The sequence below is a fragment of the Peromyscus maniculatus genome, chromosome X (genome assembly GCF_049852395.1).
Source record: "Peromyscus maniculatus bairdii isolate BWxNUB_F1_BW_parent chromosome X, HU_Pman_BW_mat_3.1, whole genome shotgun sequence".
NCBI lineage: Eukaryota > Metazoa > Chordata > Mammalia > Rodentia > Cricetidae > Peromyscus > Peromyscus maniculatus.
The window spans coordinates 52,207,284-52,279,372 of NC_134875.1; the positions used below are offsets into that span (position 1 = coordinate 52,207,284).

Here is a 72,089-nt window from a genome sequence, read left to right on the forward strand (position 1 = left end):
TAATATATATAACTTACTAGGAAAAGACTTTCAAACACAGAAGATGCAATTAAATACTAATATTAACAAATATTAAATAGCATGAACAAATTTTCAGCGTTTCTGGTATCTTGTATAAACACATATAGGTAGAATTAAAAATTAAAATCTGGAGACATGTAGACTCTGTTTATAGAGAATCTCTTTGATGCTTGGACTTGGATTAATGAAGATTTTTTGAAAAAAAAATTAAACAGTTTTATATTTTTCTCAGTCATTAAATAAGTAAATTAATAAATATGAAAACATTTATACTGGAAACAGAAACATTTGGAGGAATGTACATGTAAAACAGTATTCATGGAATACAGTCATCAGTGTCAGATCTCATGGTTAACCAGAAATGATGGTGTGTGATTATCTGTATTTCAAGCTATGCAGGAGGCTGATGGAGGATTGCAAAGTTGGGGCCAGTTTGGTGAGACCCTATCTCAAAATTAAAAGAATAAAATGATCAAATAAAATATAAAATAATAAAATGGGGCTGAATACATAACTCTGTGGTAGAGAGCTTACTTATCTAGCATAGATAAGGCTTACCAGTACAGAGGGCAAATAGAATTCATGAGCATGTGGTAGGCAGGAACTAATCACTTGGCTTGCATATCCTGTTGAGGGAAGAATGAAGTGAATAAGTCATAGGATAATTTTTTTCTTACTGTGTTCTCAGATGACACTTGTGTTTGAGGGATATGATGTTTCATTTTTTGAAAGCAGTGGCCTTCAAACCTCTATGTTCATGTACTAAGTTAAAAAAACACAAATCTTTAATATGTTATAAGGAAACTACTATATGTAAAACAAATCTTTCATAGTATATATACATTTTATGAGCATATATAAATAAAGATAATTTGTTATGAAAAATTATATTATGAGACAGGAGATTTGAAGTCAAAATAATGACTAAAATGCAAATAATATGTATTTCTAAAATATATACCAAAAATTCCAAAAAAAACCCCAACATATAGTCATAATATTTTTGAGTTAGGAAGTGAGGGGTTAAGAAAATTATTTCATTTTCTACATAATCCATTTCTATATAGCTTAAATTTTCTGTAAGAAAATATTTGAAGATATTATGTAAATGGGTTCATTAAAACTATATAAAATGTTTATTTACATTAAAAGTGTTTAGATACAATGTTGAATGAATAATATTTGGTGTAATGTATGATGTGTGTGAATGGATACAAAAGGAAGGTGTGGAGGAAAAACTTCATTAAATTAACAATAAACGTGTAATGTGCTATATTCTTCAAAATTGTGAATCCCTGATCTCCTTAAACTCCTTGAATGATGTTTTCCCTTTAAACTTGCATTAATACCAAATATCACAGTATGATGTAGAGAACTTATGATGGTGACAATAAGTCATCTTCAAAGATCACTGTAGTTAGTGGAGGAAACCCCCATGTGAGTCAAGTCATGAGTGAATGTATATTTTGACATGGGGATATCCATGTTGAGGACTCCAAGGCCAGTTGACCCAAAGGAAATTGGCAAAGCCATTACCCATGTGGTCCAGAGTCAAGAGGGATGGCAAAGCTTTCCTTGGCACTCAAACCATGAGTGTTTATGAAGGACGGGTAAAGACTAGCAACTGCAGCTTCCTCCTTGCAAATGTTTACAGCCTGAGACTTCTTGCCTACAGAGACCTCGTTCTTACCAAGACTAGCTAACCCCTCCAGCTGTACTGTATTTAATAACAATTCTAGATAGCTCGTGGTAGCAGTAGCACAGCCCCACCTGATCCTGTCTTCACTGGACTTGTGTCGGGGTGTCTGTCCTTTCTTCATTCCCTTGTTGCCCCTAGCAAGGATTCCAGGCCCCAAGGCACATGGGACACAACAGATCGTAATTTGGTATATAGAGCTTGTGATGATGGCCATAAGTCGGCTTTGCAGTTTCATGAACTAGTATTCAAGCAGCAACTTCCTTCCACCATTTTGCTTCAGAAAGCCAAACAAAGTAATGTGTCAGAATGGGACGTGCAGTCAGCATTGCCAGGTGGCAAGAAACACCACAAGAGTTTCATCGCTATGCAAGTGGCAGCAAGGCTCAGTTCTTTCATACTCAGCTGCAGAGAATGAGGCAAGTGTATTCCTCTACTCTGTAAAAGTGGAATCTTTTAACAGATATGTTCTGTTGGAATTCATGTTCTTGAAATGACTTTGTTCATGAAACCTTATACTATTGCAGTTCTTTACATGGTTGTCTCCCTCACCATGCTGAAGCTGTTTTGCACTTCCATTGTGTATATGTATGTATGCATGTTTACACTGCATACTTGAAGCCATGTGAAGCATCCTTTTCAATCATTCTAAGGGGTTTCAAGAGTATGTAAGAGCCATTGTCTAAGTAGAGCAGCTAATACGCACAGAGGTACTAAAAATAAATGTAACTCAGAACACTGAAATGACCAGGGACAAAGCATCCAGGAGACATTCTCTAGTCCCTTACATTCTCTGTAGTGATTAATGGATCACAAGGCTGGTCTCTGTCTGTGTGCCCATGTTAATGTTTGAATATGAAATGTACCCAGCACTCTTATGTGGTGAAGGCTTTGTCCCCAGTTGGTGACACTATCTTGGAATGTGTTTGATATTTAAAAAATGGAGCCTATGTAGAGGAAGTGGATCACTTGGGAGAGTATGTTTGTGGGAAAGAATCGTGTCTTTGGCCTTTTCTGGAAATGTCTTCTTCTTTCCTAGTTATAATGAGGCAAGCAGCTGTGAAGTCCATGTTCCAGTGCCAGGAAAGTGAGGGGTCACAGGAGGATGGAAGCTGAAAAGACTCTGAGCAGCCCCATGAAGATGGGACACTAATGGTGAAATTATTAAGGCTACCCACTACAGGACACATTTTTTTTATTAGAACAGTATGATAGGCAGGCAATGGCTTGCAGGTACCCGCACATATGATCAACACTCACTGGCCACATACAAGCTGGCAGAGATACACATGCAGACTGGTACAAAGGCCACACAAGGCAGGCACACAGGCCTACAGACAGACAGACAGACAGGCAGTCTGGGAAGGCAGAGGCTAAAACTAAAGCTCAGACTAAGCCTCTTGTCTCTGATCTCGAGGTCACATTTATATAAAACCCAAATAAAGGTGGCATTCTGCTGGAAACAGTCATATAACAGATTACATCACTGTTTACCTTGGGGTTCTCTGGATGTCTGCTATTAACGATTTTGTGCTGACTGAGAGCCCCCTTCCCCGGATAGTCTACTCTAGCCATTTTGTCTCATATCAGGTCTCCAAGCTGTCTCAACAGAAAGTGTTTCTTATAGCCCAATGTTCCTCAAAGCATCATCTGCCACATGCTTTTCCCACCATGGTGTTGCCTTCCCTCATTTCCATAGCAACAGACCTGAACAACCCCATGACAAAGCCTCTGAAAGAATGAGCCAAAAGTAACCATTCTTCCTTTTAAACTGTTTTCTCAGGTGTTTGTGACAATGATGAAAGAGTCTGACTGATGTAGCTCCACTCACAAGTTATTTCAAGACATATTCATCTCTTCATTTCCCCCGTATGGAGGAATGAAAGTCCTCCAGAGTTTTAATCATTGCCCTACAGGTTCAGGGTAAACAAGCACGTCTATCTTCTAGTCTTTGTTTGCCTATAGGCTGACTTTATGAAGTCTATGAATCACCATTTCAAATCAGCCCATACCACATTTACCAGCCCATCAGAATTCTCATCTGCCTTTATTCAGTGTGATCACTAAAGAAGGCATACTCGGGAGCTGTGGAAAGGTAACTTGAGGGAGGGGTAAGGTTTTTTGACAAAAGAGACCATTCCATTCCAAAGATGAACAAGCAATAGGGGATTGTGCCAAGCCAAACCCATGAAGCTGCCTGGCCACCTCCTTCAGCACATTTCCAGCCTCAGCACAAGCTAGTATGTTTAGGAAGATACTGGACATGGCTCAAGCTGTTTAAATCAATCGCAGAATTCTCAGAGGCCCTGGGGTTTACAAAAGTACCCAGCACTTAAACAATAGTTTTAAAATATGAACTCTAACAGTTCAAAAATGAATAGTAAGTTCTGAATTGACTTCAAGTGTTTCTCCAAGTTCACAGGCTACTGAGGGTCATCCTGGAATGAGTCCCAAGCAATTCCTTAATATTTACTAAGATACTCTTATGACATTGGAGTTTCCCACTTTACTTTTAGCTGTCCAGATGATCATAAAAGCCTGTACACCTCAGGAAATCCAAATCTAGAAAGACAAACACTGCATGTGTTCTCTAATTTGTGGATCCTGGTCTGGCTCTAAATCTTTAGATGTCAGTATATAACCTGGAGTTCCCACAGAAACCAAGAAAGAAAGAGGGACTATGGCTGAGGGAGAACTCCAGAGCAGAAGCTGGCAGAACAGATGCTATAAAGGGAATGGGAAGGACGGGGGAGACTTACATTGGGAATGGGAAGGAAGTCAGAGGGAGAAGGGGTATAAAAGAATAATGTTAAGGATAATTGGAAAAGCCAGAGGGAAACATTATTTTATGCTTATTTTAAATCTGTAACACAGAAATACATGCATATGTATACATATATAAATAGCTTAAATAAAATTCTGCCACTAGAGGTGATAGTGTTCCCTCAAAGTGTTATAGACTATCTAACAGACACCCTTGAAGCTTTAAATTAAGGATGTGTCCTAGTCTTGTTTTGATATTAAAGGGAAAGATTAGAATCTGTCACCTCTGTCACCACTGACACTAGAGTGATGAACTGCTCTTTTTATGAGATTCCCTTTATTAAATCTAGAAAAAGACATTTTCCATGATGTTGCTGGCCATTTTTTAAAAATAAGAATTATTTGCATTTACATGGAGGGAATTTGCCAGGTACATATTCTGTTTTCAGATGAGTGCAGCCCACTTTACTGAATTAATGTGGAACTCCCTATAAATATAAGCCCTTGAGATTAAGATGCTTATGATGAAAATGGCCCTTCATCAGCACCCTTGCATGTGGCAACGGGAAAGTACTCATCGCCAAGTTTGACTTATGCTTACAGTAAAGGCTACAGATCCGCATTTCTTAATTCTCCCCCCCCCCGCCCTCCCTCCCTCCCTCCCTCCCTCCCTCCCTCCTTCCCTCCCTCTGTGTGTGTGTTTGAGAAAGACAGACAGACAGACAGAGATAGACAGAAATGAGAGGGAGTGCTGGAGGGACACAGGAGGGAGGGAAAGAGACAGGGAGAGGCACAGAGATACATGCATTCCAGAGTATTGATTCTCTCCTATAGATAAAGCAGGAAGATAATACATTTCTTTCCCTTCATTCTGGGGGAAGAAAAAAACTCCTTAGAAAATTCATTTTTAATTTTTTTCCAGATAGTTTGTCTTAAATAAAGTTGCATTTAGACCAAGAGCCAGTATTTTTTTTAGAATGTATACTTGAAAGACCATCCTCTGCAGTTTACTCTCAAAATAAAATGGCATGTAAATGCATAGGAGACAGATATACCAAATTTCATCTTCAATGTAGATATAATGCAATTCATGTTTCCTGTGAAAGTAGAAAGAGTTGTGTATACAGCTAGTGTAGAATGATAACTTTTACAATTTATTTGTTTTATTTTCTTTTTTAAAAATTTACTTTTATTAATTTTTTCATCCAATAGGTTTTGATCATGATTTTTCCTACCCAATTATTATTATTATTATTATTATTATTATCATATTTCATACATGGCTACTATATTTACATCATTTTCATACCCCCATAGCTCCCAACTCCTCCCATATCCCTCTACTCCCCCTCAGATTCATGACCTTTCTTTAGTTAATTATTATTATTATTATTATTATTATTATTATTACACATACACACACAACTTACTGAATCCATGTAGTGTTGCTCTTATGTACATGTACTTGGGCCTGACTAGGGATTTGATAATGTCAGGGACCTTGTCCCTGGGGAAAATTGATTATTTCTCTCTCTTAGCAGCAATTATTGCTTGTTGCTCTTACGTTGGGTGTTGACCCTTGTCATATTTCCCTCATCCATGTTATCATGTCAACTCATGATACCATTTCCATGTCTTTTTTAGGCAAGCATACTGTTGAATTTTATGGGTGTAGCCTCCCTGTCATATATAGAAGATACTGTGTCACAGCAGATACTCTGGTCCTCTGGCTCTTACAACCTTTCCTTTCCTCCTTCTGCAATTTTTCTGGAGCCTTAGGTGTAGGGTTGTTTGTGTTAGAGGTGTGTCATTTGGTGCTGGGCACCTCACTTATTTTCTGCATTTTTTCAAGTTCCAGATCTCTATAATGGTCCCCTTCTGTCACAAAAAGATGCTTCTCTAGTGAGGAGCGAGAACTACATTTATCTTTTGTATTTAGTATCTTAAGTATTTAGAATACAGTCAGAAATATATTGGCTTAGGAAAATGGTAACAGTGGGTTCTCCTCCAAGATCTATGACTTTACTACTCTTGTGTAGCTGGCTAGATTTACAGAAGTAGGAATGAAATTCCATCTATCAAACAGACCTTAAATCCAATTCAGCAGCTTTTGGTTACCCCCAAAGTAAATGTACCATTTGGGAATCTCTTGCTGAACTCATCATCCTGTAGTTTATAGGTGTTATAGCTGGGTGGGACCTATTAAGTTACTTGCTTTTTTTCCCTTTGCAACTTACATAGTCCTTTAGGACACTATGAAAGCTAGCCCTCAGGAGGGAGGCTTCTAGTCAATTCCAGCTTGACTCTTCCTATGTCTGAAGTATGGGGTGTCTTCAGCAATAGGTTCTTATTTTCAGGTTCTAGGAGACAATGACAATAGCTTGTATTGTTTCAGGAGTCTCTTGGAATCTCCTGAGCAGCACTGGGAGGTATATTTCTTATGCCTAGTACTGGATTTTTTTTCCTTTGTTAATCTATGGGTATTGGGAGGACCATTATCACCCTGTGGGGCATAATTCCAATTAAACTCTATATATGTATACATATATGTATGTATGTATGTATGTATATGTGTGTGTATTTTACACACACACACACACACACACACACACACACACACACACACACATACACACACACACACACACACACACCCGGGAGTCACACAGTCTATACCCTTTAGTCCACACATCTTTATCTGCAAGTGTTCATTGCTGAGTCATTGGTCTGGTCTGAGGTCTGGCTTCTGTTGCATTTTTGATAATGGGCCCTCACTGGGATTTCTCTCGGATATCCTGTTATCCTGTGTCATGGAGATCCTGTAGCTTTGGATCTGTAGGCCCGGCCCCTTCACCTGTTCCTGCAGGTCATAGATGAGGTGGATGTTGTGTGGGCTGACCCATAGTCCTGGTTCTGGGCCTGGGTGGTAGCTGGGTTGGTCAGCCCGCCAGCTTTCCCTCATCATCACCACCTGGACAAGCTCTCCAACACTGCCCTAGGTAGCTCACCCAAAGCAGCATGCAGCAAGGAGCAGGCCAGTTCTTATGCTCTCATGTCTTCAGGTCCTTCTCATTCACACTCACACCACCAGAGCCAGCTCTACCGTTTTGTGTGATCAAGGTGCAGGGCCTGCTCTCCAGATTGCTGCAGTCGGTGAGGGGCAGGACCAGCTCCTCTGTTCTCATGCTCCTAGGCCTGGCTCTCCTGCCTGCTGCCGGTTTCAAGGAGTGGGGATGACAGCATATTTCCCTTACCCTTTCCTTTACCTCCTGCTACCACATGGCATACAAGAGAGGGGGAGGAGGCTGTTCTCCTGCTCCCATGTCCACAGGACTAGCTCACCTGCACCCCTGCCAACAGGGTCCACTCTAGTGTGCTACCCAGGTGAGGCACAGGGCCTGATCTCCTGTATGCTCCAACCAGTAAAGGGTAGAACCAGCACTCTTGCTCTTGTGACCCTGGGGCCAGCTCTCCCACCTGTTGCAGGTGGCAAGGGATAGAGGGAATCTTTTCCTCACCCATTCCACCACATGGCAGATGAGGGAACACACAGTCAGCTCTCCTGCTCTCCCGCTCTCCAGGCTGGCTTACCTGTGCCAATTCTCTCACTCTCATGACCTCAGGGCCAGCTCTCCCACCTGTCACAGGCGGGGAGGGTTGAGGGAAGGGAGGAGGTCTTCTCTCCTTGCTTACTCCATGATATGGCAGATGAAGGGTGGGGCCAGATCTCCCATGCATGTTCATGGGGACAGATCACTTGTGTTCCCTGGGTCAGCACTATTGTGCTGCCTGGGCAAGGTGCAAGGTGCAATATCCTGAGTATTGCAGTTGGTGAGGGGTGGGACCAGTTCTCCCTAGTGATGCAGCCAGTGAGGTGCAGGGCCTACTCAGTACAGCCTTATCTAAACTGCTTTCAGTAGTAGCAAAAGCCATGGACCTCAACACAGACCACAGCTGCTGCAGGGCCATGGACCCAGACATTGCCCCTGGCAGCAGCCTGGGCCTAGATAACACTATGGCCCTGGGTGGCAGCACAGGCCACCCAAATCTGTGTGGCTCAGCCCTTGGACTCCATTATGGCCCTAGGTGGCAGCCCAGGCCTCTGACATCCCTGTGGCTCCTAGTGGCAACACAGGCCACGAATATCCACATAGATCCCAGCCATGGTTGGACCATGGACCCAGACATGGTCCTCAGCAGTAGTCCAGGCCTGGATAGACCCTGGTTGGCAGCACAAGTCACCCAGACTAGCATGAACCCAGCAGTAGCATGGCCCTTGAACACCCACCCACCTGGCCCCAAGTGGTGACCCAGAATCTAGGTGTCTGCACAACCTTCAATGGCAACAGGAACCTCAGATATCAATGCAGACCCTGTCTGTGGCTGGGTCACAGACCCAGACATGGCCCAGCTTCAGCCCTGGCCCATACAATGCCATGGCTCCAGGTAGCAGTGCATGTCCATTGGGTCTGTATGGATCCAACAGCAACATAGTCTTTGGATACAAATATGGCTACAGGTCACTGGCCAGATCCTGGGCATCCATATGGCCTTTGGTGGCAACATGGGCCACAGACTCGGGCTTCAGTAGGACCACGGACCCAGACATGGTCCTTGGCATCGGCCCAGGCCTGGATGTCATCATGTCCCTAGTTGGCATTGCAGATGGCCCAGATTGGCATGGCCCCATTGGCAATGTTGCCCTGGAATGCCAATATATCCCCAGGTGGCAGCCCAAATCCTGGGCATCCGCTAGGCCTTCGATGGTAACACGAGCCACAGACATCAACTCCAACCCCGGCTGCAGTAGGACCATGGACCCAGACAAGGCCCTTGGCAGCAATTTAGGTCCAGACAATACCATGGTCCTAGGTGGCAGCACAGGCCACCCAGGTCTGTCTGGCCCTGGTGGCAGCTTGACTCTCGAAGACCAACATGGATTCAGGTGTTGGCCCAGACTACAGGCCTCTGCACAGTCCTCAGTAGCAATAGGAGCCATGGAGGTCAATTCAGAACTTGGCTAACAGCAGGGCCATGGGCCCAGACATGGCCCCTGGCAGTAGTCTGAGCTTGGATGTCACCATGGTCCCGAGTGGCAGTGCAGGCCTCTTAGATCAGCAGCATGGCCCCTGTTGGGGCGCATCCCTTGGACACTGATTTGGTCTCAGGTGGTAGCGCAAACTCCAGGAATCTAAAGGGCCCTCAATGGTAACAGGAGCTACAGACATCAGTACAGATCCCCAAAGCTATTTCAGGGCCATGCACCAAGACATGGCCCTTGGCAGCAGCTCAGATCTGGACATCACCATGGCCTTTGGTGGCAAGCAAGCCACCTAGGTCAGACTGTTTCTTACCTCCCTCGCCTCTTCAGATATGCCTCTCTCCCCAGCACATGAACTGTTCTGACTCTCTCTCATTTTCCCACCCTGTACTCACTCAGCATAATGGTGCCCGACTTCCTGGTTCCTGGGGCCTCAGTGGGGGGTGTGTGGGGGAGCTGTGGCTGTTCTCCATGCATCTAGCTTGGGTCTAGAAGCACTGAGCAGCGTTGATTCTGCCCTCCCCAGGCCAGTAGGCCTATGATGGGGGTAGGGAGAGCTGTGGCTGTCCTCCATGCACCCTCTCAGGCCTAGAGCCTCTGTGGTTGATTCTGCCATTCCTGTGTATTTTGAAGTAAGATTATAAAATAATGTTTTCTTATGTTTCTTTTCAAACATCTTTAGTGTTGTTCATTTTTTCTCCATTTCCCTTCATATTGCCTTTCTCCCTTCTCCCCCATTCATTTCCTCTCCATTTTCCCAGTTCTTCTGGTATAGCACTTGTGTCCTGCTATCCCCTTCTCTAGAGCTCCTTATATGCACCTTCCACCATGATCCCTGTCTTGGCTTCTGCAGTTGCTCAGGGTTATATGCTCAAATCTAAAGATTCAGAGCTAGGATCTACAAATAAAGGAGAGCATGTGATGTTTTTCTTTCTGTGTCTGTTTTACCTCACTTGGGATGATGTATTGTGGTTCCACCCACTTACCTGAAATTGTCATGATCTCGTTTTTTGTAATTCATGGTCAAATAGAATTCTGTTGTGTATATATACAACATTTTCATTATCCTTTCATCATTTGAAGGAGGCTTATGTTGTTTCCGTTTTTGGCTACTGTGAAGAGAGTGGCAACAAACATATGTGCCTGTGGAGTGGGATAACTGGCCCCATGGGCATTTGCTTAATGGTGGTTGGTTTAACTAGATCTAGTCCTAGCCTATTTTTTGGCTTTCTTTTTTTCAGAATTCTCCACACTGATTTCTAGAGCGGCTGCACCAGTCTGCAATCTTACCACTAGTGAATTAAAGGTTCCCCTTTGCCTGGATCATTATCAGCATTTGCTGTCAGCTATTTTTATTGATCTTAGCCATTTTGATTGGGGTAAGAGGTAATCTCAGAGTAGTTTTAATTTCTATTTCTTTAATTGCTAATGCTGAACACTTTTAAAGATATTTCTTAGCCATTTTGTTTATTCTTTTGAGAACTCTCTCCCCAGATGCTGCATTAGTTAGGGTTTCTATTGCTGTGAAGAGATACCATGACCATGGCAACTCTTATAAAGGAAAACATTTAATTGGGGTGGCTTACAGTTCAGAGGTTTAGTCCATTGTCATCATGGCAGGACATGGTGGTGTGCAGGCACAAATGGTACTAGAGGACCTGAGAGTTCTATATCTTGCAGGCACAGGAAGTGAAACGTCTCATTGGGTGTGACTTTAAGCATATATGAGACCTCAAAGCCCACCTCCACAGTGACACACTTCCTCCAATAAGACCACACCTACTCAAACAAGACCATACTAAATAGTGCGACTCACTTTGGGGGCCATTTTCTTTCATACCTCCACAGATGTGTAGCCATTTATTGATTGAATCATTTATTTTTGATTGTTTATTTTTTAAGTTATCTGTGAAGTCTAGATATTTGTTATCTACCAGATATTTAGCTGGCAAAGATTCTTACTCACTCTTGGGCTTCCTCTACAATCTGTGTTGCACAGAAGCTTTTTAGCTTTATGAAGTCCTACCTTGTGGTGGTATTGTGTTCCTCAAAATTTTGTGCACCCTAATAAACTTATCTGGGGTCAGAGACAGAACAGCCACTAGATACAAAGGCTAGAAACTGGTAGCACTCACGCCTTTAATCCTAGCATTTCAGAGGCAGAAATCCCTCTGGATCTCTGTGAGTTCAAGGCCACATTGGAAACAGCCAGGCATGGTGACACGCCTTTAATCCCAGAAAGCGAGCCTTTAATCCCAGGGAGTGGTGGTAGAAAGCAAAAAGATATATAAGGCGTGAGGACCAGAAACTAGAAGCTTTTGGCTGGTTAAGCATTTGGCCTGGTTATGAATTCAGGCTTTTGAGCAGCAGTTCAGCTGAGACCCATTCTGGATGAGGACTCAGAGGCCTCCAGTCTGAGGAAACAAGACCAGCTGAGGATCCGGTGAGGTGAGGTTAGCTGTGGCTTGTTCTGTCTCTCTGATCTTACAGTGTTCACCCCAATACCTGGTCCAGGTTTGATTTTATTAATAAGACCATCTAAGATTTCTGCTACACTACCTGTCATCAATTTTTGGCCTAGTTTCTCAAGGGAAGGGACCCCTATTTAGAAAGTCTTTTAGAATAATCATATCTTACAAGATACTGCCTATGTTTTCTTCTAGATGTTTCAGTATTTCATATTAAATTCTTTGATCCATTTGGAGTTGATTTAGATATGGTTTAATTTCATTTAATGGTTTAATTCAAGATAATAGATATGGTTTAATTTCATTCTCACACATGTTAACATCTACTTTCTCCACCACCATTGTCAAATATTAGATGGCTTTAATTATGTGCACTCATGTTTGAATCTTCTATTTTTGAAAGACAACTTTCAAATTTTAGTATTCTTATACAATGGACTCTTTCAAATATGTATGCATAGTAACAATGCAGCATAGTAACAGTGCAATGTAACAAAACATATGGAGGGAGTTCCAGAAAACATATGGAGGGAGATAAGCCAAGGGTTATAACACAAAGAAAATATACAAGCAGAGTTATGATGATAGTATCCTAATTAAGTACAAGTTTATAAAACACATGCATAGAAGTTACAAAATTATATGTATTCTTAATATACAGATTTTAAAAACAAAGATTTTTATGAAATCAAAGCGTACATACAATAACCACATTGCTCCATTTGGTGAAACGAATTCTATTATTGTGTATATCAAAGACAGGAAAAGTAGCAGCAATATTTCTGTAGATAATGTTATGGGAGTAAAGCCCCAAAGACCTGCCAGACACAGTTGAAACTCAGAGATATGAAACTAGATTCCAAGAAACAGAGAGAGATTGGAAAAGAAAAATATTAGAGGATAGAGCAGTAGAGTAATGTTCCTTAGAACTATGGGAACTGCCTGTCACAGACCTTAGAAGTGATCTTGAAGAGCAAAGGCTGATCTAGTGAGAAACATATGTGTATCTGGGAGGTTGAGGTTAGGGTTCTGTTCAAATGAAACACCAGATCTTTGAGGACACAGATTCAGTAGAAGGAAATGGATCAAAAATCTTGGGGAAAGTTCCAAGCTTGAGTGAAAAGGCATAATCTATTCCTTAGATTGGAAGTGCAGGAAGGAATGGCTTTCATTTGAATGAGGAGGTGAAGGGAAGCTCTGAGGGTACAGTGACTTTCCAAAGAAAGCAGAGTCCCAAAGTGTTAGGAACAAAAGACTGACAAGGGGGCTACTAGGCTTGTAAGTGACATAGAAAGGGATAAGGAGAGGTGGCCTAAGCATCTTCTCCCTAGGAGATATAGTTTACTGGCTGTCAGTGAGCCTCAGAACCTCATAAGAGGTGATCTGAGGGGCCGAGTTCTGTCTCTGAGAAGAGAAAGGTCACTAACATGTTGCTGTTGTTTAACAGTGAGGATTTGAAGACCAATTTCCCTGAGACTTAGAAGTAAACATCTCATCTTTCCTGCTCTTCAGAGAACAATATGGCACTGGTATGAAAAACACTGTTGTCAGAGGTGGGGCGGTACACGTGAGGGAAAGCAGGTTGGGAACTGCAGTCTCTCTGTTAGGGTTCCATTGCTCTGTGGCATCATCACTGAACAAACAAACTGAAAGAGCCAGGGGTCAAGTACAAATGGTGATGTGGGAGGCAGACATGGCACCAATACATCTGAGGTATGTTGGATTGATAAATTAGATACCTTTTTTTTTTTCCCCCAGAGAACCATCTGGTTCTCATTAAGCATACTTTGTACATAGACAATGGGGATGATGAGTTCTTAACATCATCAACAAGAATATCTGCTGACCTAAAAGAGCCTTTTCTGGGAAACCTGTGCTTTATGCCACAAGCTAAGGAAAGTCATTCACAGAATTCAAAAAGGCCCAAAAAAAGTCAAAGCTCAGTTTGTTTTAGAACTTAGGTTTTCAAAATTTTAATCTGCTAAGTAAAATCATAATGTATTGAAATACAGAATGTCAGGACAAGAATTTTCTAAACATTTATGTGCCAAATATATTACAACAATGATCAACAAATGATGATCTGAGAGCATTGTCTAGCTGCTACATTTTTTTTCCCTAAACAAATGCATTGGAGCCCAGTGACATAATTATATTTATGTCATTTGTAGCTAGAGTTTTCCTGGTCCTGCCTGGCCCAGGGTCAGGATAAATCTTTCTCACCCACCAATCCCGCAGCTGCTCAGACCCAACCAAGTAAACACACAGAGACTTATATTACTTATAAACTGTATGGCCACAACAGGTTTCTTATTATCTAGTTTTTATATCTTAAATGAACCCATATCTATTAGTCTATAAATTGCCACCTGGCTCAAGGCTTAGCGGTATCTTAAGATCTTCTCATGGCAGCAGCTGGCAGCATCTCTCTCCTCAGCCTTTCAGTTCCCAGAATTCTATTCTCTGCTTGTCCCGCCTATACTTCCTGCCTTGCTACTAGCCAATCAGCATTTTGTTTATACAGAGCGATATCCATAGCAGTCATTGGCTGTTTTATCGGGTATTATGGCAAAGCTAAGCAAATGAGAAACACACTATATCGTTTCCAAAGAATGGAATAACTCCCACCTGGTACACCACTGAAAAATGTGCCACCTTCTCCTTTCTAACAATAATTATGAGTGTTTCTTAACCTGTCATAAGGAATATTATGCCTACTGTAATTTCAGTGACATATGATGCAGTTTGGCGGTAGTATTCATTAATGAGGAATGAATCTAGGGTCTTCAACATGGTAGGCAAACATTCTGCCACTGGGTACACCACAGTCTCATGATACACCTTTAAAAGGCTAGAGAAAAAAGTAAAAACCTTGTGGGAAAAGGATGCTTACTTGGAAAAGTTCCAAGACATCTGATTCGTGAAAGCAGACACTCAAAGGCGCCTGAGCATAGCAGTCCTCTCACCTTAAGTCACAGAAGCAAGCAAGGGAAATCTCTGATGGTGACTCAGCCTCTTCAGGCTGCTCTCAGCAAGAGCTGCCAGACTCTCTCCCTCCCACACAGTGGGAAGAAGCAAGCACCTGCATCCTAAACCTAATGCGTCAATTGCCAAACAGACTCACACAGACACAATAGCATCACGACTCCTTGCTGGTTGGTAATTGATTCATAATTTAAACCACTGCTCCTCTAAATACAGCTGACTCATTTCTCAGGGCACAGCCTTATTGAGAGCCCACATAAACACCAGCATGCTGTGTTTTTCCTGCAGCAGGGCACTGTGAGTATAGTTTGGGGGATCTAGGCCATTCTTCTCAGGGACAGAGCCATCATTAAGCTGTCAGTCACTCAAGCCATCTATCAAGTCAAGACGTGAGGCACCACACACAGGAATAAACTAGCTGTATTGATGTTGTGAGATTTTTTATGAGACATAATTTTTCAGACACTATAAAATGGTAGGAGTTTAGGATTGTCCATAGGCTCTAACTGCCCTTCAGACTCGTGCTTGGGAATTATTTGCTTCCACATTTTCTCTGCTTGGTTGGGAGAGGATGTCACTCACCATTTGCAAGCTCCCAACTTTGCTCTGACACTTGGTTGACAGAGCCAATACCCAGACTCAAGGATGCCAAGGATATATAAAAAATGTATGGCATTTCCTGAAGTCCATGCCTCAGTGACCCTGTGATAAGAAGCTTCTGTTGTTTGCTACCAAGGGGCCAACCAGAGGCTCCAGTCCTTCTGACTGCCTTGTCATGAAAAGTCCTGGCAGTCACTCATCAACCAGCAGAGATAAGTTAGCTCTGCTCACTGCTGGGCTGTGCTAATCCCGTCATAAATCACTGTGGCAGTGGATGGACATAGTCCCTTAGTCCCCAGTCACAAGATGGAGAACCCCTCCCCATGGTCTATTACTTTTATCCTCCCAATGTTAGCACGGAGGGAGGCAGATTCAAAGGTCTTTCTTGTGACTCACACAGCTCTCTGGAAGTGAAGGCAGTGACAGGCAAAGTGCCAGAATCTGAACTTGGGGGACTGGATGCAGATCACCGAGCCCAGGGGCTATGAGGGAAAGGAGTTTGCCCTCTGAATAAGACATAAAATGAGAAGTGACATATTCTTGTAACAGCAGCCCCCAGAGGTGTCACAAAGTAAGTTTGTTTTCTTGTGAGTGGGCTCCCTCTGACCTCTCAGGACACTTCAGACCAATGCCATGACGTCAGAAGCTAGAGTTGTCAACGTCTCCAGGTGCCAAGGAAGCAGCCAAATGCTGAGTTCTGCCTTTCCCAGGACAATTAACACAGATGAGTCTCTAAATCAGTGACAGGTCAACTCCAAGTCTCATTTCTTGGAGTATTTCCCTTCCCTCAGGCAATGCCACAGTCTCCACAGCACCTAGGAAGACTGCTCCACAGGCTGTCTCACACACACAAGATAACTCAGTGTGTCTCAAGCTCCCTCATGCTGAGATCCTTGAATACAGTTGCTCATGTTGTAGTGACCCCTGACCATGAAATTGTTTCCGTTGCTACTTCACAACTGTAATTTTTCTACTGTTATGAATCTTGATGTAAATATCTGAAATGCAGGGTATCTGAGATGCGACCCCCAAAGGGGTGAAGACCCAGGGGTTGAGAACCATGTGATAGACAGAGGGAGATGTCTTGGGAAGCAAATGTATGGCATTGACCAGCAGCACAGACATGCATCAGCATCTACAGATCTATTCAGTATAGTGTTAAGAGCCTCTTCTCCCCGATTTAAAGAGCAGAGACAACTGTCCTTGTTATTCATTTCATGACTAGGATGGATAATTCCCATTGTCAGTTTGATTGAATTAAAAACTGCCTCGGGCATTAGTGAGTCACTGATATGTCTGGAGAGCGTTCTGAGAGATGTTTAAGTGGGGGGCAAGAGAAACTGGCAGTGTGAAAGGCACCAACCATGGGCTGGAGTCCCTGTCTGCATACTTAAGGAAAGAAGAATGGCCTCATGAAGCATGTGCTCACTCTAAGAACTGGGAAAAGAAAGCAGCAGGATGAAGAGCTCAGGGCCAGCCCTTGCCACATAGTGAGTTTGTTGTCAGCCTGGCTGACATGAGCTACTTTATTACCCTTTTCATTTACAGAACAATAGAGGAGCAAACAGGCCCTCTGTGAAAGCTTGCTGACTCACACCTGCCAGCCACTCCATCAGCCATCAAGTGGAGGGCAGGATTGTTGTGGGTACACAGTGAGTTGTAGGCCAGCCTAGACTACAGGTTAAGACCCTGTCTAATAAAACAAAAATGTGAAAGATACACAAGGAGGGAGAAAGAAGAATGTAAGGAGGCAGAGGGTGAGGAGTAAAAGCAAAAGAGGAAAATGCAGGTCTCTGCCTCCATGTTGTACCATGGACCCGCAGCCTCTTCTGCTGAGACCTCACTGCCACTATGCATAGAGCTCTTCTGTGTGCTCAGCTAAGATGAACCTTTCCTCCCTCGGGTCTGTTCTTTATTTTGGAGAGTTTAATTTAATCACAACATTTCTCTCTTCCCTTCCTCCCTCCAAACCTTCCCATGTACCCCTCCCCATTCTCCTTCAAATTATGATCTCTTTCTTCACTAATTACTGGAGAGATGGCTCCATGGTTAAGGCTTTCCGTTTGTCAAGTATTTGGTCTCATCAGTGAGAAAAGTAACTAATAAACATGAGATTCCACCATGCTCTTCCTGGGATACAGAGGAAGCCCCACCCTGGACCGCATCATCTGTACATGCAGTCTAAAATAGCTGCAACCTTTGTCTGTGAGTACAAAACAAGGTGTGTGCCCCCCTGACCTCCTGACTCTTGGTCTCTCCTGGGTGTGAAATAGTGTTACAGTTCCCTGGGTAACCTTTTCCACCAGAGAGCAATTTAGAAGTTGGGGATTAAGCGTGTCTAGGCTACTTCAGGGAGAATGGTGAAGTGTGGTCTTCAGCTCTTCTATCCCCTAGTCTCCTTTTCTGAGACACAAAAATGTCTACGTTGCCTCGGTGCTAGCTTTGGTTAGAGGACCCAAAAGGACACCATCGTTCACCTGGGATGTAAAATAAGCATCTGGGTCAAAATCTGAAGGTAATCCCTGGTCACAGGAGCCACATCTGGACCACAGGAGCATCAGAGCCTGTATTAGGAGCATTTAAATTGCCTGCTCATAATTACATGCATCTGTAACATTTGTCACAGGCCTTTTGTACCCCCTCATTTCCAAATAGGGAAATAACAAATTAATGGCCAGTGAAATAGTAAAACAATAGCTTCACTTGTGATAATTTTTGATCAAATATGTGATATCATTTCGTAGTCTTCCATACTGCAATCATGAAAAGTCTGAAACCTGTATAGTCATGTTTGTTTAGTCTTAGGAATCCCTGGTGGGGCTGGGCCGTGGTAGTGCACACCTATAATCCCAGCACCTGGGTCACAGAGTCAGGTGGATCTCTGTGAGGTCAAGGCCAGGCTGGGCCTATTGGGTGAGTTCCAGGAAAGGTGCCAAAGCTTTACAGAGAAACCCTGTCTTGAAATACCAAATCAAAAAAATAAAAATAAAAAAATAAATAAAACAAAACAACAACAACAACAACAACAACAAAAAAACCCTGTTGGGAATAAACTTGCTAGTCCTGAAGTTCATACAAATCAGAACTGTGGAACTCTAATCTGAATTATCTGTTTTATATAACTGAATCAAATACTCATGTTTCCTAAGAATTCATTACTCCTTCATGACTTTTAAACTTTGCTTTCTTATGTCTCATTAATTTGTTGTAAATTATTATATAACCCTTTTTATTCCTATTTTCTTCTTAAAAGCAAAAACATATTGATTAAATGTTAAAGCTAGAACTTGCAAATTCTATTGAAGTCAGTCATGAAACTTCCACTACTGTATATTCCAGTTTTCTATGTCACCTTGCTATGTTCATGGGAAATCTACATATTTGGTGGGGTAGTTTGAATAAGAATGGCTGAAAGGGTATATGGCAGTGCAGGTTCCTGGCCTCGGTGGTTACAGTGGTGGCAAGAGTCAAGAGCCATGGTACCTTTTACATCTTTATTAGGAGAAGGAGAGAGAGAGAGAGAGAGAGAGACAGAGAGAGAGAGAGAGAGAGAGACAGACAGAGAGACAGAGAGAGACAGAGAGAGACAGAGAGATGCAGAGAGAGAGACAGAGCATGCAGAGAGAGATAGTGCAGGCAGAGAGAGACAGAGTACACAGAGAGAGCGCATGGGAGTGCACATCTGGCCTTTAGGCTGGGATGCAGTCTCCTGCTGATGACGTAATAAGGCACCAGATGAGATTCTAGAGCTGCTGAGCTGCTGTGCATATACAGAATTCTTGCAATGGCCCCTTTAGGCTCTTATATTTGAATGCTTAGCCTTCAGGGATTTGTACTACTTGTCAAGGATTAGGAGGTGTGACAGCGGTGTAGGTGTGACTTTATTGGAAGAAGTGTGTCATTGTGCATGGGCTTTGAGGTTTCAAAACCCTAAGCCAAGTCCAGTGTTTCTCTTCTTTTCTTGCTGCCTGCGGGTCCAGATGTAGGAATCTCAAGCTACTTCTCCAACATCATGTGTGCCTGTATGTCACCATGTCACACCATGATGATAATGGTCTAAACTTCTAAATATGTAAGCAAGTCCCAATTAAATGTTTTCCTTTGCTGTCATCACGGTGTCTTCACAGCAATAGAATACTGACTAAGACATTTGATAAGAGATGAAGAGTTTATATGAAACTTCTTGAGATTGTTATTTTAATGTCATTTCATTCCTGACATGAGATTACTTACCACCTTTCATTCTCTGATTTTCTTTTCTAAACATTTTGCCTTTACTTTCTCTTGTTATATAGATTACAAATAATTTCGTTTGGCATATTTTGAATTATAGACATATGAATGCATACATATCCCATCCTACCATACATCATATTTTAATAAATTAATATCATCTACAAGAATATACAGAATTATAAATAAAAAACCTCATGTGATGTAAAGTATTGTGTGCACAACTGGATAGCAAGGGAAATATACCCATGAAACAGCAGGAGAGTTCCATTTTTAATTAAACTTAAAATATTTTCCCTCTCCATTCTCTCTCTCTCTCTCCCTTCCTCCCTCCCTCACTCTTTTTTTCTTCCTTTCCTTGTATATGTGTAGTAGGTTATGAAATCAGAAGAAGACCACAAGGAGGTGGTGCTCTTAAGGGAGTGGGAAGAGGGATGGAAACAAAGGCTGATGGAATACGTGTGAGAGTGACATTAAAGCAGAATGGAGTGTTACATTTGAAAGTGAAAGAAGCCCAGGAAGAGAGGAATAGGGGAATGAGACAGGGCAGTAGATAAGGGAAATGAATAAGAACAAAATATAATAACATAGATATGTGAAAATGCCAAAAGGACGTTCGTTACTCTGTAAACTAGCTTTTACATTTTAAAATATATTTTAAAACACAAAGGCCGTCTGGTCTAGCTGATAATTTGTGGGCCAGGTGGGACTCTGTCTAAAAATGCATGTTGGATGTCATCTGGGGGTCAACTCTAGAGAAGATTGACTTCTGGCCTACATAAGCATGTGTACCTGAATACACACACACACACACACACACACACACACACACACACACACACATACACACACACACACATACACACACAGGATTGTACAGAAACATAAATGTGAGAAACTGAAAGTATGACTTTCCAAACATTTATACATTTCTTTAAAAAGTGGACCACATTAACAGTAGTGTCCGTAGACTGAAGTTCATTTTTGTCATTTTCATTTATCATTTATATCACTGAAAGTTAGTATTTTTACTATGTAATCTCTAGAAATTTAAGAATTGCTGAATGAAATTTTTGCTTAAAATGAGCAAGTAAATGTCTTTGTTAAATTAACACGCAGTTCATAATGATACAATGTGATTGAGAAAGATATAAAACATGACACTGTAAAAAAATGCCCACTTCAGAATAAGCAAAAGGCACTTGAGAAACAGCAGATGCAGGAACATTGAATCTTTCAGTTTCTTTCTGCAGTCAGAAAATTTAAACTTTGATGTGAGAGATGTACTCTTTCGACCAGAAAAGAGGACTGTTCTTCACCGAGGAGTCACAGCCGAGAGAATTCTGTACAAATAGACCCTATTGAAATGAATCTTATCTTCCTTCGTCCAGCCCACATACTTGTTACCTTTCCAGAACTGCTCTCTCTGTTCAAATAGAAAAACACTTAGTTTTTTTTGTCACTTCCTTGAGTCTTTGTTTCCGTATGAAACTTTGGATAGTGATTTTTGGCATCGGATTTGTAAGACAATTGAGGGAGACTTTAGGCCTTTATTAACATTTTATTTGCCTTAGTAGTACCCATTTTGTTAGCCAAATTTTCAGAACATAATGGTAATATTGGAAAATAATCATAAACATTTTTAAAATTGGAAATTTCACTTAAAATCTTTACAGTCTCCAAAAATGTATTCTGTGTCCACCAGCAGAATCCAATGGCAAGAATCAAAGGCTAATTAGGCACTCCTTGCACAGATGTTGGCTTATTTTAGGACATAGAAACAAGGAAAGTGACTGAGTGGCTGGTGCTTCAGCTGCTTCAGCTGCTTGTATCTCTTCTCTTCTCGTGAGTAGCCAGTGTCTTTCAAATTCCATGGTTGGAGCAGGGGTGGGAAGGTGAGGGAAAGGATCAAAACCAGATTTGCCAATTTGCCAACCAAATATTTCACTGACTCAAGGAAAGACAGAAACACACATGCATTCTCTCTCTCTCTCTCTCTCTCTCTCTCTCTCTCTCTCTCTCTCTCTCTCTCTCTCTCTCTCTCTCTCCCCCTCTCCCTCTCCCTCTCTCTCTCTCTCTCTCTCTCTGTGTGTGTCTTATAGTGATCATAGTTACCAAAAAGCTTGTTATAGATGCTTATAAATATTCTTGCAAACTGGTTTTACCGCTTGTTATTAGAGAGCATAACCTAGTTGTCATAGCAACCAGAGTATCAGCTTAAAAAATCAGTCTTACATTAGCTTTCCACTGAGATTAAGAGATATAAATTCATCCTCAGAATTAATATAATGAATGAATGAATATCATAATAGAAGAGATCGTATTATCATTTCCCAAAACATTACCACTGGAATAAAATAAGAGGAGTTGTAAACAATGGGATTAAATGAAAGGAAAGGCTGGTTAACTCTCTTTTCAGTCACTTCAAAACTGGTCTCAGTCAATCTCTATTTAGGATCATGGTAGAATCTGAAATAACTGCTTCTAGTGCTGAAGGGAACCTCAAAATCAATACATCTCAAAACTCACCCTAACCCTTGCACAAGCTTGCAAGAGCTTGAGGTAAGAACTCTCACAAGGTTAATGCATTCTTTCTATTGCATGTGAAATTCATCCTGTGGGTCAGAAATTTCCATCACGGATCAGTGATTCACATATGACTCATTATGCCAAAGCTAAATAAATAAGGTAGAAGCATAAAAACTTAGAATTTGGCCATTGAGATAGTTTTGTGCTCTCTGTAATATGTGAGAATGAGATTTCCTCTCCTCTAATATCTTTGTTGATAATGGACCATTTGCTTGTAGTAATGTTCAGGAGTATAATGATGTCATATTTATGGATATTTGTTAGCTAAGGAATAATAAAGAGGAGAAAGCTCAGTATTAGTCCTCCTAATATAGTATTTGGGTAACTAACTGCTGAAGACTTGCTTTGGCTAAGCATACTGGTACATTGTTAGATTATTAATGAAAATTGTAGTGTGATTACAATGATTTCAGAAAAGGTAAACTGACTTCTAATTATATGACAAAATGGTATAAATTCACTTCCTTTCTTCTTTCTTCTAAATACCACAGGGATACTTCAAGAATCAATCATCAAAGGATTCTTAAAGTGTATGGATGAAGTTGTCAGGTCAGGGGAGTCAAGACAACACCACTGTGAGTTCCTCAGATTTTCTTTTTCTCTGATGTATATTCATTCCTAGCTCAGTTCTAGAAATCCCTGTAGCCAGGAAGTTCCAATAGGCATAGAGGGAAAATAATAAGCAAGGAAAGTGTAGTCTTTGTGGCCAAAGGAACTGGACAAACGGGGTACAAAACAAAGACAGAGTGTGGAGATTTATTCTGTCCAATGGTGGGAACAGTGGGAGTAGGATTCAACAACACAGCGGTTTCATCAGGGCTCAGACAGCAATCTACCCTACAATCTCTACACGGAACTGTTGTGGGTCATTAAGTTGTAGCATCAGTTACCAAGGTCCTTTGTTTTATGAACTCTTATCCAATGACATTGACCAGACAGGAGGCACCTTCTGAGATCAGTGGGAAACTAGCAGAGACAGAACACAGTGAAGGAGATAATACTGGCTCTGAACACTGACTTGCCGTTGAAGATCAAGGTCACAAACATCAGCTAAGGTCTTCAAGCTAGACCCAAATAGAGTGACTGTCTATTGAAACTGAATGTTACTGTCGGTTAAAGAACCCTCTACCGTGATGTTCAAAATGTCCAGGCTTGAATCAAAAATAGCTAATGAAGATTAATAGGGTACTACATAACTGTTGTCTCAGAACTTGGTATGCTTGGTAGGAGGACCACACATTTGAGGTCAGATTGGGATACTTTTCATACCAAGATCCATGGCAAACAATTTGAATAAGCTAAGTGAAACGAGCCAGACACAAAAAATGTTAAATATTGTATGGTCTCACAATTCTAACAAAGTTGTTCTTATAAAAATAGGTAGTAGAGTGGTTTCCAGGGGATAAGGGGTGAAATAACTGGAGAAATATTGGTCAAAGGGTGAAAATCTTCAAATTATAATATGAAGAAATTCTGCAGCTCTTATGGGTGGCATGGGTGGTGATGAGTGTGTTAGTCTGTAGTAATTTTTAAGCAATGCACATTTACATCAAATAACAGTGTTGTATGCCATGAATATATGCAACCTTTTATTTTTCAATTCAATATTTTGTAGCAAAAATAGGTAAGACACTTGATTGTGCTCTGATACAAGAGAACGTATGAAAGAAGGTACATATGAGGTTACTGCTTTAGGAACTATGCTGTTCCCTCAGACAGTAGTGAAATCTACTAGTACTATAGATTATCTTTTCATAGGTAAGTGCTTTATATACATGTTATGTTAGGATTTCTTTTTAAATGTGAAAATTAAGCATGTTTCATGATGACTTCAGAAACTTGTTGTGCATTAGGCCAACACTTGTTTTCTATAGTACATGGTTATTCACGTTAGATTACTCTATTTCTTACAAACAAAAAGAAATAAAGACACTATTCTGTGGTAGGCTGAGAAACACAATAGTAGCAATAACCTACCTTAAACATTCTTGAATCCACAGGGTGTAGCAGGCAGGTTTGTAAATATACTTTAAAAATACAAGCCGGGCCGGGCGTTGGTGGCGCACGCCTTTAATCCCAGCACTCGGGAGGCAGAGCCAGGAGGATCGCTGTGAGTTCGAGGCCAGCCTGGGCTACCAAGTGAGCTCCAGGAAAGGCGCAAAGCTACGCAGAGAAACCCTGTCTCGAAAACCAAAAAAAAAAAAAAAAAAAAAAAAAAAATACAAGCCGGGCGGTGGTGGCACACACCTTTAATCCCAGCACTCAGGAGGCAGAGCCAGGTGGATCTCTATGAGTTCGAGGCCAGCCTGGACTACCAAGTGAGTCCCAGGAAAGGTGCAAAGCTACACAGAGAAACCCTGTCTCGAAAAACCAAAAAAAAAAAAAAAAAAATACCAAAGGACGTTGGGTGTGTGGGTGAGGGGGTCTACATGTGTAGGTATGTTTGCTTATATGTGCATGTGGTCATCCTCAAGTGTCACTTCTCAGGGGCCATTCACATTGGTTTTTGAGACAGGATCTCATTGGTAGAGATTTTACCAAGCAGGCTAGTTTGACTGGCCAGTGAGCCTGTGTCTCTGCTTCCCCAGGACAAGTGCAGGCCAGCATGCTTGGCTTTTCACATAGGTTTTGAGATTGATGCTCAGGTCCTCATATTTACTAACTAAAAAACAAACAAACAAAGAACATGCTTTTGATGTTTCTTTCCTTGAGGATAAAATGGGGGAAGGAAACAAAGACACACACTGCATCTTTTATATTTTATGACAGAAGATGGATAGTGGTAGTACTGCTGGATTTAGTACCTGAAATTTAAGAATGGCCAATTAAATTTGAATTTTTAAAATCATTTTTTTTTGCCGGGCGTTGGTGGCGCACGCCTTTAATCCCAGCACTCGGGAGGCAGAGCCAGGCGGATCTCTTGTGAGTTCAAGGCCAGCCTGGGCTACCAAGTGAGCTCCAGGAAAGGCGCAAAGCTACACAGAGAAACCCTGTCTCGAAAAAAAAACCAAAAAAAAAAATCATTTTTTTTTACTATGTACAGTGTTCCACCTGGATGTATCCCTGCACGCCAGAAGAGGGTACTAGATCTCATTATAGATGGTTGTGAGCTATCATGTGGTTGCTGGGAATTGAACTCAGGACCTCTGGAAGAGCAGCCAGTGCTCTTAATCTCTGAACCATCTCTCCAGCCCTAAATTTGAATTTTAAACACACAAAAGATGTTACATAAGATATGCTCACATTAAAAATGTGTTAGTCCCTACACCCAAAGCTCAGGGAATATCTTGGATGAGGGAACAGAATGATTAGAAGAGTCAGAGTACTAAGTATACTAAGTCAGAGTATTAAGAGTAGTACTAAACCAGAGTACTAAGAGGAGTGCTGTGAAATAGTGTCTTCTGGACATGACAGGGAGGTTGCTCCCATGAACTCCTAATTATTTGGATACCTGTACAAGCATATACCAGTAAACATTTCAGTATGAATGGGGGAAGGACACACAAGGGCCTACCATTAGTTGAAGAGCTATAGGTTGTCCATGGTTGCTGAGGGAGGAAGAGTCAGTTTTCTTCAGAGACATGCTCCCTCTTAGGTCGCCCATTCCCAAGTGGCAATGCCTATACTCAAATACATAAGGGCAGCACTAATTGGACCCAGTAGGGTTACATACATACATACATACATACATACATACATACATACATACATACATACACACACTGAATATATGTATACATTCATACATATTCATACACACATATACATATATATGCAATGTGTGTGTGTAACATGAAATCTAAATGGTCTTTTAATAAAAAATCTCAGTGCCAGATATTGGGGTAAATGCTGAAAGATCAGAGAGACAAAGGAACAAGCCACCTTTTACCTCTAGGACTCCTCAGCCTGAAAAGCCTCAGCTGATAGGCCTCTAGCTGAAAGGGATGCTTCTGCAGAAAAGCCTCTAGTTCCAGTCTCCTCATGCCTCATATACCTTTCTCCACCCAGGCATCACTTCCTTCCTAGTGCTGGGATTAATGGCATGTGTGCTTCCCAAATACTGGATTAAAGGTGTGTTCCACCACTACCTGGCTCTATTTCTCGACTAGACTAAGTCAATCTCATTCCAGGGTGGCTTTGAACTCAGAGATTCAGACGGATCTCTGCCTTCCTAGTGTGTCACCACTGCCTGACCTCTATGTTTAATCTAGTGGCTTGGTTAACCTATTGATTTGATCTTCAGGCAAATTTTAATAGGGTACATAATATATCACCACATTTCCCCTTTTATGTCTAAAATAATAAAAGGTTTCAACTAATATAAGAAAAACTATGTACAGTAAGTGCAATAAGTATATATAATATATACAGTCAAGAATTACATTAACAATGTCCAGTCCATTAACATTTGACAGATTCAGAGAAACTACTCCATTATTTATCATATTTTGGTGAGTCCAAAGTGTTGTACCTAATTCACTTTCTATCCTAAATTATATTACCAACTGAAAACTATCTTTTGATGTCTTTCAAACTTATACACTTTACACCTCTTTAGTGAGTTTCTTTTCTAAATTTGTTAAAAAGAAAAACTATAACTATCTAATCTTAAACTCCCTCAGAGACTCAAGAAGGAAATATATTAACAGAGTAAGCAGGAAGTACAAACAAGCAACTTTCAAAAAAATGTGAGATGACAGAAACAGCTGGCTGCCTGGAGAGTTACCCAAGGTTCCTCTATAATGTTGGGGCATCCGTCTTGGGCCTACAGGCCTAGAATATCTGACAAACTTTTCTGTGAAGCAGGAATTTTTGAAGGGCTGTCCTACCTTGTCTTGACAAGGTTTGACAGTCCTTTCTTCTGTGTCCTGCTTATCCCATTTGGACAGCATACTGTCAGTAGTTGACGCAAGGGTATTTTCTTGCCCAGTGGCTAACTTTTGTCACAAAGAATGCAAACTCCATATGGAGTTTCTTTGATGTCCATCATCTTCTCTGAAGTATATTGGTGCTGCCAGGAGCAGATATGTCTCATAGTCATAAAAAAAGAATATGTTATTAAAACGTCTTAAATATCATATTCTGTAGATCTCTGAAGGGTTTGAAGATGACCTGTCTATCTAAAATATATCTCTGTTTGATCTTGAAAACATGCCTAACATAAACTACAAATTTGATTGTAGTGACTAACTACTAAGTTTCATTTCTTTACATCCTAATTAGTTGGTAATAACTTTCAAGGACTAGTAATTTGTATTACATTGTTAAATGAACTGTATAAGTACAATACTTTGAACAAGAGTAGAAATATATGTACAATATGTTCCAACAAAAATAATATCAAATTTGTATCAATGTGCATAATTTGTATACAATATATGAAAATCCAATCCAATGTAAAATATTCAAAACTAGTAGTTGCTTTCTAAAAGTAGATTCAATAATCTACCCTTTTATCCTATTATTTCTCTATTTTTTATCAGAGAAGATTTAATAATCTACTTTTTTATCCTATCATTTTTATATAATACATTTCTATGTCATATCCCTCTTTCTTCTTTTAGAAAGGGATTGACTATGAGCAATAACAATTTTAACCAAACCCTTAACAAAGACAAATATCCATAATTTGGGGAATGTGAGCATAGTTTTCTAGGCTACTTCCTGCTGAAGTACCTTGTGGGTACTGGTAGTCTTATGGGGACACAAAGAAAATTTAGGATTATGGTCAAGTCCTGATTGGAGTACTCTGTGAGGCTGTATCATCTCAGCTGGCTATCTCAATATTGTCCTGAGCAGTTTGTAGTCCAAAGTTGATCTTTGGGTGGTGTTTGTCCTCTTGGTGGCATTATCATTGTCCTGATGGAATTGTTGTTGTAGGGCCCCATCATCTTTTTTGGAGACTTCAAAGTTGCTATTAGGTGTGGTCATGATTCACTGCAGAAAATCTTCATGGGACATTTTTTTCTGGACGATTTGTCCTTTTTTCTTCAGTTGTTTCATTTTCCCAGTGTTCTTCAGATTCTTTAGCCTTCATTCTCTTGAGAGACAAAAAGAAAAACCCTTCCCCAACCCTAAATTGGGGGTGTTCCCAATCTAATCTTTATCAATTTTGAATTATAGTTTCTCCTGAATTTTTGTTCTCTTTTCTATAGCTGTTCTATCATCCAGAGCAGTATGTTTTTTTTTTTCAATAGTCATTAGGCTAATTAGGTAATTGCTCTGGGAAGAAGTTTCTTCCATGATGACAGGAAAGAACTGAACAGAATTTGACATGGGGGCATATAAGAGGCCCCTCAGGGAGTTTTCCAATGGCAAAGACAAGGGATTACCTTGTCTGTCCCTTGTTGATCTACATTCATTAGTCCAATGCCCGCATTTGCCACATCTTCGACATAATCCAGAAGTGAGGGGCATTCTGTTGGGATTATTCCTTGAAAAAAAAGTTCCTAGAACACCCTCTTTACAGTCCCCTTTTAGGTGACCTTGTTTACTGCAATTGAAACATTTGACATTACTATTTTTCTTCAAGCCTCTGGAAATCACCTCTCCTATCCAATCACCTCCTCATCATGATCATGAGATTCAATATTTATTGTATCTCAGATCTATTCCTCCAAGGGTGCTGATCTTACCTTTAATGGCCTAATTACCCTTTGCATTGTGCATTAGCATTTGGTATCATTCTGTTTACTGTTACAAAGTCAGTCTTTGTAAGAAATCAGTGAAGGTTTCTTTTGGGCCCTATATAACTTCTGTAAATGACTCAATTTTCTTTCCTACTTCTTCAATTCTGTCCAAAGCATTCAAGGCTGGCATTTGACATAAAGCCAGGGAAGGGTGGTCATCATAGAGAGATTGCCTTTATACATTAGCAAAATCTCCCTCTCCAATATGATGATCTTGGGAGATTTCCATACCTCTAGCCCTACTTCATTGTTCAGTGTCTTAGCCTCATCCTTATATCAGGTCCTCCATTGTAATTGGGGACCAGCTTCTAAGACAGTTGTAACCAACTCTCTCCAGTCTTGAGGGATAATTCTATTACAAGTTGACCACACGTTTAACATATGCTTCAAAAATGGGGAATGTATACCATATGATGCTATAGTATTTTTGAATCTCTTCAAATCTAACATTTGTACAGGAGTCCATTCAGCTCTTACACAGCCTTGAGCATTTGGCAGTTCCTGTAAGGTTACTGGATAGATTAAGGTTGGCTGTTTGAAAGCCTTAGGCTATTTCTCTGTAACCTTATAATACAGTGTTGAGATTGGTTCTCCTTTAAATCCTTCTGTCTGGGTCTGAATATTTCTATGAACTGTTTGAACAAGTTTTTCTAAAATTTTTATCTTGGCACTCATATTAACCAACTTTTTAAGTAATAAAACAGAATGATCAAACAAATAATATTTATAATTGACATTACATCTATCCCATCAACATTAATTATCCTCTCACTTAATTGTTCCATTTTTAGACCTTTAATGTATAGTCACAGACCAAATGCCTTCCATTGTAAAAATGTTTCCTGTTTTTTAATGTGGAAAAAACTTTCCTTTAACTAATTCCTCCCTTTAAGAAATCTTAATTGACTCACCAAATCTGCTGACAACAACGATTCAGATGATGGTGTGGCAACAGCCAGAGGACTGGGCTCAGAGAAAGCCAAAGGGAAGAAACTACAGAACTGGCTATTTGTGTGGGGGAATGTGTGAAAGCAGCTAATTCTGGTGTGTTTGGAGCCTTGGTCTGGGGAGTTTGCTGCAGAGAGGCTGCAACAGAAAGTTAGCCAGCAGGGTAGGGACTCCAGGCCCAGGTGGGGTACAGGCTTTTAGGCTGAGACACCCCTTTCAGCTAGAGTTCTTTCAGCTAGAAAGACCTTTTCAGGGTTAAGAGTCCTAGAGGTAAGAGGTGTATGTTGCTTGTTCCTTTGTCTCTCTGATATGTCAGCATTTACCCCAATATCAGGCTCCGGGTTTTTATTATAAGACCATTTAGCAATTTGTGTTACATGTGTGCATAACAATAATAACTATAGAGGAAGAGGACAGGAATTTGAAAGCAGAATATGGGGGACATGGAATGAATTGAGAGGGAAGAGAGGAGTAGTTATAATGAAAATGTATTCATATATGAAATTATCAATAAGACAAACTAAAACTGTTGTGTTGTGCGTCTGAAATTCAATTTTAGTTGAGTAGCCTATATTGTTTCTTTAATTGGAGTCATTCACAGATGCACATTTTAATCAGAAAGGCAGCTAGGAAGATGTGTGCAGGCTTGAATCTCAGTTCTGCCACTTAGTAGCTATATTATTCTCAGCGCATCCTCACTGTTTCTTATTCTTTTTTGTTGTTTCACTCATAGTTTTTTTTTAACATTTCATAGAGAACCTTTTCAATTTAACAGGCAATTTAACTTTCCTCTCTATAAAAGTCACAATCAGTCAACAATTCAACAAGCTGACATATATTTATTATTCTCTTTCATGTATTCAATAGGCTAAAAAAATCTTTTATTATTCTCTTTCATCCATTCTTTCATACCTGAAAGACTGGAGACTTCATGTAGCCTCTATAAATTTAAATGACTAAGAAATGAGGTGTGGAGTTCAGAATCCAGTGGTATATCTTTCAGTAGAAATATTGTTTATAGTGAGAAACTTATGTATGTGAACTGGGTGTGTGATTGTTTCATCATCTATTAATATTTCCATGCTGTGCTCAAATCTTTGTTATAAGATTATTATATTCCTTTCATAACTAATATATGAAAGCAACTTACAAACAAAGAAGCCTTTTGAGGGGGTAGAGGGCCTAGACTAAAATGAAATGTTATAAATATAAAGTGTAGATAGATCTAAATATGTTAATATAGACAGAGACAAACTAATCAGATGAAAAATCAGATTATATATCACAGAGGCAAAATTATATCATTTCCATTCTATATATACAGAAAGTTATAAATACCCTATAGTTTAATCTTAAGACTTGAAGACACATCTATATCTATAGTAAAAGGTTTCATATACAAAATGAATAAAATTAATTTAATATGAAATAAGGGGAGAGGATAGCCAGATGATGCTGAAGAGAGTCAGCAGTAGTACTACAACCATAATTATGGAATTTAACTAGAATAACACATTTTATCTGACTTACACACATAAATAATATCCTTTGAAAAGCAATAAAGTGGTATAAAATATGTATGTTGAAAATACATCTTAGAAATGTTTGACAAGCTAGTATTAATACAACATTAAAGAGAATTTCTAGAGAATACTTTTATTGAGAATTTCACACATGCATATAATAGATTTTGATCAAATCCACTCTCACACTCCATTTCCTCCAATTCCTCTTATTCTCCAATAATTTACCCTCCCAACTTCAAATGATCAGCCCTGAAAACATACATACAAGTAACACTCATTATATAGACCAAACAAGTTATATTTAGGAATTATCTTAGGGTTTCTATTGCTGTGAACAAACACCATGACCAGAAAGCAAGTTGGGGAGGAAAGGGTTTATTTGGCTTACACTTCCACATCACTGTTCATCATAAAAGGAAGTCAGGGCAGGAACTAAAACAGGTTAGGAACATGGAGGCAGGAGCTGAAGCAGAGGCAATGGATGGATGATGCTTCCTGGCTTGCTTAGCCTGCTTTCTTATAGAACCCAGGACCACCAGCCCCAGGGTGGCACCACCCACCATGGGCTGGGTCCTCACCTACCAATCACTAATTAAGAAAATGCCCTACATCCAGATCTTATGGACATATTTTCTCAATTGAGGTTACCTCATTTCAGATAACTTAGTTTGTGTCTAAAGTTGACATACTACTAGCCAGCACAGGAATATATATATGCATATAACAACAATCTGTGGATAAAAGGCCATGGATTTGAAAAAGAGCAAAAGGGGGTATATGTAGCTGAAGTTTTCCTGTGTCCCACCTGGCCCATGGTCAGGACAAATCTCTCTCACCTGCCAGTCCTGCAGCCGCTTGGACCCAAGTAAACACACAGAGGTTTATATTAATTAAAACTGCTCGGCCATTAGCTCAGGCTAACTACTGAATAGTTATTACATTTAAATTAACCCATAATTCTTATTTATATTTAGCCATGTGGCTTGATACCTTTTCTCAGTTCTGCCTTCACATTTTTCTTCCTCTGTGTCTGGCTGGTGACTCCTGACTCAGCCTTCCTCTTCCCCAAATTCTCCTTGTCTGTTTATCCCACCTATACTTCCTGATGGCCACTGGCCAATCAGCATTTTATTTATCAACCAACAGGAACAACACATTCACAGCATGCAGAGCACCATCACCCATCAGGTATAGGGGAAGATTTTGAGGGAGAAAAGGGAAAGGAGAAATGATGTAATTATATTATAATCACAGAAATAAAATAAATTTTAAAGTACATTTTACAGTGATCAAAGCAACTATTCTTCAAGAAATCACATATAGCCAAAAATACAGGTCAAATAAAAAAATTAATACTAATAGAATTACATAGAGATAGTAATAAATTCAACTTAATAAAATTCACACAAATGTAAAATATAGAATTTGAGAATTTGTAAATAATAAATTATATGGACTGAAAGAAATAGATTCTAGAAAAAGTCTTGTACTGATAAAAACAGAGTGGCAGGGGCTGGAGAGGTGGCTCAGCAGATAAGAGTGCATATTGCTCTTACAGAGGACCTGAGTTTTGTTCCCAGCACCCACCCTAGGCGGTTTACAACCTCCTGCACCTCCAGCTTCAGGGGATGTGATACCCTCTTCTGGGCTCCACAGACACCTTCTCTCATGGGCACTAACATTTCATCCACCACATACACACATTTTTTAAAAAAAGTTTTTTAAAAAAGACAGAGACAACTTGTTCTCCAATGAAAATGTAGGCTATGACAAGAAATTTCCAGGACATTGTGCAAAAGAAACTGAGGGAGAAGTAACAATCAAAGTAAAAAAAAAGGCTCAAATTGTATTCCAAAAGTAATGCAGAATGTCAGACAACACATTCAAGAAATGCTATTGCAAAGTCAAGAAGAATCCCAGAAGAGCATGATTGGAATAAAGAAATGCAATGTTATGCAAGACACCCTCAGAAACACAAGTGTGTCAGTCAGGGTGCTGTGAGGAAAACAGAAAGCACACAAAGGTAGTAAGAGAGGATTTCAATAGAGGGACTTGCTTAAGCAGGGTTGGGATGCCTAAATAGACAAAGAAAAGACCACGCCTTGAGACATGGGGGTGTGGGGGTGTGGGTGGAGGGGGTGGAGGGATGGGGAGTGAAATTCTTTACCCCCAAAGTTGGGGGCAGGGAACTAAAAGAAGATTATGGTATGTTAAGTACTCCCAAGGGGTTATTTTGCACTTCAGAGATAATGCTTAATACTTGGAGGAAAGGAGATTTTCCACTGGTTCTTTCTAGAGAGGCGCAGAGCAGGTAAATTACAGTCAAACTCTTATTTCTGTGGAGTGTGGAGCTTCATGTTTAGTGGTGAGCCCCAAACTCTCAGAAGAGTACACTATGACCCATCAGTGTAGACCAGACTTCCAAAGAAGGGTAATCTTAGTGGGCGGCTGCCTGGCTTTCATAATTCAGACATAATTCTGAGCCTTGGAGTTTCCTGAAGGGAAGAGACTATGAATAAAGTCGGAGGGCAAAGTCTTCTCTCTGTCCCTGTCTCTGTCCTTATTTCCTTTCCTCTCCCTTCTTTCCTCCCCCTGCTCTTCTTCCTTGCTTTCCTTTCTCAGTGTTCTCTTTTTCCCATCCTTCCTACTGTTTGTTATATACACATACACAGCATCATTAATAATGAGAGACTTTCTAAATCAGAAGCAGAAATTTGATCATCTCTCTGTGTGCCATGTCAACTTCCTAATGTCAGAGGCTAATCTTTTTTCCTGTCATCACCATTTCAAACCATCAAGATAAATGGGTAGTTTGAAATTTGTTATTTGAAACATTTAATTGACTGATTATACAATTGCTAACATAATTGTTTTAGTCATTCTGTTGAGAACTATACAATAATGAAGTATAAATTTGGAAGCTATATTCTGTTAACCTCTATACCAAGTGGAGGCTTTATATATATCTGAAAGAAAAAAAGTCCAGGTAACAAATCCTCTCAAGCTTTTTACAAGGTTAACCCCCAAAGCACTAAGGCCCACTGGCACAAATTAATTTTTGTGATGAATTTGATAACCATTAGCCTCCATGCAAATTAGAAGCTATGTCCCTGGATCATTCATTCTGTATGGCATAATATTTGGAAAATTGAGGCTGTATGTACATACAGTATTTCCTTAATATAGTCAGAAAACTGCATTGTAATGTGGGAGCCACTTATAATAATCTTGCATACTAATTATTTTAGCTATTCAGTTACATTTCCTGCTCTAGATGCAGTTTATGATTGATTTGCCAAACCACAGGGGATATTTCATATTCTATTGGTTTGATGCTGAGTGTGTAGAGAAATTTATGTAGCTCTCTAAAGTTCTAATGTTTTGCTTTTCAAGATTTGGTGATCAAGAGTGGTTTCAGAAAAAGAATTTTGAGGATAAACTTTCTGAAGTAATTGTGGAATTTCTGAGCTGTCACACCTATCTGATTGGATTTAAAGAAGCTAAGGACACCATCTCTCCTAGTAAAATGGTTGCAAGTATTCTATGTTGTGATGTTGATACAAATCATAGAAATGCTGGCTTTGGTGCAATATGACTTTAATCCCAGCATTCTAGAGCAGAGGCATGTGGATCTCTGAAATTTTGAGGTCACGCTGGTCTATATAGTGAGTTCCAGGGTAGCCAGGCCTACGTAGTGAGACCCTGTCTCAAAAAAAAAAAAAGCAATATATCTCAATTGCAAACTTCTAATCAACCATGTATAAAGAGCAAGGAAGTAGGTGTCTATGTGTATGTCTTTCAGTGTTTGGAAATCTAATCTAATTCAGTAAATGTTGAAAGACAAGGATGTGATCAGAGATTTGTATTCCCATAACAAGCCCTGCATAAAGGATATGAAAGCTTCTATGTGTGTCGTTACAGAGAGTTCTTATCTTGTGTAGTTACAGGAGTCAGACTGCTGACAATCAAATACAGACTATCTTCCTTTGATTGGCTTAATTACAGTGCATGCTGAATTCCCAGACCTTCAGAGGCATTGATTGGGGAAGAATAGTATCCTGTATCTTGAAATGAGAATGTGTGAAAAGATCCTGAAGAAGCTGGGGACATAAGCCACTAACATTTAATGAGTCTTCTTTGTCAAAAGGAGTTTTTTTCCACACTGACTATTAGTGGCCTCTCTAGCCCCATCTGAGAGGACTGAAACTACATTGCCTAATAAAATAGTAATGACTATTTTCAGGGTATGTATCATATGAGTTTATGCTGATTGTCTATAAGATTCATCTCAATATTACCCCTGTGCCTCTAGACTTATAACCAGACCCAAGGTCAGCAGGTCTTTAAAAGTAAAATAAAATGTGTGGCCTCTGCACTATGAAATAACTGATTTTAGTTTTTAATTTTTATATTCAGAAATCTTGGGAATATGTGGGGAGATGGATATTGAAGATATAGGATTGTGGTAGATGGAAGACAAATTTGAGTAAGGCTGAGTGTGTGTTACAGTCTTAGTAAACTGAGATTCTGTATTTAATTCTACAGCCTAGGCATTTAGGAAGTGCTCTGACAGTTGATTCGTTGGTTGAAACATGAAATAGGATCCAGCCACCAAAGTGGCTCACAGTAGGTGAATTCCATACCAGACTTGTTTTGATATAAGGTAGAGAAGCTCATTAAATATTTTAGGTGGATTTAAATGGTAGAATGGATTTGTTACTTAAGAACTGCTCACTTATATGGGGAAGTCCATAAGATATACCTGTTATCACTCACTCTGATAAATAAATTGGTGAGAGAAGCCTCAGGCCAGTATCTTTAGAGAGCTATGCTATTGTGTTACTAGAAACTAGATTCTGAGGCCTGTAGCAACTACTTCCTTGCAAAAGAACAATGGGAGACAAGAATTAGTACAGAGGAAAGGACTTATGTACAATGTGAGGCAGAACTTTGGTAAAGAAAATTTCTCATCATCTCTCTACATTTCCTGTATCAGTGTTACAACTGATAGTAAAACTGAAACAAGAGCCAGGGAATGTGAATTTAGCTGTGGGGTAAGTTATCAGTCTTTTCCTGGGGATGTATAGTTCACAGGGAACCATGACTTCTTACTACATCTATTCTCAGCATGGAAGTTCTTGAAGGAAATTAAATTTTTTAGAGTTTATTATTTCGACTATAATAATTATTCTTCAGCTCTAGCCAGATCTTCGAGTGGGCACTAAAGGAAATCAATTTAAACCCCTAATGCAATGGAAATAATAGGATCCAGGAGAGTATCTGGGCCAAGAGGTAGCACTCAACCACAAAAAGTAATTGTAGGCATGGTAACTGTTATAAACAGCAGTACTGAATAAGCACTCAGAATAAATAATATAGACCTGTGGCATTTGCTACATCACCATGCTGTTCTTAGAGGTGAAATAGGGAGACTATGAAATCATTACATAATATACATGAACAGAAAGGTTATATTTCATTCCAGGTAAATAAAAATCTAATTTGATTTATGACAAAGGATAATAATAGTCCCTCAATCAAATTTCCATAGTGAAACTAGTTTACTGATTTAGAACTCCTTGAGTAAAAGGGAGACCAACTCCCCTTGAGATAAAATCTTAGTGGACTGCCAAAGTTGTATGCTTTTATTCTTTCTCCCAGGCTTCTGTGTATCTGTGGCCTTGTCTCACACTAGCCAGACTTTGAAGAAATAGTAAAATCATAACATTTGAGCACAAATAGACAATGGATCTTACCTGACAAAAATTCTAGAAGACTAAAGAGTATTACTACTGCCCACTAATCAGAGTAGGGGATTATGGAGATCGGGTGGTTAGGGCAATTGTAGCACAGATTCCCAAATCCATCTTGATACAGTTTCCTTATTCCAGGGTGCATAATTGTAACAGAACCAGCCAAAAGTGGACATATTGTCCACATTGATTATTTGACCTCTAGAATGAGGATCATTGTGGTAGAAAAGACCAAGTTAAAGTCACTAGAATTGTGTCTGCCTAAGAACATAGTAAATTTGAAAGCAATATTGTGTAACTAGAGAGATTTTAGGAATTGGTATCACTATCAAAGACTTGGAGATGCAAGGGTAGGGATTTCTACCATATTGACATTCATCTCTTAATTTGGCATTTTAAGAAGACAGATGGATGTATGAGAATGACAGGGAACAATTCTATAATTAATGATGTCGTGAATGCAATATCAGGTGTTGTACAGATCTGGTTTCTATGCTTGAGTAAATGATCACATCTCTTGTTAACTAGTATATAGTTATTAATGTATTAAGAGTCTTTTTTTTTGCTAACTACTAGTAAACATCACCAGAAGCTGCTTTCATCTGATACTGCACCTTCACTGTCCAACATTAAGGAGACATGTCAGCCTTGTGCCTAATTTAATTAACAGGAATCATGAATAGCCTTTTATTCTTCTTGGTATCACACAGGTCCATTATTGGTAATCTCATGATCATTTACATAGTAATTAAAAGAAATAGCAAATATTACAAATGTACAGTAAACATTCCACATAGGAAGGCCAGAAATACACATAAGAAAAATTAAGCCAACATTTATCTCAGTGAACTTTCTAGGTTCCGTAATGGTAAGACAGCAGTCAACTTTAAATGCATGTGTGTGTATCCCTCTCCAAGAAATGAGGAACACCATAGAAGACGAACAAAGAGAATGTAAGAACTGGAAGATAGGGATGAATGCTGTGAAACACTGTCATATGGGTATGACATAGCCATTACCCTCATGAATTCACAGCAGCCTTAACTACCTACACAAGACCTACACAGGTGGAGACATTCAGTATTCCATCATGGATGATGGAGAGACTCAAAAGGCCCTATCACTCTCCAAAGAGCTATTGGCAGTTAACTGTTTTTATTGGGGGGAAGGGAAGTCATTTTCCTTACTGGTATAGCCACTATTAAGTTTTCTTTTCTCCAATAAATAGCCTTTGTGGTTGTTTGAAAGAAGATGCCCCCCAAAGGGAGTAGCCTTATTAGAAAGTGTGGTCTTGTTCAAGTAGGCGTGTTCTTGTTGGAGGAAGTGTGTAACTTTGGGTGCAGGCTTTGAAGACTCATATATGTTCAGGCCACACCCAGTAAGACAGACTACGTTTTGTTGCCTGAAAGTCAAGATGTAGGACACTTGGCTGCTTTTCCAGCATCATGTCTGCCTGCATGCTGCCTTGCTTCCCACCATGATAATAATGGAATAAACCTCTGAAACTGTAAGTGAGCCACCACAATTAATATTTTCCTTTATAAGAGTTGCCACGGTCATGGTGTCTCTTCACAGTAATAGAAACCCTAGCTAAGACAGCCCTCAACTCCCATTAACCTCAACAGGTTAAAACACACACACACACACACACACACACACACACACACACACACACACACACACACACATCAAGGAAGCAAACCAACAAACCATGAAAATGCAAGGGAGACTTGTTGAGATGAAGAAGGGATTCACTGGGAGGAGAGGAGCATGAAAGAGTAATGGGGATGAAATGACTAAAGTATAGTATATGACTGTATGAAAATAATAATAAAAACAATAATAAAATGCTAAATAATAAGCAATAAAATTGATAATAAACAAACAATAATAATAAATAAACAAGTAATAAAAATCCAACCAATCAAACAAAACAACAAAAGAGGGAGCTCCACACCCATTAGCAGATAATGTCTTTTTAGAAAAGCATATCTTTGTCCCTCCCTGAGGATATATAGGCAGCTAGAGGGCAGGTAGCATTTTCAAAAAAGAAAAAGAAAAAGAAAAGATGAAATGTTTGCACTCACATGCAGGGCATTCAGTATTTTGTGTATGTGTCTGTTACACTTTGGTCTCATGTGTTCATACATGCCTGTGTGCATGGTTGCATGTGCGTGTGCACAATGATTCATGAAAAAATGCTTAGCCAAACCCCTGTCCCTAGGTGCCAGTCCCCCCCCCCGCACTTATAGCTTGCTTTGAACACCTACTTGGTGGTAGGTGTCTATTGTGTCCCTTGCAAGACTTGCTATTCATGACTGGTGCTGACAGGGCTTCTCATGTGGCTGCTCATGATTACATGGCAACGAGGCAGGATGGCCTTATGGTTTACGGGTAAACAAAATTTTGTGAGGGCAGTTACAATATGCTTTCCCTGGTTTTAGTAGAAAAGGACCTACAACGGATGGAGAAATACCTACAAACAACAGCTCTATGACAAAGAATAGTACCAGGAAGCTACAAACCATGACAACTGTCACATTGTTATATTTCTGGAGGCAAAGGCAAAAGGGTACTGGCTACTAAGGTTTCAGCAATACCCCCACCTTCTCTTCTACCCTTTTCCCCATACCATGCCCCAAATGACTTCAAACTCATCCTAACTCCATTTCCTGACTGAGTGCTGGGATAACAGATGTTAAAGAGAAAAGCCGAGAGGTCAGAGCTCAGAGATAAAATCTTACCTCCTGCAGTGCTCCTAGCTTCCCCGAGAGAGGGAGGTACTTCCTGTGTCCCTGTTTAAATAATCTTTCTGTTCTGCCTTCTCATTGGTTGTAAACCCAACCACATGACTGCCTCATCACTGCCTGTAAGTACCGCCCTCCAGGTCTTAAAGGCGTATGTCTCCAATACTGGCTGTATCCCTGAACACACAGAAATCTACCTAGCTCTTCTAACCACCACGCTCTTACTATGGCTCTAATAGCTCTGACCCCAGGGCAACTTTATTTATTAACATAAAATTAAAATAACATTTCAGTACAAATAAAATATCACCACAGATGTATACTTCCATACTTGGTTTATGTGATGCTGCTGGGAATTGAACCTAGGGCCTTCTGCATGTTACGCAAGCATGCTACCCAGTGAGTGATATCCTCAGCCTTCCTATACAAATTCCATCAGTTTTACCTTCTGTAAAGATTCAGAATCTAACCATATATTACTATTTCCTCTGTAAAGTGGTGACCATAGTCTATAGCAGCTGCCCCATTAAGCCTAATTAGAATCTGAAGATTCTAGCAGGAACATCTTGTGGCCCTTACACTAAATTACATCCATTAAACTTAAGAACCAGCAAAATCAAAGACAAAAAAGAAAATGTTAAGATGCCCTTTTCCTGGAGAAGAATAAATTGTTTCATCTGGCTCTTTCTGCACCCAGAAATTTTAAAAAAGAGGTACAATGTCTAGTAAGCATCATTGAATTTTAGAGGCAACATATTCCTCATTTAGATTGTTACTATGGGTCATTGACTTATTGGCCTGAAATTCTGCTAGTTTTAAGTGGCCTCAGAATATAGGAAGTTCTCTGAAACAGATTAAAGCTTCTTTGTAAGCTGCTCTGCCAGTTGGTCCATATGGTCCAACTTATCCAGTAGTTGTTCAAATGCCAGAGCCAATGACAGAAATGCCATTTGGAGCCTCTGGCAGGCCATTATAAGTAGATTACACCAGAGGTCCTTAAGATTTTGAATCAAATCTCTGCAAGTTATTGTCCTTGAATAACTATTTTATTTTAAAAGTTATTCTTTAAAATTTCATTGGAATTTTGCCGTTTGCCCTCACATTTGATGGCAAGTTCATCCATCCAGTTGCTGAGGAATTCATTTGGGATTCCAATGCAGACTGAAAATTGACTGCTCTCTAGGATTTTCCTGGGACTCCAGCACCACATTGGGACTGCTGGGGCATCCAGTCTCGTGAACTGAAAAACTACTGGATTTTTGGCCTTTCTATCATGAGGCAGCCATTGTTAGACTACCTGGACTATTGCCTGTAAGCAACTCTAATAAATCCCCTTTTGATATAAAAATTAATTCATGCATACAATGCATCTTGATCATATCCACCTTACTCCAACCCTCCTTAGCACCCCTAATACATCTCCCTCCCAACTTTATTTCCGCTTTTTATAATAGCCCACTGATTCATATTAGTGTTGCCCATATGCACATGGCAGTAGGGTCTTTAACCATGGCACAGGCAACCAATGAAAGGCTAGTCCCCAAAGAAAAGTGATTCTCCCTCCCTCAGAAGCTAGTAACCCCCCACCAGCTCTTCAGTAGGGATGGGGTAGAATGTTGGGAGTCCTTCTCACTTCCATGATGGAATTTTAACTAGCTTCTTCTTGTGCAGGTCTTGTACTAGTAACCACAGCTGGTGTGAGTTCATATGTACAACAGCCATGTTAATGTCCAGATGCCAGCATTTCACAGCTCTCCTCCTCATCCTCCATCTCTCATATTCTTTCTGCTCTCTCTGTGGAAAAAGAAACCTCTTGGCCTAAAAATTGATTTGGATTGACTGACTAAAATTGCTATGTAACCTGAACTGTCCTTTATAAATATTATGTTATCTAACACACCCCACCAAGCTATAAAATTGGGCCATGAATTATGAAATGGAACACACACACGTATGAATATGATTGTAAGCAAGTATTACATGCACAGGCAAGTTACACGAAGAAGAGGTTCAAGAGGTTTAAATGTATATGATAACAGTGCTAAATTGCTTCCTCTTTCTCAGTCCACATCTGTGGTTCAAATATAGTTCTCTACAGTCATTTGAAAGAAGATAAAATTCAGATTGGTAAACGATACTTCACAATATGCAGGCATTACTGTGGGAGCCCACAAAGATTCCAATTTGTGGTTTGACTCAAGGTCAGAGAGTCAGAGTTGATGTTGTTCTCCAAGGCTGCATAATAGGGTGCTAAGGCATGATTACCAGGTGTCTTATACTTCAAGGCCTAATCACAAGTTGCTTTGCTGTGGGGTGTGGTTACCAGGTAATTTGAAGGGTCGACACTTGGTTGTATGTTGTGTTTTGATCTTGAAAGGGGGAGGTCTTTTGCCTCCCCCCTTGCTAGCATTATAAAAGCCATTAGAAATAAACTTGAGGCTGCTGGGTATTGACCCAGGGTGTTCTCTAAGCTATCCTGTGTCTCTATATTTTTTCTTCATCAACTTCTTTATTTCCTATGTATCATTTCTCAATTCCTTACTCTCCCCTTCAAGGGACCCTTTGATATGTCGGGGCTAGATGCCAACACTGGGCCCTAACACACTACTCAAGTGTAGCTGGCTATAGCATTACAGCCCCTGTCTGGCACATCTTTAAATGAAGGTGGTAAGTATAAACCTTCATAGTGGACAGATTTGTATTCTATTTCATTATTCTCTTTGATTGGAAGTAGCTGAAGAGGTTATTTTATGCTAATTCATGTGATGTGGTCAATGGTTTGGTTGAATGTTCAAATATTTGGAAGCATTGGAATGTGATAAGCAAGTTTAGAGACCTCCCTGAATGGTAAAAATGGGGATATTTGTGTTCATATGAATATGGAGTGGCTTTAGAAAGGCATATTTTAATGATGATGTGAGTAGGAGGAACCTTTTGTGGATATCAGCTGAATATGTCAATGGCTAAGGCTATGGTATCATGAATAGGGGTGGTTCATTGTACTCTCAAGAACAAATACCACTTTCCAAAGTTGACCTGGCTATAGCCACTGCTGTGTGTAAATCCCCCAGCAGCAGAGACAAACACTGAACCTTCAGCATAACTCAATTTTCTACCTGATGGTATTTGATATTATCAAACTGATTCCATTATGTGACAGGTGCACTGTTTGCTTCTTTTGAAATAGAAGCCAGTGACCCTGGGTATGTATTTGTCTTCTTTGAATGCAACACTTCTGCCCAAACTATCATCCATTGACACAGTATATTCATTTCTTTTCTGGTTCTGTGATAAAATAGCACTGACAAAAACAAGTTAAGGGAGAAAGGATTGATTTATTTGGGCTTACAGTTCCAGAGTGATGACATTCACCATGGTAGAAAAGGCATGGTGGTAGAAACATGAAACCAATTTGTCACAGTGCACCAGTAGTTAGGAAGAGAGAGAGAGAGAGTGGACAGGAAATGAAGCAAGGCTATAAAACTTCAAAGCCCACCTCCAGTTATTGCTTCCTCTAGCAAAAGCTTAACCTTCTAAAGGCACCATAACATTCCCAAACAGCACTGAGTTAGGGACCAGTTGTGCAAACCCATGAAACTATGGGGGATATTTCATATGTAAACCACAACACATATAGTGATTTGAACCACTGTCATGGCATTCATCACAGTGTAGCTTCCTATCAAAGAACTTACTTCACAGAAAAAAAGTGAAGGAATGAGTCCAATGCTCACAGAATTAATCCGTCCATTTTTCCCACAACCTGGAAGCAGCTGATTTAATAGAGCCATGGAATGTTTTGGTTTGGTTTGTCTTTTTGAGTCTCCTTTACAATGTGATGTAGTTGCCAAACTCACACATGAGAGGATAAACTTTCTCTATGAGGTAGTGTATCCTTTGAATCATTGCCTAGTATATGTTGCTGTTTCTCATGCAAGCCAGATTCAAGTGTCTAGTATGTAAGGAGTGGAGGTAAAAGTGGCATTACTCAGTGTTACCCTTAATGACTCACTAGAAAAATGTTTATTTCTTGGTCCTATGCCCTTATGTTCTATTGATTCAGAGGACTTAGCTTCAAAGAGTTGAACACTTCAACCAGGAGAAAAGACAAATATTTCATTGAAACAGAAGTTAGAAGTTAGGACTCCATCCCCAAAAGGCTAATAAGACACAGAGAAGGTTATTTTATAATGTAAGGGCTCAATTCTTCAAATCATGTAGTAATTGTAAATATATATGCAACCAGCATCAAAGCACCTAAATATATAAAGCAAACATAAAAGTTCCTAAGGGGAGAAGTGGAAGAGAAACATTGCATCAATAAGCAGGAACTTTAATTCCTTATTTTCTAGAACAGATAAGACATTCAAGCATCAAGCAATAAAGAAGCATTGGATCTAGGCTATATTTTAGGTGAAACATACCTCACAAAGATATACAGCACAAATCCATTCAACAGCAGCAGAATACACATGCTTCTCAAACATAGACACATTTTCTAAGATACATCATCTATTATTTAAAAGCAAATTGTATAAGAATTGCATTATAAGAAACACTTTTTAACACAGTAATAGTAGAAAACTGGAAAGTTAAAAAACATGGAAATAAAATTGATAAAACTTTTATAAGGTTAGCATTATTCTGATGTAAAAACCAGAAAAGTGCAAGGGAAGAAGAGAAAATTATGACCCAAGACCCTATTAATATAGAAATGAAAAATCCTTAAAAATATTAGGAAACCAAATTCAATAACATATTTTTGTTTTTTTAAGTATTTTCATTTTTTGATGTGTGTGTCTGTTTTTTCTTTTATTGAAAATAGATTATTTTCTCATACAGTATGTCCTGATTATAGTTTCCCCTCCCTCTACTCCTCCAGTTCCTCCCTACCTTCCCTTCCCTCCAGATATGTCTCTCATTAGAAAAGAATAGGTTTTTAAGTGATAACAACCAAATATGACAAAATAACATATAAGAGAAAGCAAAAAATATATCAAAGTTGGACATGGCAACCCAACAGGAGGAAAAGAGTCCCAAGAGCAAACACAAGAGTCAGAAACACACTCATTCTCACAGTCAGGAGCCCCATAAAAGCACTAAGCTGATAGCTCTAAGATGCATGCAGAGGACCTGGTGCAGACCCATGTAGGCCCTGTGCTTGCTGCTTCAGTCTCTGTGCTCTCATGTGCCTTGTTTAGTTGATTCAGGTCTTGTTTTCCTGGCATCCTCCATCCCCTCTGACTCTCTGACTCTCTGACTCTCAAAATCTTTCTGCCTCCTCTTCTGCAGGGTTCCCTGAGCTCTGAGGGGAGTATCTGATGGAGATCTCCAATTTAGGTTCTCATTCTCTCTCTCTCTCTCTCTCTCTCTCTCTCTCTCTCTCTCTCTCTCTCTCTCTCTCATGTTTGGTTATGGGTCTCTGCACCTGTTCCCATCTGGTGCCAGAGGAAGCCACTCTGATGATGACTGAATAAGGCACTGATCTATGAGTATAGTAGTATATCATTAGTAGTCATTTTATTGATTTTTTAAAATTCCGGTAGTGTTTGGTTTTACCCTAGGGCTATCTAGTCTTTGTTTCTTGTTTACCAAAGCAGTTTCAGGTGTGAGTTCCTTCTCATGGAGTGGGCATTAGATTAAATCAGACATTGGCTGGCTACAACCACGTGTGCTGTGCAGTCATTACCCTTGCATATTTTGTAGGCAGGGCAGATTGTAGGTAAAAGGTTTTGTGGCTGTGTGGTGTCTATGTTGCTGTTTAAGTAGCCTGCAGAGTACCTTCTGGCACCAAAGAGACTACAACATAGGGGTGAGGACTCTATGTAGGTAACAGCTTGACATTTCCATGAGTTGTGTGGGTGTTGTCCTCAGCAATGGTGTACTGCTTTCAGTTCTTGGAGAGCAACTCTGTCTTAGCAACAGCCTGGGTTATTTGGGGGATTTCTATGAGAGAGGCTTAGCCAATGACTCTATTGAATGCACCCTAGTCCCACCACTAGAAACCTTGCCTAAGTATAAAAGATGACCAGTTGAGACTCTGTATCCCCCATTACTAGGAGTCCTCATTAGGATCACCTTCATAGATTCCAGGAAGTTTCTACTGTACTAGATTTCCACATCACTCTCCAGAAGCCCCCTTAAGTCTGACCATTTCTCTCCCTACTCTCTCCCTCTGCCCTATCTCCTCCAACCTAGTCTCTACCCAGTTCCCATCCATACCCACTCCAAGTCCACCCATAAAATCCATTCTATCTTCTCCTGCCAGGGAGATCCCTACATCCCCCTAGATCCTACTCTATACCTAACCTCTCTGAGTCTGTGTACCACAGCTTGGTTACCATTTACTTACTGGCTAATATTCCCCTATAAGAAAATACATACCATATTTATCTTTCTGGGTCTAGGTTACCTCACTTAGGATGATTTTTTTTTCAGTTCCACCCATTTGCTTGAAAATTTCATGCTGTCATTTTTTAAACTGAATAATACTCGATTGTGTAAATGTATCACATTTCTTTATCCATTCTTTTGTTGAGGGACATCTAAATGATTTCCAATTTCTAGCTATTATGAATAAAGCCACAATGAATATGGTTAAGCAGGTGTCCTTGTGGTAGGATGGAGCATCCTCTGGGTATATGCCCAAGAGTGCTATAGCTGAGTCTTGAGGTAGATTGATTCCTGACTTTCTGAGGAAACACTATATTGATTCCCATAGTGACTGTATGAGTTTATACTCCCACCAGCAGTGGAGGAATGTTCTCCATGCTCCACATCCTTACCAGCATGAGCTGTCACTTGTGTTATTGATCTTAGCCATTCTGACAGGTGTAAGATGGAACCTCAAAGTAGTTTTTATTTGCATTTCCCTGATGGCTAAGGATGTTGAACATTTCCTCAAGTGTTTCTCAACCAGTTGAGATTATCCTATTGAGAAGTCTCTGTTTAGATCTGTTCCCCACTTTTAAATTGGATTATTTGTTTTTTTGATGTCTATTTTCTTGACGTCTTTATATATTTTGCATAAGTCTTCTATCAGATGTGGAGTTGGTGAAAACCCTTTTCCATTCTCTAGGCTGCTGCTTTGTCCAAATGACAGTGTCCTTTGCCATACAGAAGCTTTTCAGTTTCATGAGGTCCTATTTATTAATTGTTGATCTTAGTATCTATGCTATTGTTTTCTTCAGGAAGTTGTCTCCTATGCCAATTCATTCAAGGATACTCCCCACTTTCTCTTCTGTCAGGTTCAGTGTATCTGGTTTTATGTTGAGGTCTTTGATCCACTTGGACTTGAATTTTGTGTAGGGTGATAGATATTTGTATTCTTCTATATGCCAACATCCAATTAAACAGCACCATTTGTTGAAGATACCGTCTTTTTTCCATTGTATATTTCTGGCTGCTTTATCAAAAATCACATATCCATATGTGTGTGGATTTATGTCTGGGTCTTCAATTCCACTGATCAATGTGTCTGTTTTTATGTCAATACCAACCATGTGATTTTTATTACAATAGCTCTGCAGTACAACTTGAAATTGAGAATGGCAGGACATCCAGCAGTTCTTTTATTGTTCAGGATTGTTTTACTTATTCTGTTTTTTTTTAATTTTTATATGAAATTGAGGATTGTTCTTCCAAGATCTGGGGAGAATTGTGTTGTAATTTTGGTGGAGATTGCACTGAACCTGTGAAAGACCCCCGAAGGCAGTCTTCCCTCTGGAGAGACCCTCGCCCAGAGATCACACCGAGACCACAAGTCAGATGCAAACAGCAAGAGGCTTTATTCAGGAACACAGGTACCCGGGGCAACACAGTCCCTCAAGAGGCTCAAGAGACTGGCGCGCCGACGGGCTGGAGTGGAGGGTTTTTATAGGGTCGGGCAGCAGGAGCACGAGGAGCATGGTTTACAGGGTTCTGATTGGACGATTCAAATGAGGCCGGGTTCAAACTCAGGACAGCTCGTGGTTTTTCCCCGAGCTCGACACGCCTGCTGTCTGGCTCCAAGTTGTTTTTCTGACCTTTAGTACCCTTTTCTGGGGCCAGGTGGCCGGCCGTAGACACCCCGTGCTTTTCAGACCTTACTCGAAATGGCGTTAGGCTAAGCTAGTATGCTGGGGTCTTTCACCTGTAGATTGCTTTGGATAGGATGGATATTTTTACTATAAAATCCTACCAATCCATGAGCACGGGAGATCTTTCCATCTTCTGATATCTTCTTCAATTTCTTTCTTCAAAGACTTGAAGTTTTTAATCATACAAGTCTTTCACTTGCTTGCTTAGAATGACCCCAAGTTATTTCATATTATTTGAGGCTATTGTGAAAGGTGTTGTTTCCCTGATTACTTTCTAAGTCCTTTTGTCATCTGCATATACAGGGGCTACTGATTTTTTTTTTTAGTTAATCTTGTATCCAGCCACTTTGCCAAAAGTGTTTATCAGCTGTAGGAGTTCCCTAGTGGAATTTTTAAGGTCATTTATGTATACTATAATATCATCTGCAAATAATGATTCATTGACTTTTTCCTTTCCAATATCCTCTTGATCTCCTTCAGTTGTCTTATTGCTCTAGCTAGAACTTTAAGAACTTTCTGGATTTCCTGAGGTAATCAAGTTTATAGGATTTTCTGGATTTCCTGAGGTATGTATGTTTTTATGATACTCTGGGTTCCCTGAGGTAAACTGGATTTTATGATTCTCTGAATTTCCAGTGCTGTACAGCTTTTTATGATTCTCTGGGTTATCTAAGGATTGCAAGTTTTTGTGACTCTCTGGATTTCTAGAGGTCTACAGGGTTTTATGGATCTCCTGATTTCATATGAGATATACAGGTATTTGTGATTCTCTGGATGTCCTGAGTTATGGAGGTTTTCAGGATTCTTTGAATTTTCTGAAGTTTGCATGTTTTTGTGATTCTCTGGATATACTGAGGTGTACAGGTTTTTATGATTTTCTGGATTTCATGAGGTGTACAGGTTTTTATGATTCTCTGGATTTTCTGAGATTACCAGGTTTTATGATTCTCTGGATTTCCTGAGATATAGTTTTTTATGATTCTCTGGATTTCCTAAGTCGTACAAGTTTTTTGATTCTTTGGGTTTCCTGAGGTGTGCAGGATTTTACCATAAGTGGATTTCCTGAGTATTACAGGTTTATATGAATCTCTGAATTTCCTGATATATACAGGTTTTGATGGTTCTCTGGATTTCCTGAAGCATAAATGTTTATATGATATTCTGGATTTCCTGAGGTAAACTTGTTTTTATGATTCTCTGCTTTTCCAGTGGTGTCCAGGTTTTTATGATTCTCTAGATTATCTGAGGTAGGAAGGTTTTTGCGATTCTCTGGATTTCCTGAGGTCTACAGGTTTATATGATTGGATTTCATGAGATATACAGGTTTTTATGATTCTCTGGATTTCATGAAGTGTACTCTTTTTTATGTTTCTCTGGATTTTCTGAGTTAATCATGTTTTTAATATTCTCTGGATTTCCTGAGGTATGTACATTTTTATGATACTCTGGATTTCCTGAAGTTAACTGGATTTTATGATTCTCTTGATTTCCATTGTGTCCAGGTTTTTGTGATTCTCTGGAATTCCTGAGGTATGGAGGTTTTTAGGATTCTTTAGATTTTCTGAAGTATGCAGGTTTTTGTGATTCTCTGGATTTCCTGAGGCATACAGATTTTTTTTGTTTCTGTGGATTTCATTAGGTATACAGGTTTTTTTTCCCTGATTCTCTGGATTTCCTGTAGTATTCAGGGTTTTATGTTTTGGTGGATTTCCTGATGTATATGGATTTTTATGCTTCTTTGGATTTACTGAGTTCAACAAGTTTTTTTTTTTTTTGATTGTATGGATTTCATGAGGTATACATGTTATTATTTTCTCCTGATTTCCTGAGGAGTACAACTTTTTTTTAAATCTCTGGCTTTCATGATGAGCACAAGTTTTTATGACTGTCTGGATTTCCTGAGGTATGTATGTTTTTATGATACTCTGGATTTTTTGAGGTAAACTGGATTTTATAACTCTCTGGATTTCCATTGGTGTCCAGGTTTTCATGATTCTCTAGATTATCTGAGGTAAGCAGGTTTTTGTGATTCGCTGGATATCCCGAGGTCTACAAGTTTTTATGATACTCTGGATTTCTTGAGGTGTACAGCTTTTTATTATTCTCTGGATTTCATGGGGAATATCGTGGTATTTTATTTGTACTGAAATGTGATTTTCATTGTATGTTAATAAATTAAGTTGCCTGGGGGTCAGAGCTATTAGAGCCATAGCCAGAGCATGGTGGTGGTGGAGCACGCCTTTAATCCCAGCACTTGATAGAAGAGCTAGGTAGATCTCTGTGTGTTCAGGGATACAGCCAGCATTTGAGACATACACCTTTAAGACCTGGAGGGCGGTACTTACAGGCAGTGACGAGGCAGTCATGTGTTTGGGTTTACAACCAATGAGAAGGCAGAACAGAAAGACTATTTAAATACAGACAAACAGGAAGAAGCTCTGTCTCAGGGAAGCTAGGAGCACTGCAGGAGGTAAGATTTTAGCTCTGAGCTCTGACCTCTCGGCTTTCTCTTTTACATTGGTTCTGTGTTTTTTATTTTAATAAGACGGTTGGTTACATCTACAGGGGAATACAATTTTTTATGATTCACTGCATTTCCAGAGATAAACTGGATTTTATGATTATTAGAATTTCCAGTGGTGTCCAGGTATTTATGGTTCTTTGCATTTGAGGTAGGGAGGTTTTGTGATACTCTGGATTTCCTAAGTCTTACAAGTTTTTGATTCTTTGGGTTTCCTAAGGTGTGCAGGATTCTACCATACAGTGGATTTCCTGAGTAGTACAGTTTTATATAAGTCTCTCAATTTCCTGAGGTGTACAGTTTTTGATGGTTCTCTGGATTTTCTGAAGCATAAATGTTTATATGATATTCTGGATTTCCTGAGGTAAACTTGTTTTTATGATTCTCTGGATTTCATGAGATATACAGTTTTTTTTTTTTTTATGATTGTCTGGATTTCCTGAGGTGTACAGGTTTTTAGGTTTCTCTAGATTTCCTGAGAACAGCTTTTTATTATTCTCTGGACTTCATGAGGAGTACAAGTTTTTATGATTCCTTGGATTTCCTGAGGTAAACTGGATTTTATGATTCTGGAATTCCTGAAGCATAAATGTTTATATGATACTCTGGATTTCCTGAGGTAAACTTGTTTTTAGGATTCTCTGAATTTCATGAGGTGTACAGTTTTTTTTATGATTGTCTGGATTTCCTGAGGTCTACAGGAATTTATGATTCTCTTTATGACCTGAAGTATACAGGTTTTATGATTCTCTGAATATCATGAGGTGTAGAGGTTTTGATGATTCCATAGTTTTCCTGAGGAGTACAGCTTTTTATTAATCTTGATTTTCTGAGGAGTACAAGCTTTTATGATTCTATGGAATTCCTGAGGTAAGCATGTTTTTTTGATACTTTGGATTTCCTTAGGTAAACTGGCTTTTATGATTCTCTGGATTCCCTAAACTATTCAGGTTTTTATGTGTCTCTGGAATCTCTGAGTTATGCAGGTTTTTATGATATGGGTTTCCTGAGGAGCACAGGCTTTTATGTGTCTGTGGAGTTCCTGAGGTGTACAGGTTTTTATGATTTTCTGCATTTCATGGGATATACAAACTTTTATGACTCTCTGGATTTCATGAGGTGTACAGTTTTTTATGTTTCTCCAGATTTCCTGAGGAGTACAAGTTTTTATGATTCTCTGGACTTCATGAGGTATGTATGTTTTTATGATACTCTGGATTTCCTGAGGTATGCATGTTTTGAGTATCCTCTGGATTTACTGAGATATGCATGTTTTTATGATCTGGATTTCCTGAGGACTTCAGGCTTTTATGTGTCTCTGGATTTCCTGAGGTGTGCAGGGTTTTTTTTGTGTGTGTGATTCTCTGGATTTCCTGAGGTATGTATGTTTTTTGATATTCTGGATTTCCTGATCTAAACTTGTTTTTTATGATTCTCTGAATTTCCTGAGTTCTACAGGTTTTTATGATTCTCTGAATTTCCTGAGATATACAGGTTTTTTTATTCTCTGGGTTTCCTGAAGTGTACAGGTTTTTATGATTCTCTGGATCATGAGGTGTCCAGGTTTTTATGATTCTCTGGATTTCCTGAGCTATGCAGGTTTTTTGAGTCTCTGGATTTTCTGGGGTATTCAGGTTTATCTGAGTCTCTGGGTATCCTGAGGTGTCCAGGTTTTTATGATTCTCTGGATTTTATGAGATATACAGGTTTTTATGATTCTCTGGATTTCCTGAGGAGTACAAGTTTTTATTATTCTTTCAATTTCCTGAAGTATATAGGTTTTTAGGATTCTCTGGATTTTCTGTGGTAAACTTGTTTTTATGATTCTCTGGATTTCTAGTGGTGTCCATGTTTTTATGATTCTCCAATTATCTGAGGTATGCAGGTTTTTGTAATTCTCTGGATTTCCTGAGGTGTACAGGTTTTTTTTTTTATGATTCTTTGGATTTCATGAGGTATACAGGTTTTTATGTTTCTCTAGATTTCCATGGGACTGCAGCTTTTTATTACTCTCTGGATTTCCTGAGGAGTACAAGCTTATATGATTAGATTTCCTGAGGTATGTATGTTTTTATGATATTCTGGGTTTCCTGAGGTAAACTAGATTTTATGAATTTCTGGATTTCCTGAGGTAATCAGTTTTTTAGGATGCTCTGGACTTCCTGAAGTATGTATTTTTTTTTATGATACTCTGGATTTCCTGAGGTGTACAGGTTTTTATGATTATCTGGATTTCATGAGATGTACAGGGTTTTTTTTTCCATTCTTTGGTGTAGATGTAACCAACCGTCTTATTAAATAAGAAACACAGAACCAATGCAAAGAAGAAAGCCAAGAGGTCAGATCTAAGAGCTAAAACCTTACCCTTCCTCCTGAGGTGGTCCTACCTCTCCGAACCAGAGCTACTTCCTGTGTGTCTGTCTTTTTATAGTGTTTCTGTTCTGCCTTCTCATTGGTTGTAAACCCAACCACATGACCACCTCGTCATTGCCTGTCTGTACAGACCTCCAGGTCTTCTATGGTTGGTATTGAGATTAAAGGCATGTGTATCCAATGCTGGCTGTATCTCTGAACACACAGAGATTTACCTAGCTCTGCCTACCAAGTGCTGGGATTAAAGGTGTGCACCACCACCACCCAGCTTTCCTATGGCTCTAATAGCTCTGACCTCCGGGCAACTTTATTTATTAACATACAAATAACATTTTAGTACAAATAAAATATCACCATAGTTTGGTCTTCCTGAAGTATATAGGCTATGATTTTGTGGATTTCCTGAGGTGTACAGGTTTTTATGATTCTCTGGATTTCATGAGGTATACCCTTTTTATGTTTCTCTAGATTTCCTGTGAAGTACAGCTTTTTATTATTTTTTTTGGATTTCCTGAGGAGTACATGTTTATATGATTGTCTGGATTTCCTGAGGTATGTATGTTTTTATGAAACTCTGGGTTTCCTGAGGTAAACTAGATTTTATGATTTTCTGGATTTCCTGAGGTAATTAGGTTTTTAGAATTCTCTGGATTTCCTGAGGTATGTATGTTTTTATGATACTCTGGATTTCCTGAGGTAAACTGGATTTTATGATTCTCTGGATTTCCAGGGGTGTTCAGCTTTTTATGATACTCTGGGATATCTGAGGTATGCAGGGTTTTGTGATTCTCTGGATTTCTTGAGGTCTACAGGTTTTTATTATTATTATTATTATTATTATTATTATTATTATTTTACAACACCATTCAGTTCAACATAATAGCCACAGAATCCCCTGTTCTCCCCCTCTCGCCCACCCCTCCCCCCAGCCCACCCCCCATTCCCACCTCCTCCAGATCAAGGTCTCCCCCGAGGACCGGGGTTGACCTGGTAGACTCAGTCCAGGCAGGTCCATTCCCCCCTCCCAGACCGAGCCAAGTGTCCCTGCATAAGTCCCAGGATTCAAACAGCCAACTCATGCAATGAGCCCAGGACCTGGCACCAATGCACAGCTGCCTCCCAAACAGATCAAGCCAAATGACTGTCTCACCCGTTCAGGGGGCCTGATCCAGTTGGGGGCCCCTCAGCCTTTGGTTCATAGATCCTGTGCTTCCATTCATTTGGTTATTTGTCCCGGTGCTTTATCCAACCTTGGCTTCAACAATTCTCGCTCATATAAACCCTCTTCTTACTCACTAATTAGACTCCCAGTGCTCCACCAGGGGCCCAGCCGTGCATGTCTGCCTTCAGATTCCTCAGTCCTTGGATGGGGTTTATGGCACCACTATCTGGGTGTCTGGCCATCCCATCACCAGAGTAGGTCAGTTCCTGCCGTCTCGCGACCATTGCCAGCAGTCTTTTGAAAGGGCATCTTTGTGGATCTCCGTGGGCCTCCCTAGCTCTCTGCTTCCTCCCCTTCTCACCTTCTCATGTGGTCTTCATTTACCATGGTCTCCTATTCCTTGTTCTCCCTCTCTTTTCTTGATCCAGCTAGGATCTCCCACTCTTTCCCTCGACTGTCGCCCTTCATTGTTCCCACTCATGAGAGGTCTACAGGTTTTTATGGATCTCTGGTTTCATGAGATATACAGATTTTTGTGATTTTCCTGATTTACTGAGTTATGCAGGTTTTTAGGATTCTTTGGATTTTTTGGAGTATGCATGTTTTTGTGATTCTCTGGATTTCCTGAGGTGTACATGTTCTTATGATTGTCTGGATTTTTTGAAGTATACTGATTTTTATGAATCTCTTGATTTCTTGTGGTGTACTGATTTTTATGATTCTCTGGATTTCTTGAGGCAGTAATGTTTTTATGATTCTCTGGATTTTCTGAAGTGTGCTGGTTTTTTAGGAGTCTCTGGATTTTCTGAAGTGTGCAGGTTTAGTGATTCTCTGGATTTCCTGAGGTGTCCAGGTTTTTATGATCTCTGGATTTCCTGAGTTGTACAGGATTGTATTGTTCTCTGGTCTTCCTGAGGAGTACAAGTTTTTATGATTCTATGAATTTCCTAAGCTATGCATGTCTTTTTGATACCCTGAATTTTATGAGGTATACCTGTTTACATGATTTTCTGGATTTCCTGAGGTTTGCAGGTTTTTATGACTTTCTGGATTTCTTGAGATATGCTTGTTTTTAGGATTCCTTGGATATCCTGAGTGAGGTATGCCAGTTTTTATGATCTAGATTTCCTGAGGAGTGCAGGCTTTTTTTGCGTCTCTGGACTTCCTGAGGTGTCCAGGTTTTTAGGATTCTCTTGATTTTCTGAGGTATTCAGGTTTTTTGTGATTTTCTGGATTTCCTGAGTTGTGCAGGTTTGTATGAGTCTCTGGATTTCATCAGGTGTAAAGATTTTTATGATTCTCCTGATTTCCTGAGGAGTGCATCTTTTTTTTTTCCCTCTGGATTTCCTGAACATTACAAGTTTTTATGATTCTCTGGATTTCCTGATTTATGTATTTTTATGAAACTCTATTTCCTGAGGTAAACTGATTTTTATGATTCTCTGGATTTCCTGAGCTATGCAGGTTTCTTTGGTTCTCTGGATTTTCTGGGGTATTCAGGTGTTTCTGAGTCTCTGCATATCCTTAAGTGTCCAGATTTTTATGATTCTCTGGATATCCTGAGGTGTCCAGGTTTTTATGATTCTCTGGATTTCCTGAGAGTATAAGTTTTTATGATTCTTTGGATTTTCTGAAGTGTACAAGTTTTTAGGAGTCTCTAGATTTTCTGAGATAAACTTGTTTTTATGATTCTCTGGATTTCCAGTGGTGCCCATGTTTTTATGATTCTCTAGATGATCTGAGTTATACAGTTTTTTTTAATTCTTTGGATTTCCTGAGGTCTACAGGTTTTTATAATTCTCTAGATTTCATGAGGTCTACATGTTTTTATGTTTCTCTAGATTTCCTGGGAAGTACTGCTTTTTATTATTCTCTGGGTTATTAGGGAGTCCAAGTTTATATGATTGTTTATATTTTCTGAGTTATGTATGTTTTTATGATTCTCTGGATTTCCAGTGGTGTACAGGTTTTTATGATCCTTTGGATTTCCTGAGGTATTAATATTTTATGATTTTTTTGGATTTCCTGAGGTAATCAGATTTTTAGGATTCTGTAGATTTTCTGAGGTGTGCAGGTTTAGTGATTCTCTGAATTTCCTGAGGTGTCCAGGTTTTTATGATCTCTGGATTTCCTAATGTAAACTTGTTTTTATGATTATCTGGATTTCTTGAGATGTACATGTTTTTATGATTGTCTAGATTTCCTGAGATGTACTGTTTTTTATGTTTCTCTAGATTTCCTGAGGAGTACAGCTTTTTACTATTTTCTATATTTCATGAGGAGTATAAATTTTTATGATTCTCTGAGGTTTTTATGTTTTTATGATTATCTGGATTTCTTGAGGCAAACCAGATTTTATGATTCTCTGCATTTCCAGTGATGTCCAGGTTTTTATGATTCTCTAGATTATCTGACGTATACAGGTTTTGATGATTCTCTGAATTTCCTTAGGTCTACCGGTTTTTATGATTCTCTGGATTTCTTGAGATAGACATGTATTTATGATTCTCTGGATTTCCTGAGAGTACAGGTTTTTATGTTTCTCTGGATATCCTGAGGTAATCAGGTTTTTAGTATTCTCTGGATTTCCTGAGGTATTCAAGTGTTTAGAATTCTCTGGATTTTCTGAGGTATGCAGGTATTTTTTATCCACTGGATTTCCTGAGATGTGCAGATTTAATGATTCTCTGTATTTCCTGAGGTCTCCTGGCTTATATGATTCTCTAGATTTCTTGAGATATACAGATTTTTATGATTGTCTGGATTTCCTGAAGTATATAGTTTTTTATGACTATGGATTTCCTGAGGTATGCAGGTTTTTAGTATTCTCTGGATTTCCTGAGGTATGCAGGTTTTTAGAATTCTCTGAGGTATACAGGTATTTTTTATCCACTGGATTTCCTGAGGTATGCAGGTTTTTAGAATTCTCTGAGGTATACAGGTTTTTTTTTTTTTTTGGTTTTTCGAGACAGGGTTTCTCTGTGTAGCTTTGCGCCTTTTCCTGGAACTCACTTGGTAGTCCTGGCTGGCCTCGAACTCACAGAGATCCGCCTGCCTCTGCCTCCCGAGTGCTGGGATTAAAGGCGTGCGTCACCACCACCCGGCAATATACAGGTATTTTTTATCCACAGGATTTCCTGAGGAGTACAGATTTAATGATTATCTGTATTTCATGAGGTCTACAGGTTTATATAATTCTCTGGATTTTTTGAGATATAAAGATTTTTATGATTCTCCTGATTTCATGAGGAGTACTCTTTTTTATGATCCTCCGGATATCCTGAGGTATGCAGGTTTTTATGATTGTCTGGATTTCCTGAGGTGTACAGATTTTATGATTGTCTGGGTTTCATGAGGTGTACAGGTTTTTATAATTCTCTAGATTCCCTGAGTTATGCTTGTTTTTATGATACTCTGGATTTCCTGAGCTAAACTGGATTTTGTGAGTCTCTGGATTTCCAGTGGTGAATAGATGTTTATGAATCTCTTGATTTCCTGAGGAGTACAAGTATTTATGATTCTTTGAGTTTCCTGAGGTATTCATGTAGGTTTGATAGTCTGGATTTTTTGAGGAATGCATGTTTTTTTATTCTCTGGATTACCTGACATATACAGGATTTTATGATTCTCTGCATTTCTAGAGATATACAGGTTATTATCCTCTGGATTTCATGAGATATACAGGTTTTTATGATTCTCTGGATTTCTTGAGGTATATAGCTTTTTATTGTTCTCTGGATTTCCTGAGCTGTACCAGTTTTTATGATTCTCTTGTATTCCTGAGGAGTAAATGTTTTTATGATTCTTTGGATTTCCTGAGGTGTGCAGGTTTTTTTCTGATATAGTGGATTTCCTGAGAATTGCAGGTTAATAAGAATCTCTGAATTTTCTGAGGTGTACAGGTTTTGGTGGTTCTCTGGATTTCCTGAAACATAAATGTTTTAATGATATTCTGGGTTTCCTGAGGTAAACTTGTTTTATGATTCTCTGGATTTCCTGAGGAGTACAGTATTTTTATGTTTCTTTGGATTACCTGAGGTAATCAGGTTTTTAGAATTCTCTGTATTTTCTGAGGTATTTAGGTATTTTCCATCCACTGGATTTCCTGACGTGTACAGATATAATGAATGATTCTCTGTCTGGATTTCCAGTGGTGTACAGGTTTTTATGAATCTCTTGATTTCCTGAGCAGTACAAGGTTTTATGATGCTTTGAATTTCCTGAGGTATTCATGTATTTTTATAGTCTGGATATTTGGAGGTATGCATGTTTTTGTGATTCTCTGGGTTTCCTAAGGTGTACAGGTTTTTATGATTCTCTTGATTTCCTGAGGAGTACAATGTTTTATGATTCTTTGAATTTCCTGAGGTATTCATGTAGTTTTGATAGTTTGGATTTTTTGAGGTTCTCATGTTTTTGTGATTTTTTTTTTTTAATTTCCAGAGGTGTACCAGTTTTTATGATTCTCTTGATGTCTTCAAGAGTAAAACTTTTGATGCTTCTCTGGGTTTACTGAGGTATTCATATTTTGGTTTTTTGTTTTTTGTTTTTTGATACTCACTATTTTCTGAGGTATTCAGGTGTTTGTGATTCTTTAGATTACCTGAGGTACACAGGTTTTTATGAATCTCTGCATTTCATGATATATACAGGTTTTTTTTTATGATTGTCTGGATTTCCTGAAGTCTACAGGTTTTTATGATTCTCTGGATTTTCTAAGTCTTACAAGTTTTTGATTCTTTGGATTTCGTGAGGTATGCAGGATTTTACCATACAGTGGATTTCCTGAGTAGTACAGTTTTATATGAGTCAATGAATTTCCTGAGGTGTACAGGTTTTGATGATTCTCTGGATTTCCTAAAGCATAAATATTTATGTGATACTCTGGATTTCCTGAGTTAAACTTGTTTTTATGATTCTCTGGATTTCATGAGATACACAGTTTTTTATGGTAGTCTGGAGTTCCTGAGGTGTATAGGTTTTTAGGTTTCTCTAGATTTCCTGTGGAGAACAGCTTTTTATTATTCTCTGGATTTCATGAGGAGTGCAGGCTTTATGATTGTCTGGATTTTATGAGGTATACTGGATTTTATGATTCTCTGGATTTCCAGTGGTGATCAGGTTTTTTGATTCTGTAGATTATCTGAGGTATGCAGGTTTTTGTGATTCTCTGGATTTCCTGAGGTCTACAGGTTTTTATGATTCTCAGGATTTCTTGCAGTGATCCGATTTTTAGTATTCTCTGGACTTCATCAGGTTTTCAGGTTTTTATGTTTGTCCAGATTTCCTGAAGTGTATAAGTGTTTATGATTCTCAGAATTTCCTGAGGTATGCAGGTTTGTAAAATTCTCTGGATTTTTTGAGGCATTCGGGTATTTGTAATTCTTGGGATTTTCTGAGGTGTACAGATTTAATGATTCTCTGGATTTCCTGAAGTCTACAGGTTTATATGATTCTCTTTTATTTCTTGAGAGATACAGGTTTTTATGGTTCTTTGGATTTCATGAAGTGTACTCTTTTTTATAATTCTCCAGGTTTGCTGATGTAATCAGGTTTTTAGTATTCTCTAGATTTCCTGTGGTATTCAGGATTTTATGATTGTCTGGATTTCCTGAGGTGTACAGGTTTTTATGATTCTCTGGATTCCCTGATCAATGCATGTTTTTATGATACTCTGGATTTCCTGAGGTAAACTGGATTTTATGATTCTCTGGATTTCCAGTGGTGTACAGGTTTTTATGAGTCTCTTGATTTCCTGAGGAGTACAAGTTTTTATGATTCTTTGAATTTCCTGGGGGTATTCATGTAGTTTTGATAGTCTGGATTTTTTGAGATATATATGTTTTTGTTAATCTTTGGATTTCCTGAGGTAATTAGTTTTTTTAAGATTCTCTGGATTTTCTAAGATGTCCAGGTTTTATGATTCTCTGTATTTCCCAAGTCTTACACTTTTTGATTTTTTGGGTTTCCTGATGTGTGCAGGATTTTACCATAAAATGGATTTCTTGAATAGTACAGGTGTATATGAATTTCTGAATTTCCTGTGGTGTACAGGTTTTGGTGGTTCTATGAATTTCCTGAAGTACAAATGTTTATATGATACTCTGGATTTCCTGAGGTAAACTTGCTTTTAGGATTCTCTGGATTTCATGAGGTGTCCAGGTTTTTATGATTGTCTGGATTTCCTGAGGTGTATAGGTTTTTGTGTTTCTCTAGATTTCCTGAGGAGTACAGTTTTTTATTATCCTCTGGATTTCATGGGGGATACAATTTTTTATGATTCACTGCATTTCCGGAGGTAAACTGGATTTTATGATTATCAGAATTTCCAGTGTTTCCAGGTTTTTATGATTCTCTGGGTTATCTGAGGTAGGCAGGTTTTTATGATTCTCTGGAATTCCTGAGGGCTACAGGTTTTTATGATTCTCTGGATTGCCTAAGTCTTACAAGTTTTTGATTCTTTGGGTTTCCTGAGGTGTACAGGATTCTACCATACAGTGGATTTCCTGAGTAGTACAGTTTTATATGAGTCTCTGAATTTCCTGAGGTGTACAGGTTTTGATGGTTCTCTGGATTTCCTGAAGCATAAATGTTTAAATGATACTCTGGATTTCCTGAGGTAAACTTGCTTTTAGGATTCTCTGAATTTCATGGGGTGAACAATATTTTTGTGATTATCTGGAGTTCCTGAGGTGTACAGGTTTTCATATTCCTCTACATTTCCTCAGGAGTACAGCTTTTTATTATTGTCTGGATTTTATGAAGAGTACAAGTTTTTATGATTCTCTGGATTTCCTGAGGTAAACTGGATTTTATGGTTCTCTTTATTTCCAGTGGTGTCCAGATTTTTATGATTTTCTAGATTATCTGATGTAGGCATGTTTTTGTGATACTCTGGATTTCCTGAAGTCTACAGGTTTTTATGATTCTCTGGATTTCTTGTAATATACAAGTATTTATGATTCTCTAGATTTCCTGAGATGTACAGTGTTTTATAATTTCTGCATTTCCTGAGGTAATCAGGTTTTTAGTAGTCTCTTGATTTCCTGAGGTATGCAGATTTTTAGGATTCTCTGGATTTCCTGCAGTATGCAGGTATATGTGATTCTCTGGATTTTGTTAGGTGTACAGAATTAATGATTCTGTGGATTTCCTGAGGTCTACACGTTTATATGATTCTCTGGATTTCTTGAGATATAGAGGTATTTATGATTCTCTGCATTTAATGAGGTGTACTTTTTTTAAACAATTCTCCAGATTTCCTGAATTAATCAGGTTTTTAGGATTCTCTGGATTTCCTGAGGTATTCAGGTTTTTATAATTCTCTGGATTTCATGAGATACACAGTTTTTCATGAGATATACAGGTTTTTATCTATTCTCTTGATTTCCTGAGGAGTACAATTTTTATGATTCTTTGGATTTCCTGAGGTGTACAGGTTTTTAGAATTCTCTGGATTTTCTGAGATAAACTTGTTTTTATGATTCTCTGGATATGCAGTGGTGTCCATGTTTTTATGATTCTCTAATTATCTGGGATATGCAGGTTTTTGTAATTCTCTGGATTTCCTAAGGTCTACAGGTTTTAATAATTCTCTAATTTTGTGAGGTGTACCGTTTTTTATAATTCTCCAGATTTCCTAAAGTATATAGGTTATGATTCTGTAGATTTCCTGAGGTGTACAGGATTTTATGATTATCTGAATTTCATGATGTGTACAGGTTTTATGTTTCTCTAGGTTTGCTGTGGAACACAGCTTTATATTATTCTCTGGATTTCCTGAGGAGTACAAGTTTATATGATTGTCTGGATTTCCTGAGGTATGTACGTTTTTATGATAATCTGGATTTACTGAGGTAAACTAGATTTTATGATTTTCTGGATTTACTGAGGTAATTAGTTTTTTAGGATTCTCTGGATTTTCTTCGGTATATATGCTTTTATGATACTTTGTGTTGTCTGAGGTGTGCAGGTTTTTGTGATTCTCTGGATTTCTTGAGGTCTACAGGTTTTTATGGATCTCTGGATTTCATGAGATATACAGGTTTTTATGATTCTCTAGATTTACTGAAGTATATAACTTATGATTCTGTGGATTTCCTGACTTGTACAGGTTTTTATGTTTCTCTAGATTTCCTGAGAAGTACAGCTTTTTATTCTTCTCTGGATTTCCTGATGAGTACAAGTTTTTATGATTCTCTGGATTTCCTGAGGTATGTATGTTTTTATGAAACTCTGGATTTCCAGTGGTTTATAGGATTTTATGTTTCTCTGGATTTCCTGAGGATTAGAAGTTTTTATGATTTTCTGAACATTACAAGTTTTTATGATTCTCTGGATTTCCTCATGTGTGTATGTTTTTATGAAACTCTGGATTTCCTGAGGTAAACTGGTTTTTATGGTTCTCTGGATTTCCATAGGTGTACCAGTTTTCATGATTCTCTGGATTTCGTGAGATGTACAGGTTTGTATGATACTCTGGTTTTCAGGAGGTGTACATGTTTTTATGTTTCTCTGAATTTCATCAGGTGTAAATATTTTTATGATTCTCTGGATCGTGAGGTGTACAGGTTTTTATGATTCTCTGGATTTCCTGAGCTATGCAGGTTTCTTTGATTCTCTGGATTTTCTGGGGTATTCAGGTTTTTCTGAGTCTCTGGATATCCTGAGGTGTCCAGGTTTTTATGATTCTCTGGATTTCATGAGATATACAGGTTTTTATGATTCTCTGGATTTTCTGAAAAGTACAAGTTTTTATGATTCCTTGGATTTCCTGAAGAGTACAGGTTTTTAGTATTCTCTGCATTCTCTGAGGTAAACTTGTTTTTATGATTCTCTGGATTTCCTGTGGTGTCCGTATTTTTATGATTCTCTAGATTATCTGAGTTATGCAGATTTTTGTAAATCTTTGCATTTCCTGAGGTCTACAGATTTTTATAATTCTCTGGATTTCCTGAGGTGTACGTTTTTATGATTCTTTGGATTTCATGAGGTCTATAAGTTTTTATGTTTCTCTAGATTTCCTGAGGAGTACAGCTTTTTATTATTCTCTGGATTATTGAGGAGTACAAGTTTTTAGAATGTCTGGATTTTCTGAGATATGTATGTTTTTATGATTCTCTGGATTTCCAGTGGTATACAGGTTTTAAATGATTCTCTTGATTTTCAGTTTGACAGGGTTTTATGATTCTCTGGGTTTTCTGAGGTATGCAGGTTTTTCTGATTTTCTGGATTTCCTGAGTTTGCAGGTTTGTATGAATCTCTGGATTTCATCAGGTGTAAAGATTGCTATGATTCCCTGAGGAGTGCAGCTTTTTTAAATTTTTTTTTTCTGGATTTCCTGAGCATTACAAGTTTTTACAATTTTCTGGATATCCTGATGTATGTATTTTTTAAAATGAAACTCTGGCTTTCCTGAGGTTAACTGGTTTTTATGGTTTTCTGATTTTCATAGATTTACCGGTTTTCATGATTCTCTGGATTTCATGAGAAATACAGTTTTTTATTATTCTCTGATTTTCAGGATGTATACATGATTTTATGTTTCTTTGAATTTCATCAGATGTAAAGATTTTTATGATTCTCTGGATTTCCTGAGGTGTACAAATTTTTATGATTCTCTAGATTTCCTGAGGAGTACAGGTCCTTATGATTCTCTGGATTTTCAGTTTCACAGGTTTTTATGATTCTCTGGGTTTTCTGAGTTACGCAGGTTTTGGTGATTCTCTGGATTTCCTGAATTATACAGATTTTTATGGTTATCTCAATTTCATGAGGTGTACAAATTTTTATGATTATCTGAATTTCCAATTGTAATCAGTTTTTTTATGATTCTTTGGATTATCTGTGGTATGCAGGTTTTTGTGATTCTCTGGATTTCTTGAGGTGTATAGATTTTTATAATTCTCTTTTTTTCCTGAGGTAATCAGTCTTATAGGATTCTGTGGATTTCCTGAGATACAGAGTTTATATGATTCTCTTGATTTCCTAAGGTTTACATGTTTTTTTCATTCTTTATGTTTCGTGAGGTGTACAGGTCTTTTACGATACAGTGTTTTTCCTGAGCAGTATAGCTTTATATGAATATCTGAATTTCCTGAGGTGTACAGGTTTTGATGGTGCTCTTGATCTCCTGAAGCATATTTTTTTATGATTCTCTTCATTTCCTGAGATATGCAGATTTTTATCATTCTCTGGATTTTCTGATGTATACACTTTTAATGATTCTCTGGATTTCATGAGGTCTACACATTTTTATGATTCTCTGGATCTCCTGAGGTGTCCAGGTTTTTATGATTCTCTGGTTTTTATGAGATATACAGGTTTTTATGATTCTCTGGATTTCCTGAAATATACAGATTTTTATGATTCTCTCGAGTTCATGAAGTATACAGATTTTAATGATTATCTGGATTTCCTGAGATAATCAGGCTTTTATGAATCTCTGGATTATCTGAGGTGCATAGGTTTTTGTAATTCTCTGGATTTCCTGAGTCGTGCAGGTTTTTATGAATGTCTGCATTTCATGATATATACAGATTTTTATGATTCTGTGGATTTCATGAGGTATATGAAAAAAAAACTATGTTTTTATGTTTCTCTAGATTTCTATCGGACTACAGTTTTTTATTATTCTCTGGATTTCTTGAGTAGTAGAAGTTTTTGATTGTCTGGATTTTCTGAGGTATGTGTGTTTTTATGATTCTCTGGATTTCCCGAGTTCTACAGGTTTATATGATTCTCTTTATTTTTTGAGATATACAGGTTTTTATGGTTCTCTGGATTTCATGAGGTGTACTCTTTTTTATGATTCTCCAGATTTGCTGATGTTATTATGTTTTTAGTATTCTGTGGATTTCCTGAGGTATTTAGAATTTTATGATTGTCTGGATTTCCTGAGTTGTACAAGGTTTTATGTTTCTCTAGATTACCTGATGTATGCAAGTTTTTATGATACTCTGGATTTCCTGAGGTAAACTGGATTTTATGATTTTCTGGATTTCTTGAGGTAATCAGGTTTTTAGGAATCTTTGGATTTCCTGAGGTATGTATGTTTTTATGATACTCTGGATTTCCTGAGGTAAACTGGATTTTATGATTCTCTGGATTTCCAGTGTGTCCAGGTTTTTATGATTATCTGGATTTCCTGAGGTACACAGGTTTTATGTTTCTTTAGATTTCCTGAGGAGTACAGCTTTTTATTATTCTCAGGATTTCATGAGGAGTACAAGTTTTTATAATTTTCTGGATTTCCTGAGGTAAACTGTATTTTATCATTCTCTGGATTTCCAGTGGTGCTCAGGGTTTCTTTCTTTTTCTTTTTCTTTTTTTTTTTTGATTCGTTAAAATATCTGAGGTATGCAGGTTTTTGCGATTCTCTGGATTTCCTGAGGTCTACAGGTTTTTATGATTCTCTAGATTATCTGAGGTATGCATGTTTTTGTGAAACTCTGGATTTCCTGAGGTGTATCAGTTTTTATGATTATCTTAATGTCTTCAGGAGTAGAAGTTTTTATGTTTGTCTGGTTTTCCTGAGCTATTCATGTGTTTTTTTTTAATACTTGGGATTTTCTGAGGTATGTATGGCTTTGTGAGTCTCTGGATTACCAGAGGTATACCAGATTTTATGATTCTCTGCATTTCTAGAGATATACAGGTTATGATGCTCTGGATTTGCTGAGATAAACAGGTTTTTATGTTTCTCTGGATTTCCTGAGGTGTACAGTTTTTTTTTTTTTCAGGATATAGTGTATTTTCTTAGGATTACAGGTTTATATGAATCTCTGAATTTCTTGAGGTGTACAGGGTTTGGTGGTTCTCTGTATTTTGTAAAGCATAAATATTTTATGATACACTGGGTTTACTGATGTAAACTTGTTTTTATGATTCCTGTATGATGGAGACATACAGGTATTTAGGATTCTCTAGATTTCCTGACGTGTACGAGTTTTTATGTTTCTCTAGATTTCCTGAGGAGTACAAGTTTTTATGATTCCCTAGATTTCCTGAGGAATACAGGTTTTTATGATTCTCTGGATTTTCAGAGTTTGACAGGTTTTATGATTCTCTGGATTTTCTGAGATGGACAGAATTTATGATTCTCTGGATTTTCTGAGATGGACAGATTTTTTTCATCAATCTCTGGATTTCCTAAGGTAATCAGGTTTTTTGGATTCTATGGATTTTCTGAGGTATACATGTTTTTATGATTCTCTGGATTTCATGAAGTGTACAATTTTTTTATGATTCTCTGGATTTCCTGAGGTGATCTTTTTTTTAGGATTCTCTAGATTTTCTGAAATGTCCAGGTTTTATGAATCTCTGGATTTCCTGAGATATAAAGTTTTTTATGATTGTCTGGATTTCCTGAGGTCTACAAGATTTTATGATTCTTTGCATGTCCCGAAGTGTACAGGTTTTATGATTCTCTGAATATCATGAGGTGTAGAGGTTTTGATGATTCCATAGTTTTCCTGAGGAGTACAGCTTTTTCTTAATCTTGATTTCCTGAGGAGTACAAGTTTTATGATTCTATGGAATTCCTGAGGTAAGCATGGTTTTTGATACTTTGGATTTCCTTAGGTAAACTGGCTTTAATGATTCTCTGGATTCCCTGAAGTATTCAGGTTTTTATGTGTCTCTGGAATCCTTGAGTTTTGCAGGATTTTATGATGTGGGTTTCCTGAAGAGCACAGGCTTCTATGTGTCTGTGGAGTTCCTGAGGTGTACAGGTTTTTATGATTTTCTGCATTTCATGGGATATACAAGTTTTTATAATTCTCTGGATTTCATGAGGTGTACAGTTTTTTATGCTTCTCCAGATTTCCCAAAGAGTACAGGTTTTTATTATTATTATTATTCTCTGGATTTCCTGAGGAGTACAAGTTTTTGTGATTCTCTGGACTTCATGAGGTATGTATGTTTTTATGATACTCTGGATTTCCTGAGGTATGCATGTTTTGAGTATCCTCTGGATTTACTGAGATTTGCATGTTTTTATGATCTGAATTTCCTGAGGACTACAGGCTTTTATGTTTCTCTGGACTTCCTGAGGTGTGCAGTTTTTTTTAATGATTCTCTGGATTTCCTGGGGTATGCATGTTTTGAGTATTATCTGGATTTGCTGAGTTATACATGTTTTTATGATTCTCTGGATTTCCTGAGGTAAACTGGATTTTATGATTCTCTACTTTTCCAGTGATATTCAGGTTTTTATGATTCTCTAGATTATCTGAGGTAGGCAGGTTTTTGTGATTCTCTGGATTTCCTGAGGTCTACAGTTTTTTTTTATTCTCTGGATTTCTTAAGATATACAGGTATTTATGATTCTCTGGATTTCCTGAGGTAATCAGTTTTTTAGTATTCTCTGGATGTCTTGAGACATATATTATTTAGGATTCTCTGGATTTCCTAAGGTGTACAAGGTTTTCTGATTATCTAGATTTCCTGAGGAGTATAGGTTTTTATGATTCTCTGGATATTCAGAGTTGGACAGTTTTTTTTTTTTATGATTCACTGGATTTCCTGCAATGGAAAGATTTTTATCATTCTGTGGATTTTCTGAGGTAATCAGGTTTTTAGTATTCTCTGGATTTCCTGAAGTATTCAGGATTTTATAATTCTCTAGTTTTCCTGATGTGTAAATGTTTTTATTATTGTCTGGGTTTCATGAAGTGTACTGATTTTTATGATTCTCTAGAATCCCTGTTGAATGCATATTTTTATGATACTCTTTATTTCCTGAACTAAACTGGATTTTGTGAGTCTCTAGATTTCCAATGGTGAATAGGTTTTTATGAATCTCTTGATTTCCTGAGGAGCACAATTTTTTATGATTCTTTGAGTTTCCTGAGGTATTCATGTAGGTTTGATAGTCTGAATTTTTTTGAGGAATGTATGTTTTTTGATTCTCTGGATTACCTGACATATACAGGTTTTTATGATTCTCTGCATTTCTAGAGATATACATGTGTAGCTGGAGAGTTTCTCTCCAGCTCCCACCAACTCCCACCAGTCCCGGAGCCCACTTATAAAATAAACATACCTACACTTATATTATTTAAACTGCTTGGCCATTAGCTCAGGCCTACCATTGTCTAGCTCTTACTCTTATACTAACATTTTAAGTCTAAACTGGCACTGTGGCTGCTGGCTCTGCCCACCTCAGCTTTCCAACATGGTGGTGGTACAGTTTACTGCCAGCTCTAGGTCTGGAGGCATGTATACCATCAACTATCAGAAGCAGTTCTATTAAAGCATCATGTAGGCCAGACTTTTTTTTTTTCTTAAAAAAAAAAAAACAAGCAAAAACTATATCCAATACACAGCATAGTGTGCAGCTTGGAGACACCTCTGTGTAACATAGCATAGATCAAGCCTGCACTCATACCACAGACCTGTCATAGTAGCTCAAACACTCAGGCTGATGCTAACTTGAGAGAGACAACTAATAAGTTGTTTTTAGCTCTGTTTTAGAATCATCTTTCTCAGGTTTTAGGTGGAAACTCTTGCCAACCAGTTGGGTGCCATTTGTAGCTGGAGAGTTTCTCTCCAGCTCCCGCCAAGCCTCACCAGTCCCGGAGCCCACATATAAAATAAACACATAAGGCCGGGCGGTGGTGGCGCACGCCTTTAATCCCAGCACTTGGGAGGCAGAGCCAGGCAGATCTCTGTGAGTTCGAGGCCAGCCTGGTCTCCAAAGTGAGTTCCAGGAAAGGCACAAAGCTACACAGAGAAACCCTGTCTCGAAAAAACCAAAAATAAATAAATAAATAAATAAATAAATAAATAAATAAATAAACAAACAAACATATAAAATAAGTATATTATTTATTTATTTTATATTATTTAAACTGCTTATTATTATATTATTTAAACTGCTTATATTATTTAAACTGCTTGGCCATTAGCTCAGGCCTACCATTGTCTAGCTCCTACTCTTATACTCAGCCCACTTCTATCAATCTATTTGTCTCCACATGTTGTTCTGTGGCTTTACCTATTGCCTCTTCATGATGCTCCCTGGACAGCAGCTGGTGTCTTCCCTCTCTGCCTTCCTGTTCTTTCCTTTCTCCTCTCTGCTAGTCCTGTCTATACTTCCTGCCTGGCTACTGGCCATTCAGTGTTTTATTTATCAGACAATCATCCACAGCATACATAAGTTATGTTCCTCTGGATTTCATGAGATATACAGGCTTTTATGATTCTCTGCATTTCTAGAGATATACAGGTTATGATCCTCTGGATTTCTGAGATATACAGGTTTTTATGATTCTCTGGATTTTCTGAGGTGTGCAGCTTTTTATTGTCCTCTGGATTTCCTGAGCTGTACCAATTTTTATGATTCTCTTGTTTTCCTGAGGAGTAAATGCTTTTTTTTTATAATTCTTTGGATATCCTGAGGTGTGCAGGTTTTTTTCTGATATAGTGGATTTCCTGAGGATTGCAGGTTAATAAGAATCTCTGAATTTCCTGAGGTGTACAGGTTTTAGTGGTTCTCTGGATTTCCTGAAGCATACATGTTTTTTATGATATTCTGGGTTTCCTGAGGTAAACTTGTTTTTATGATTCCCTGGCTTTCTTGATACATACAGGTTTTTAGATTTCTCTGGAGTTGCTGAGGTATGTTGGTTTTTAGAATTCGCTGGATTCTCTGAAGTATGCAATTTTTTCTGATTCTCTGGATTTCATGAAGTATACTGTAGCTAGAGTTTTCCTGCTTTGCCCACAGTCAGGACAAATCTTTGTCACCCGCCAATCCCACAGCCGCTCAGACCCAACCAAGTAAACACAAAGACTTATATTGCTTACAAACTGTATGGCCGTGGCAGGCTTCTTACTAATTGTTCTTATAGCTTAAATTAACCATTTCCATAAATCTATACCTTGCCACATGGCTGGTGGCTTACCGGCGTCTTCACATGCTGCTGGTCATGGCGGCGGCTGCAGTGTCTCTCTGCCTCAGCCTTCCGCTTCCCAGAATTCTCCTCTCTCCTTGTCCCACCTACTTCCTGCCTGGCCACTGGCCAATCAGTGTTTTATTTATTGACCAATCAGAGCAATTTGACATACAGACCATCCCACAGCAGTATACGGATTTTTATTATCCTCTTGATTTACTTCGGTGTACAGCTTTTCATGATTCTCTGGATTTCATGAAGTGAATACCTATTTTTATGATTTTCTGGATTTCCTGAGGTGATCTTTTTTTTTAAGGATTCTCTGGATTTTCTGAGATGTCCAGGTTTTATGATTCTCTGGATTTTCAAAGTATTACAGGTTTTTTGATTCTTTGGGTTTCCTGAGGTGTGCAGGATTTTACCATACTGTGGATTTCCTGAGTGTTACAGGTTTTTATGAATCTCTGAATTTCCTGAGGTGTACAAGTTTGATGGTTCTGTGGATTTCCTGAAGCATAAATGTTTTTATGTTCAGATTTTGATTTTCTGCATTTCATGATATATACAACTTTGTATGATTCTGTGGATTTCATGAAGTGTACAGGTTTTTATGATACCCTATATTTCATGAGTAGTACAGCTTTATATTCTCTGTTATTTATATTATTCTTTATATTATTTCCTCAGGAGTATAGCTTTTTTTTTTAATTCTATAGCTTTCCTGAGGAGTACAATTTTTTTTGATTCTCTGGATTTCCTGAGGTATGTATGTTTTTATGATATTCTGGATTTCCTGAGGTAAACTGAATTTCCTGATTCTCTGCTTCTCTTTAGGTATGCAGGTTTTTAGGATTTTTTGAGATATGCATGTTTTTATGATTTTTGTGATTCTTGGGATTTCCTCAGTTGTCCATGTTTTTATGGTTCTCTAGACTTCATGAGATGTAAACTTTTTATGATTCTCTGGATTTTCTGAAGTGTACCAATTTTTATGGTTCTCTAGATTTCCTGAGGTTTACAGGTTTTTATCATTCTCTGAATTTCTTGAGATATAAAGGGTTTTTTTTAAATGATTCTCTGTATTTCCTTATATAGAGAGGTTTTTAAGATTCTGTGTATTTCCTGAAGTATTCAGGTTTTTATTTTTCTGTGGATTTCCCCAGGTTTACATAGTTTTATGGTTCTTTGGATTTTCTGAGTTCAACAAATTTTTTATATGGATTTCCTGAGGTGTTCAGATTTTTATGTTTTTCTGGATTTCTTGCAGTATATAGGTTTATGACAGTAAGGATTTCCTGAAGTATACAGGATTATTTTGTTCTCTGTATTTCCTGGTGTGTTCATATTATGATGATACTTTGGATTTCCTTTGATATACAGGTGTTTATGATTCTCTGGATTTTTTGAGATATACTGGTATTTATGTTTCTCTAGATTTCATGAAGTGTACAGTTTTTTTATGACTCTCTGGATTTCCTGAGGTATTCAGGTTTTTATCATTGTCTAGATTTCCTGAGGTTTACGGGTTTTTATGATTTTCTGGATTTCCTGAGGTATGCAGGTTTTTAGAATTCTCTGGATTTTCTGAGGTATGCACATGTTTTCGATTCTCTGGATTTCCTGAGGTGTGCAGATTTAATAAAACTGGATTTCCTGAGGTCTACAGGTTTATATGATTCTCTGGATTTCTTGAGATGTATAGGTTTTTATGATTCTCCTGATTTCCTGAGAAAATGTTTTTATGATTCTTTGGATTTCCTGAGGTGTGCAGGTATTTTATTATATAGTGGATTTTCTGAGGATTGCACGTTTATCTGAATTTCCTGCGGTATACAGGTTTTGATGGTTCTCTGGATTTCCTGAAGCATAAATATTTTTTATAATACTCTGGGTTTCCTGAGGTAAACTTGTTTTTATGATTCTCTGGATTTCTTGAGACATACAGGTATTTATTTCTTGATGTGTACAGTTTTTATGATTCTCTAGATTTCCTGAGG

General features: G+C 38.6%; 1 long non-coding RNA gene across 1 annotated transcript; it reads left to right on the plus strand.

The window, feature by feature from the left end:
- Positions 1 to 13,650: 13,650 nt before the first annotated feature.
- Positions 13,651 to 36,596, plus strand: LOC143270738 (uncharacterized). The gene is made up of 3 exons (XR_013047975.1): positions 13,651 to 13,702; positions 22,888 to 22,971; positions 35,565 to 36,596. It is a non-coding gene; the product is annotated as an uncharacterized LOC143270738 (long non-coding RNA).
- Positions 36,597 to 72,089: the final 35,493 nt, after the last annotated feature.